Source organism: Oncorhynchus mykiss, chromosome 19, assembly GCF_057628025.1.
Source record: "Oncorhynchus mykiss isolate SJ-2025 chromosome 19, ASM5762802v1, whole genome shotgun sequence".
In the NCBI taxonomy this organism is placed as follows: Eukaryota; Metazoa; Chordata; class Actinopteri; order Salmoniformes; family Salmonidae; genus Oncorhynchus; species Oncorhynchus mykiss.
The window spans coordinates 64135544-64207632 of record NC_143040.1 but is presented as its reverse complement, the minus strand read 5'-3'; the positions used below and the strand labels follow the sequence as shown (position 1 = coordinate 64207632).

Here is a 72089-nt window from a genome sequence, read left to right as displayed (position 1 = left end):
GGTCATTCCAAGACATTTAAATGTTTCACCTTAAACCACTCGAGTGTAGCTTTAGCAGTATGCTTAGGGTCATTGTCCTGCTGGAAGGTGAACCTCCGTACCAGTCTCAAATCTCTGGAAGACTGAAACAGGTTTCCCTCAAGAATTTCCCTGTAGTTTCCCAGTCCCTGCCGATGAAAAACACAGATGTTCTCTGGGTGATGAGAGGTGATGGGCTAGCGTTTTCCTTGATGGCCAGAAAGTCTGACCAGAGTACCTTCTTCCATATGTTTGGGGAGTCTCCCACCTGCCCTTTGGCGAACACCAAATGTGTTTGCTTCTTTTTTTCTTTAAGCAATAGCTTTTTTCTGGCCACTCTTCCGTAAAGTCCACCTCTGTGGAGTGTATGGCTTAAAGTGGTTCTATGGGCAGATACTCAAATCTCAGCTGTGGAGCTTTGCAGATCCTTCAGGGTTATCTTTGGTCTCTTTGTTGCCTCTCTGATTAATGCCCTCCTTGCCTGGTCCGTGAGTTTTGGTGGGCGGCCCTCTCTTGGCAGGTTTGTTGTTGTGCCATTTTTTTATAATGGATTTAAGGGTAGTTTGTGGGATGTTCAAAGTTTCATATTTTTTATAACCCAGCCCTGATCTATACTTCTCCACAATTTTGTCCCTGACCTGTTTGGAGAGCTCCTTCGACTTCATGGTGCCACTTGCTTGGTGGTGCCCCTTGCTTAGTGGTGTTGTAGACTCTGGGGCTTTTCAGAACAGGTGTATATTTACTGAGATCATGTGACAGATCACGTGACACTTAGATTGCACACAGGTGGACTTTATTCAACTAATTATGTGACTTCTGAAGGTAATTGGTTGCACCAGATCTTATTTAGGGGCTTCATAGCAAAGGGGGTGAATACATATGCAGGCACCACTTTTCCGTTTGTAATTTTTTAGGCATTTTTGAAACAAGTATTTTTTTTCATTTTAATTTCCGACTATTTTGTGTATGTCCATTACATGAAATCCAAATAAAAATCTATTTAAATTGCAGGTTGTAATGCAACAAAATAGGAAAAATGCCAAGGGGGATGAATACTTTTGTAAGGCACTGTAGGACCTTAATTTTGAGCCAGTGTGCTACAGCATATCCTGCAGCAACAGAATTACAATTAACAGAATTATAATTAAAGTGGCAATATGTAACATTTTGGGCGACCCTACCAAATTCACATAGAAATGTTAGTCATAGATATATAATTATATTTGAAAGCAAGCCTAAGAAGCGAGATATATCTTCTATGTGCGCTATTTCTATGTTTCCTGCTCTTAAATTTTGTAGTTGCATCTTTTACTTTCGGTTTTGTAGACCATCTTCAAACAGCTGAAACAACAATATTTTTGGTCATGGAAAATACATTTAAAAGGGATTTAGATGGTACAATGATTCTCTACATTAGACCAGAATATTTTGTTGCATAAACTGAAATTAGGTGAACTGAGTTTTAGCAACCAGGAAATGGCGGAGTGATTTCTGCATGGTGCTACATTAATGGACATTTTTGTAGGGTTTGATACATTTTTCACAAGGGAAATCAAGTCTCAAATTTCTAAGTAGAAATTACAAACATGAAAAGCCTTTTTAAACTTAAAATACACTACAAGTTTTAAATGTCCTGCATTGCATCAAATTAAAATCCAAATATGTCTTGTTTTGAGGTGTTTTGACAGATTGTCACATCTATGATAATATGGATGAAATTTGCTAGCTAGCTAACCACTAACTGTAATGATGCATTTGAGAGACAACAAAGTCTATTGTGCACATTGTATTATGTTTTCAATGAACATTTGTAGACTAAATATAGTTAATGCTGTCAATAATCCTAAAGAGCTGACAGTTGTTTTGCCCCAAAGTTGCGAATGCATCGGTTTTGTTGCTAAACAACCCACCCATCTATTGGGACTCATGGAAAGAAAGTCTGTAAATCATGTTATGCAATTATGAACTCAAATGTATTGATGTGAAAGTTGATTTGTATTTATGTGAACTATTTATGATTACAAAATGTGAAAAACTTAAATAAAGATAATTTGTTTAACAGAGAAAGGCTGTGGTATTAGACGAGACTGTGTAGATCAGGGGTCTCCAACCTTTTCTAGCAATGATCACGAGCTACACATTTATTTCTAGCTTTTCAAATAGCTACATTCTTCTCTTCTCCCCTGTAACTCTTCCCCACAAATTCTGTTTTATATATTCACAAATATTTTTTTTCTCAGTTGTATTTTTCGTGATTGTAGATTTTATTTTACTCTCAAAATTACAATTGTTCATAGAGAAGCAATGGAATTGGATGTTCTGATTCCATGTCAATGCTTAAAAAAAATTTTAGGGCTGGAAGAACATTTAGATTTTTGTTGTTGATTTTTTCTTTCATTTCACATCTGGTCCTTTAATCGTATCTAGCGAGTGGGGAATGTTCCATATAATGTGCTGGTCTAGCGATGGTTCTGTACTGCTGTTGCTCATTTCATGGCAAAGCTAGCAAATAACAAATGATAGATACAAATAATAAAAATACTTACTCATGATATACTTCTGCCAGATAAGCCTACTTTGCAGTTAACATTTAATTGAGAAGGTTTTGGGGGAAAATATTTTTGTCAACCCACAAGAAGATTATGACATCAACTGGCTGCACACGGAGTGATGGACAAACGCATTTACCGCACAGTCAGACAGGCAATATTGCTGGAAATTAATTGGCAGATATTGTGTTAGGTTTGGCTTTTTAAGCCAGGGGTGGGATAATGTCAAAGTTGCATTGATTAGCTAGTACCTGGGAGCTTGCGTTGTCTAATCAAATCAAATGTTATTGGTCACATACACATATTTAACAGATTTTATTGCGCGTGTAGTAAAATGCTTGTGAGATTTGTTTATGACAGTATTGCCATGTAAATGCAAAAATTGCATGTACTTTCAGAATTGTTTGGTAGCTCGCGATTGACTTGTTGAAGACACCTCTGAACATGTTCATTAACTGAGAGCTGAGAAAGAGCTCCGAATTGAACACACCAGATCTCGCTTTCCTTTGTAATGACTATGAAAGTAGAGTTTATATTGGTAAAGTAGGTGATGAGGCAACTGAGAGACTTGAAATGACCTTACCTTAATGAGTTCATCTGTGGGCTCTTTTGGATGTGTGTTTGTGTGCGCGCGCGTGTGTGTATGCGTGTGTGTTCTCGGAAGGCAATGGGTCTGACAGCACAGCACAGCACTGATTCTGATTCCACATACAAGGACTAAATCATGAAAGGCATTGCCAAGGCATTGACGTTATCGCAAAAGACTTCGCTTCTAACATTCAAAGACTACTCATCAATCACAGCCAAACGTGTTGCTTCTCTATACTCTGTGTAGCACAAAACATCCATCTAGTTAGTAAATACTACGACCACCAGTCCTTGGAATAGCCTTGCCAGGGGAACCACACGGAATGTGTTCTCAAACATTGAACTTGTGAATGTCACCTCTATTTCAAGTGGTTATCTCATTATTCAAAACGTTCAGTCATGCAGTGCTTGAAAGGTAATTCCAAGTTAATTCATGCATTCATCATCCCTCATCCCATCTAGCAAATAGAATTCCATAAAGCGGCTGGTACTATGATTCTGGTACCAGAACAGAGTGTGAACATTCACTCACAAACAGGCCATGGAAGACTAGCACTTGAAGAGTGTTGTTCGCTAAATCAAGGACAAATCTCACAACACTGTGGTAGTAGGAGATGACAGAGGCTCGCTTCGTAGGAGACTGCTGCTGATTACTGCTAAATTGTGGTAGTCTCTCTGGCGCTTACAACTGGCGAAGCATCACCCAGGTGGGTGCTGCACATTATGTGGTGGATGTTTCAGCCTACCTACAGAGGAGGAGTAGCTGTGAACTTCAAAAATAGAGGTGCCTGATTGCGGCCTGCCTGATGTATCTCTCTCCCTGGCTGTACCATCGACGCCATCTGCACTCAAACTACACCTTTAGTGAAATGTATCATCATCTAGCATTGGAACACCATCTCTCATTAACTGCATCATCATCAGGGATACCATAAAAATGCCAAATGGTATAGAAATGTATTTTGTATTTTGAAAAGACAAATCACAGCTTTCGAAAGTATCTTGTTACAAAACACATTGAAGTGTAGTTCAGCTCAGTGTAATACAAATTTGTTTTGATAAAAAAATTGCAAGGTACAACTAGCTAGCTACCATTAGCTACTAGCTAGTTAAAGTTTGCGCACAATTATAAAGCCAACAAAATGTTGGGGGTCAGTGATAGGCCTAGATAGAGAATACATGGTTGCTTTATCTCCCTCAAACTTTGGACCTCGAAGACAGTTCTACTGCTTTTTTTCATTGTTCCTTTCTAATCATGGACTGATTTTGAACTGGGACACCAGGTGGATTTAATTAATTATCAGGTTGAACAGAAAATCAGCAGGCTCCGGACCTCGTAAGGTAAGAGTTGAATACCTCTGGACTCTATCTACTATGGGACCAACTGCAACCTTTTTACAATCAACATTGCTAAAATGTATAAAATTAAATGAACCTCCTAATATGTTACCTGTAATGCTCATCTCCTGTAGCCTACTCGTCATCTCCATATGTTTACACTGTATCTAAATTGGATTTGCACTAAACTATTATTTTGCATGTCAGCACTTAAAAGTTATGTACAGTATGTATAAAATCTGGTATATGGTTTGCCTCATATACTGTACATTGTCTACTGGTATCATTTTAAATTTAGAACATATACTGTAGCTCAATGTGTGAGTTGAGCTATTCTCTGCTTCAGATGACAGATGCCCATAAGGCCAGTAATGCCATCATACTGTAGGCCTATGGGTGCATAAAACAGATTGGAGATCTTACAACTAGACAAAAAGCAAATGTTGATTTGAGAATACAACACAGAAACAGACAGAACCCCTTCCCCTCTTTATTGCAGGATTGTGATATCCATTTTATATTTATATATATTCATTTTGAATAATAGTTTTACAATTAAAACAAGTTTGAACACTTTACTTCAAAGAATCAACACTTCATCACTACAAAATGTACAAATAAGCTAACTCATATGTAAAGATTAGACATCTTAGTCTCAACAACAATAGATCGTTGAGTAGTAAGAAGTAGGTTATTATTACTAAAGCATCATCAAATCAAATCAAATCAAATCAAATTGTATTTGTCACATACACATGGTTAGCAGATGTTAATGCGAGTGTAGCGAAATGCTTGTGCTTCTAGTTCCAACAATGCAGTAATAACAAGTAATCTAACTAACAATTCCAAAACTACTGTCTTGTACACAGTGTAAGGGGATAAAGAATATGTACATAAGGATATATGAATGAGTGATGGTACAGAGCAGCATAGGCAAGATACAGTAGATGGTATCGAGTACAGTATGTACAAATGAGATGAGTATGTAAACAAAGTGGCATAGTTTAAAGTGGCTAGTGATACATGTATTACATAAGGATACAGTCGATGATATAGAGTACAGTATATACATACGTATGCATATGAGATGAATAATGTAGGGTAAGTAACATTATATAAGGTAGCATTGTTTAAAGTGGCTAGTGATATATTTACATAATTTCCCATCAATTCCCATTATTAAAGTGGCTGGAGTTGAGTCAGTGTCAGTGTGTTGGCAGCAGCCACTCAGTGTTAGTGGTGGCTGTTTAACAGTCTGGTGGCCTTGAGATAGAAGCTGTTTTTCAGTCTCTCGGTCCCAGCTTTGATGCACCTGTACTGACCTCGCCTTCTGGATGATAGCGGGCTGAACAGGCAGTGGCTCGGGTGGTTGATGTCCTTGATGATCTTTATGGCCTTCCTGTGACATCGGTGGTGTAGGTGTCCTGGAGGGCAGGTAGTTTGCCCCCGGTGATGCGTTGTGCAGACCTCACTACCCACTGGAGAGCCTTACGATTGAGGGCGGTGCAGTTGCCATACCAGGCGGTGATACAGCCCGCCAGGATGCTCTCGATTGTGTGCATCTGTAGAAGTTTGTGAGTGCTTTTGGTGACAAGCCGAATTTCTTCAGCCTCCTGAGGTTGAAGAGGCGCTGCTGCGCCTTCTTCACGATGCTGTCTGTGTGAGTGGACCAATTCAGTTTGTCTGTGATGTGTATGCCGAGGAACTTAAAACTTGCTACCCTCTCCACTACTGTTCCATCGATGTGGATAGGGGGGTGTTCCCTCTGCTGTTTCCTGAAGTCCACAATCATCTCCTTAGTTTTGTTGACGTTGAGTGTGAGGTTATTTTCCTGACACCACACTCCGAGGGCCCTCACCTCCTCCCTGTAGGCCGTCTCGTCGTTGTTGGTAATCAAGCCTACCACTGTTGTGTCGTCCGCAAACTTGATGATTGAGTTGGAGGCGTGCGTGGCCACGCAGTCGTGGGTGAACAGGGAGTACAGGAGAGGGCTCAGAACGCACCCTTGTGGGGCCCCAGTGTTGAGGATCAGCGGGGAGGAGATGTTGTTGCATACCCTCACCACCTGGGGGCGGCCCGTCATTTCAGGTGAACAAAAATAAATCCATACCAGCGGTGGCCAACCTTCCTCCACTGATCCCTGACCTGCTGGGTGAGCAGACTTCTATACCAACCCAGCAATAGCACACTTGATTATCAACTCATTAGGTTTGATACGTTGAATTAGGTGTGTTATTGCTGGGCTGAAACCGAACCCTGCACACACAGTAGGGTTGGCCTGCTCCAGTTGTTATAGGTTTATACATTGTGTGTGATGTTTAACTGTATTTTTGTATACAACATGTGCTAATACATGTTGGCCTACACATACAGTATAAGCCATGGCATATAGGATATACTCTTTGTCTCTTGGGACCTCTCTTTTCATCTGCAAACAGGCTTTCACAGCTTTCCATATCTGAGGACAGAGAACATCACAAAGAAACAGGCTTCATTATACTCAAATTAGACAGCACTGAATATTATTTTGTTATTATCTCTCTGTCTTCAAGGTTTAACCCTCTAGGGCAGGGGTGTCAAGCTCAAATACCCAGTGGGCCAAAATGTAAAACCTGAACAAAGTCACGGGCCAACATTGAACAAATTAACCTTTTAATATGGACCCAAACAAGTTTTGCTTTAACATTGAATATGGAACAAGCATCGCTTATTACCATACAATATATAATTTAATAGTGGAGACATGCAAAATCGAATTTCAAATGAAAAAACACATCAATGGCATTCATTTATTAAATAAATAAAATTTAAATAAAAATTGTATGCCTCTTTTCTATTTGCAGCCTTCTGATTTAAATACCAAAATAAACTTTTTCCACTGGCTAATAATTTTACAAATAAAATGATAATAAATCAATCAACCATTCAAGCCCATGCCTTGTAGCAAGAAAAAGTGCATAAAGAAAACGTTAATTATTGCACACTGGTCTAATCTGATGTGCCCAAGCCAGATACCTGGCATCTCTTCTTGGATGCTAGTTCATCAATGTCTGGGCTCAAGCTCTGAGCTGAAGAAATCCTCAGTATCGAGCGAAGATGTTCATCAGTCAGACGTCTCCTGTGAGTTGTTTTGGTCATCTTCATCGAGGAGAAAAGTTGCTCGCATAGATAAGTGCTGCCGAACATGGAGAGCATCTGAGCAGCTTGGGTGCGGAGCTGAGGCATTGTGTCAGGGATGAACCGTGGAAACTGTGCGGCGCCCACAGCATCATACTTTGACTTCAGCGTGTCGTTGCACTGGAGTTCAATCAGCCCATTTGGATGTTGGTTGGTGCATTTTCCACATCAACTGCGAAGGGATTACTAAGCAGTTCAAACTTGCATTTCTGGGCATCGAAGTCGGCAAATCGCTGGCTAAACTCAGCGGCGAGAACACTGAGTTTTTCAGCAAACTGTGCGCATGGGAACACGGCGGTAGAGATCTGCGCTTTTGGATTGGATTGGCAGCAGGGAAAATGGCAAGGGTTTCCTTGCAGCATCTGATTCTCCCACAGGCACAGTTTAGTTTTGAAGGCCCTCACTGCAGCGTACATGTCTGTGATGATGCGCCCCCGCCCCTGAAGCTGCAGGTTCAGCGCATCGAGATGGCTCGAGATGTCACAGAGAAAGGCCAGCTCACACAGGAACTTTTGCTCCCGGAGCTCTGCTGTATCCTTCCCTTTGGTTTCCAGGAATTGACATATTTCCTCACGCAGCTCGAAACATCTGTTCAGTACTTTTCCTCTGCTTAGCCATCTCACCTCTGTGTGATACGGCACGTCTGCGTATTCCGAACCACACTCCTCCAGAAAAGATTTAAACTGGCGGTGATTTAGACCTTTGGCTCTTATAAAGTTAACTACCTGTGTTACTGTGGTCATAACATGTTCCATCTTTAGGGCTTTGGCACACAGTGCTTCCTGATGTATGATGCAGTGGTAAACAGTTAGCTCACCTGCACAGTTCTCTTCCCGCATCTTCTCCCGAAACATGCCCACCAGTGCACTCTTTTTACCGCACATCGCTGTTTCAGTTACACATTTGGAAACCTCAAAGATTTCCTTTCCTGTGGTTGTGCCATGCATTGATTTGAATCCTAATAGCTCCTCCGTAACACACAGATTTGAGTCCACTCCACGGATGAAGAGTGACAGCTGAGCAGTATCAGATGCGTCGCAGCTCTCATCCACAGCGAGGGAGAACGCAACAAAATCTTTTCCCTTTTCCATCAGCTGGTCATACAGATTGGTGGCAAGATCACATGTGCGATAAGCTACTGTGTTCCTGCTCAGGCTCACGTTTGAAAATGCTTGTTTTTTCTCTGGGCATACGAGGTCACAAACCTTCATCATGCACTTTTTCATGAACTCTCCCTCATTAAAGGGCCGGGCTGATTTTGCGATCTCTGCTGCCACTATATAACTAGCCTTTACAGCAGCCTCGCTTTGTGATGTGGCTTTTTTAAACATATTCTGTTGTGAAACCAAACTTATTTTCATCCCCTCTACTTTCTGGCTCCTTTGAGTCATGTCCAGGTCCTTGTATTTGTCATGGTGTTTCGTTTCATAGTGTCGTCTAATGTTGTACTCCTTACTTACAGCCACGTTGACTCCACAAACAAGACAAACAGGTTTGTCTTTTACATATGTAAACAGATATTCTGCCTCCCACTTGTCCAGAAAGCTCCTGTTTTCTGCCTTTCTTTTCGCCATTTTTGGGAAGGGTTAGCTCGCTGACAGTTGTAGCGTCTATGTTGCTATGACTACTGTCACAGAGGAGAGAGCGTTTCTGGGTCCTGTCCTGATTGGCGCGCGAAAACAGCAGAGCATTATGGGATTCGTAGTATTAGTGGTGAATGCGCTGTATAATACCGGCGGGCCAGCTCTAGTAGTAATTTGGTATTGTCTCGCGGGCCAAATATAATTACCCCGTGGGCCAAATTTGGCCCACGGGCCAGAGTTTGACACCCATGCTCTAGGGACTGGAACTGTAGAATCTTTTCATAATGTCCTCCCATAAAATGACCTATCCTGTTCAGAGTAGCCTACACTTTCACTTTACATATAACCCATGGTATAGAGCTGGGATGGGCAACTGGCGTCCCCCCTTTTGTACAGTAGACCAATTTCACATTTTTTTTTTAAATAAAACAATATATAATATTTTTAGGTTCTCTCACTGCCTCCGTTTTTTCCGTTACAAACTGAGATAATGGGCAATCTTCAAGATGTTTCCGGTGGTAGCAAAGCGCCATGTGGATGAATGGAGACAAGGCAAAATGTGTGTTTGTCACCAGAGCGGTTTAGAATGTGTTGTAACGTTTGACTTTACAAACATAATCCACTTTCAGTGTCAATAAATATAAATTGCAGACAGTCGGCCACACTTGAAAACTAGCACTTGAAACTACAATATGCAACAACTCTTTACAAAATGTGTCTTACTCTTACAGAAAACGGTACCCCTTTTATGGGTGTGTGGGTGGAGGGTTCTTGAAATGTAACATCCAATCAAAATCTTGCAGCTGGGAACCAGCGGACCATTCAAACAGTTTTTGCAATACAAAATTCTCCAGACCTCCAAGGGTGGCGTGGCGTGACAACATGATTTTGGAGGAATGGCAACGTGAGACTAGTGGAAGACCATCTCCCATGAACAGCATCGTCATCTAGCTGTGGAAGACCACCTCCCATGAACAGCATCGTCATCTAGCTGTGGAAGACCACCTCCCATGAACTGCATCGTCATCTAGCAGTGGAAGACCACCTCCCATGAACAGCATCGTCATCCAGCTGTGGAAGACCACCTCCCATGAACAGCATCGTCATCTAGCTGTGGAAGACCACCTCCCTTGAACAGCATCGTCATCTAGCTGTGGAAGACCACCTCCCATGAACAACATCGTCATCCAGCTGTGGAAGACCACCTCCCATGAACAGCATCGTCATCTAGCTGTGGAAGACCACCTCCCATGAACAGCATCGTCATCTAGCTGTGGAAGACCACCTCCCATGAACAGCATCGTCATCTAGCTGTGGAAGATCACCTCCCATGAACAGCATCGTCATCCAGCTGTGGAAGACCACCTCCCATGAACAGCATTGTCATCTAGCTGTGGAAGACCACCTCCCATGAACAGCATCGTCATCTAGCTGTGGAAGATCACCTCCCATGAACAGCATCGTCATCCAGCTATGGAAGACCACCTCCCTTGAACAGCATCGTCATCTAGCTGTGGAAGACCACCTCCCATGAACAGCATCGTCATCTAGCTGTGGAAGACCACCTCCCATGAACAGCATCGTCATCTAACTGTGGAAGACCACCTCCCATGAACTGCACAGAATAAACTTGGATTTTTCGTCTGGGACATAAACAGGATGCTACCCTCCACAGCATAACCTTCACTCCAGGTCAAAACTCCAAACCTACAACCTGATTTTGGACAAAATTACCTGGATTGATACCTACTACTAAGGATTATTTTTTCCAAGCAATACAGCGGGTGCTCTGGCAAACAAACAGCAGAGACCTCAGGACACCATCCAACCTGGTGTCCTGAGGGTGGATCCAAACTGGAACTGAGTGAGTAATGCTTGGTCTGATGCTATTTTGAAAGCCAAGAAGAAGAAAAAAGAAAAATTTACATTACAATGATACATTTTACATTATAGGGACCGAATGCTAAGATATGGCTGCCAAGCTTGCTAGGACAGAACAGATACAACTTCAATTAGCACTGAGGTGTGAAGTGAGAGGTGTCAAAGCCTTTGAGCCCAACAATGGCAGGAGTCTCTCACAGCCTACTCCACCCAAATCCAGAGGCCTTTGAGACCACCTCCCACTGTTCAGAGAACATACACCGACATTTTCTACAAGAAATCTGCCACCAGAAAAAAGCTTCTCCCATGTGGGTGTGACACCTACTCCTATTCCCTGCTCCACTGCTGCTTGGATTCCAAGCCCGGTCCTGTCTCCCCCTGTCTGGTACAGGTACTCCAGCCACACTCCCACCTCTCTCCCTGGTCTGTCTCCCCCTGTCTGGTACAGGTACTCCAGCCACACTCCCACCTCTCTCCCGAGCTTTCGCTCGCCTCCAGCATACACACACTGTTCGGGCGAGTGACTCTGAATTTACAATGGTATTTGCCTCATGACTCCTGCATGCTTTGTTGACTATGAACTTTCTTCTTATCCAACCGTGGGACAGTGTATGTTTGTTCCCACACTCGGGACTCTGACTCTCTATTGGTTACACAGACTCTTGGCCTCCCATCCTATTCTAACCACCTCTCGCCAGCCTTGTATTCATGTTACCTGATGAAATAGCTGTACAATATAATCTTGTTGTCATCTAATGCACATTCAAATGTCATAAATCAACACTGCAGAGCTCTCCTTGTCCTTTGCCGTGCCCTGATTGTATTACTGCTGATTAAATCTGGAAATGTGCATGTATACCCTCGCCCATCTACTGTTGCTAGCCCCACGTTAACACTAAAAGCTTATTACCTAAAATGGATCAATTGAAAGTATGGGTTCACACCAATCCAGATATGTTGGTCATTACTGAGACGTGCTTAAGGAAGAGCATTTTGAATACTGATGTTAACCTTTCTGTTTATAACCTTTTTCGGCAAGACAGATCTTCCAAAGGTAGTGGAGTGGCAATCTTTATCAAGGAACACCTTCAGTGCTTGTTTGTCTCTACCAAGTTTGTCCCCAAACAATTTCACTTTCTGGTTTTAAGCATTACACTTTCAAATAGCTCTTTGTTGACTGTTGCTGGGTGTTATCGTCCTCCATCAGCACTGGGCAGTACCCTACCTGCCCTAAGCTCTTTCCTGGCCCCTTACACTAAGTCTGAATTTGTCCTGCTAGGTGACCTAAACTGGGACATGCTTAAACCACCCGATCAAGTCCTAAAGCAATGGGACTCCCTACATCTTTCTCACATTACTACCAATTCCACAAGGTATGACTTCAAACACCCAGAAAAGGCTACTCTCCTTGATGTTATCCTCACAAATAATCCTGATAGGTATCAGTCTGGTGTTTTCTGTAATGACCTTAGTGATCACTGTTTTACAGCCTGTGTTCGTAATGGCTGCTCAGTGAAACGACCTGTCCTGATTTGTCATAGACCTTGCTAAAAAACTTGAATGAGTAAGCTTTCCTTCATGACCTAGCCTCTGTAAATTGGTATAGAATCAGTTTGATCCATGAAGAAAATTAGAATTAAAAACACGTTCAGCAACTGGTTCGACCGTGATCTTGCAGAGTTACTCCACCTCAATAATCTCATTTGGCGAAAGGCTCGGCAGATGCATACTCAGGCTGACTGGCTCTCGTTCGTAAATGAGAAATAAGTGCACTCAGGCTATCCGGAAGGCCAAAGTTAGTTACTTTAAGGAGCCGTACTCTCTCTGTGGGTCTAACCCTAAGAAGTTCTGGAAAACGATGAAAGACCTGGAGAATAAACCCTAATCCTCACAGCTGCCCATGTCCCTTAATGTTGATCATGTGGTTGTTACTGACAAGGAGCACATGGCTGAGCTCTTTAATCACTACTTCATTAAGTCAGGATTCCTATTTGACTCAGTCATGCCTCCTTGCCAATCAAACATTTCCTCATCTCACACCCCTGCTAATGCGACCAGCCCCGATGTTCCTCCCTCTTTTTCCCCTGCCCCGTTACAAAGTTTAGACCTTTCTCCTTTAAGGTTGCTGCCCCTGTCATCGCCAAGCCTATCTCTCCTCTCTGGGGAGAATCCCATTGCTTGGAAGGCAGCCACGGTTCATCCTTTGTTTAAATTGGGAGTCAAGCTGATCCTAACTGTTATAGGCCAATTTATATTTTGCCCTATTTATCAAAAGTATTGGAAAAACTTGTCAATAATGAGTGGCGCAGCGGTCTAAGGCACTGCATCTCAGAGCAAGAGGCGTTACTGCGGTCCTTGGATCGAATCCAGGCTGCCTCCGGCTGTGATTGGGAGTCCCATAGGGTGGCGTACAATTTGCCCAGCATCGTCCGGGTTTGGCCGGGGTAGGTGGTCATTGTAAATAAGAATTTGTTCTTAACTGACTTGCCTAGTTAAATAAAATTTAAAAAAATAACAGTATGTTAATGTTATATAACATTTTCTGAATTTGACCACATTAAATTATCATTGAAATTGCACACACATTGATATCAGACATGTACCTACTCCAATGCTCTGTTTCCGATGACTGGGATGAATGCAGGAGCAGATTTCAGGAGCAGGACAAGACACCCTCAATGTGACTGATGACAAATATAAGATCATGTACGTGATAGGCCTATCTGTCATAATGTTTCTTGACTGTCATAAAGTGTATTTCCTACAAGTTATTAAAAATACGATGAAAATAAGACATGACTGTAATGAATTACAACAACAACAAACGATTTAACTCTAAATCAAATCATTTATTAAAATGTATTTTTTCCCTGCCAAGAAGTTCCCTTCCACCCCTGGATGCAACCGATGCATTACTTTCTCTGACCAATATAGCTAAGTAGAGAGTAGAAATCAGAGAATAGAGTATGCTACAATGCAATGGCACCGCTAAAGAAAATTAAAAACTAAAACTTCATACTAAATATATTATGGCAATAGCAAACACTTTCACACATTCTCAATGTTATGAACCAACAAACTCTGATTCCAAGATATGGACATTTATCAAATCTATCACAGGAAATGTCTTGTTGTTGTAAGGGTAATAATATAAGCCAGATAGGCCTATCACTTACAGCACATGAGCATATGTCAGTCACATGTCACAAAGAGGGTGTTTTGTCTTGCTCCTGCATTCCTAGTCATCAGCGACAGAGCATTGGCTAGGCACATGTTTGATATTAATGTGTGTACAATTACAATGGTAATAGAATAGCAAATTTGAGGAAATTTTATAAAACATACAAGGGTTTTTCTTTATTTTTACTATTTTCTACATTGCAGAATAATAGCGAAGACATCAAAACTATGAAATAACACATGAAATCATGTTGTAACCAAAAAAGTGTAAAACAAATCAAAATATATTTTATATTTGCGATTCTTCAAAGTAGCCACCCTTTGCCTTGATGACAGCTTTGCACACTCTTGGGATGCATTTCAATTAACAGGTGTGCCTTGTTAAAAGTTCATTTGTGGAATTTCTTTCCTTCTTAATGCGTTTGAGCCAATCAGTTGTGTTGGTAAAAGACCAAGTCCATATTATGGCAAGAACATCTTAAATAAGCAAAGAGAAACTTTAAGACGTGAAGGTCAGTCAATCTGGAAAATCTCAAGGACGTTGAAAGTTTCTTCAAGTGCAGTCGCAAAAACCATCAAGCGCTATGATGGAAATGGCTCTCCTGAGGTCCGCCACTGGAAAAGAAGACCCAGAGTTACCTCTGCTGCAGAGGTTAAGTTCATTACAGTTACTAGCCTCAGAAATTGCAGCCCAAATAAATGCTTTACAGAGTTCAAGTAATAGACACATCTCAACATCATGCGTGAATCAGGCCTTCATTGGTCGAATTGCTGCAAAGAAACCACTACTAAGGACACCAAGAAGAAGAAGAGACTTGCTTGGACCAAGAAACACGAGCAATGGACATTAGACTGGTGGAAATCTGTCCTTTGGTCTGATGAGTCTAAATTTGAGAATTTTGGTTCCAACCGCCGTGTCTTTGTGAGACGCAGAGTAGGTGAACGGATGATCTCCACATGTGTGGTTCCCACCGTGAAGCATGGAGGAGGAGGTGTGATGGTGCGGGGGTGCTTTGCTGGTGACACTGTTGGTGATTTATTTAGAATTGAAGGTACACTTAACCAGTATGGCTACCACAGCATTCTGCAGCGATATGCCATCCCATCTGGTTTGCGCTTAATTTGTTTTCTCATTTGACTAAGAAGTATAGTGATGGAAGGCTGCATCAGATGACCTGGCCTCCGCAATCACCTGACCTCAACCAAATTGAGATGGTTTGGGATGAGTTGGACCACAGAGTGAAGGAAAAGTAGCCAACAAGTGCTCAGCATATGTGGGAACTCCTTCAGGACTGTTGGAAAAGCATTCCAGTTAAATCTGGTTGAGAGAATGCCAAGAGTGTGGAAAGCTGTCATCAAGGCAAAGGGTGGCTACTAAAATATATTTTGATTTGTTTAACACTTTTTTGGTTTCTACATGAATCCATATGTGTTATTTAATAGTTTTGATGTGTTCACTATTATTCTACAATGTAGAAAATAGTACAAATAAAGAGTAGGTGTGTCCAAACACAACAGGTCTAAATATATGTGTCATGAGAGTGTTATGACAATGTTATGACAGGTTATGTCAGCTGTTATGAAATATTATGACATGGTTATGACCGTGTCAAATAAAGTGTTACCATTAATATGAACATTTCTTTGTAGATCCTCTCCTGTAGGATGCAGTATGCATTATACTGTAGAGCGGCGTTCCCTAACTGGCAGCCCACAGGTTTTCATTGTTGGACATAAAAAAATCAGCTCCAAGTGATTTTAATTGAAGAAATCTGTTCCCAAGTATTCCCATGCATAATAGAGAGACACGTGATCATATACAATGTAAGTAAGGTTTGAAATTATTATGTTTTAGTCCAATATTTTATCTGTTTGGGCTTCTTGCGGTCAATTTGCAGTCTACAAATGATTTGTAATTATTTTCCGGCCCCCCAACAGAAAAAATTGTCCCGCAGCTGAATCTAGTTGATGATCCCTGCTGTAGAGTTACATAACACACAAATAATCTCAATGGATCTCTTCCAGAGATTGGAAAATTAATATAAACCCCTGGATTAGCTTCTCTTAGTAATATGAATAGACATCAAGGTTAGAATGAAAGAAGTCTCTCTTTAGTACTCTGCCACGTCGAATGTGGGGGACCACCACTGCATATCAGAGTCATAATGGGAAATAAATATCATTTTATTTTTCACTCTCTCGCGCGGTTAATAACCCACACACTAATTGAAAAACAGCACTGGAAATCTTCAAAATGTAATACCTCAATATCTTGCCTGAGAGAAAAATGGCAGAGAAAAACGTCTTTATTTTCTTTAAGCAGGGCCTTGATGCTGAACGGAAGCCACGACAAAGAAGAAAAAAAAGAAAAGAAAAAAAGACAGAAAGAACGGATAGAAAATAAAAGATCTGTGATAACCAGTCGGTCAGCCATGAAATTACACAAGTCAGCTCTCATTGCAGTGCCTCAGCCGAGACCCTTCATTTTATATAATTAACCCTCCATCTCTCCTAGCCCTTTGGCTCTCAGTCATGACAGCAGCTGAGCCGGAAAATGATACTGTTTCTCTTCCTTCACCTTCCAACTTCCTGTCTCAAAGTAGTAATGCATTTTCCTCTTATCTTAGGTGATGAGTTGGTTCTCAGTAACACACCCTCTTGGTTGAGTCATTTTCACTTACTTGTTTGAGCAATTTTATTATGCGTAATAATGTGTCATGAAACATGTTGATGTCACACCCTGATCTGTTTCACCTGTCCTTGTTATTGTCTCCACCCCCTCCAGGTGTCGCTTGTTTTCCCCAGTGTATTTATCCCTGTGTTTCCTGTCTCAGTTCGTCTTGTATGTTCCAAGTCAACCACCATTTTTTTCCGTTCTCCTGCTTTTGCTATTCTTCTTTTTCTAGTCCTCCTGGTTTTAACCCTTGACTGTTCCGGACTCTGTACCCACCTGCCTGACCATTCTGCCTGCCTTGACCTCAAGCCTGTCTGCCACTCTGTACATCCTGGACTGATTTTGACTTTTTGCCTGTGCACGACCATTCTCTTGCCTACTCCTTCTGGATAATTAAACATCTTAGACTCCAACCATCTGCCTCCTGTGTCGGCATCTGGGTCTCACCTTGTGTCTGTCTCTATGCTCACCTAGAGTCTTTATGCTGATGAAATGCATTTTTATTTTTAACTCGGTATGTCAGTTAAGAACAGATTCTTATTTGCAATGACAGTCTAGGAACAGTGGGCAGAACTGCCGTGTTCAGGGGCAGAACAACATATTTCTACCTTGGGGATTCGATCTAGCAACCTTTCGGTTATTAGTTCAATGCTCTAACCACTAGGCTACCTGCCGCGCCCCACCTGCCGCATTGTGACCACAATGTGTCCTTCTGCCTAGTATCATGGATTACAACAAAATAAAGTACCATGTTATTAAGGGCTTGCTGTCTTCATTCGTTTCAAGCAGCACTATCCAGGTACGGGAGATAATACAAAAAAACTTTATCACTTCACAGTAGAGTAGGCTAACATTGATTGTAGACATATGGGCCAGGTTATAACGTTAAGATTATACTTTTTTCTGACCCTTACCTTTTTGGGATGAACGTATCCTGATATAAGATCAATATCATAATATCATACACTGCTCTGTGGTTTGCATTTGAGTCACAGTGAGGCTGCAGTCTAGCTCTCTCTGCTATAATTTCACGGACATAACCTTGCAGAGGAGCATTAGGGGAGTTAATTTGTTTGTAGAAATGCCTATTGCAAGTCATTATAGTCCTGCACTACAAACCAAATGAATCTAAAACAATGAAAACACATAAGAAAAAATATGTTTTGTTTGTGGCTTCAACATATTGGAGAATTATACCAAATTTATTGTCAATAAAGACACATGCCTGTCTCATTGTGTTGACTGTCTCTAGCAGAATTCTGTCTCTGCTCTCCAGCAAAAGTAATTTAGAAGGTATGCAGAAATAGAACAAAAATTAATTATACCAAATGTCAAGAGGTTTTGTTCCAATTGCTTGAAATATTTTCCTAAAGTCTTCTAATTTAAACAAGACACGCTGGATCTGGAGAGACAGGGTAATTATGGAACTTCAAGGTGAAAGCAGGGGCGTCATGCACCTATTATAGAGTAGGCATGATATATGGGGGGGGGGGGGGGGCGTAGAATTTAGCATTTCTCAAACACCTGGAACAGCTTTTTCCTACAATCTAGAGATGTAATCACTATTCCTATATTTTTCTGCATAGTTTATCTAAGCATACCCCTTTACCTGTTCAATTGTCATTTTAATAAATTATGCACATTGATTCTGTAAGAACTTTAATACCTTAGGAGTTAAGTACAACTGCCACATTGACTGCCAAATTGACACAGTAAATACTTTGTAGAAGCACCTACAGTTATTTCTGGGTATGTCTCTAAGAGCTTTCCACACCTGGATTGTGCAACATTTTCCCATTATTTAAAAAAAAATTATTCGAGCTCTGTCAAATTGGTTGTCATCATTGCTAGACAATTTTCAGGTCTTGCCATAGTGTCACGTTCTGACCTTAGTTCCTTTATTTTGTCTTTGTGTTAGTTTGGTCAGGGCGTGAGTTGGGGTGGGTAGTCAATGTTCTTTTTTCTATGTTGTATTTCTGTGTTTGGCCTGGTATGGTTCTTAATCAGAGGCAGCTGTCGATCGTTGTCTCTGATTGAGAATCATACTTAGGTAGCCTGTTTTCCCCTTTTTAGTTGTGGGTGATTATTTAATTTTATTGTTTAGTGTTTTTCGTCACCTTTCAGGACTGTTCGTTTGTCATTTTTGTTGTTTTGTTCAGTTGTTTTATTAAAATAATGGACACTTACCACGCTGCAAATTTGACTATAGATTATTGACAAGGTGCCTATAAATGTATTAACATGTATATTATATAGCCTATGTAAATATAATAGCCTGCCAGCTGCCTGCTTCAATTTGAACCAAAATAACCAAATACATGTAGTATTCTTTCTGAAATGTATGATGACAGAAATGGAAGGCTATCTAGGCCTGCCTTGGCTTACCAAACTACGTTGACAAGAAAGACCCCTCCCTTCACAGCAATGAGGCAGGCGCTCAGCTATCCGCCTATAAACAAGCTGACAGCAGTATCCGGCTGATCACTGACAGCAAGGGCACGAACAGCTCAAGACCAGACGCAGCGCGCGCATGGACACGGATGGGATATTGGCAACATTACGCAGCAGGAGAGTGATGGAAAGTACCGAACAGAGTCGATAGTGGGTGAACTTATAAGGCAATTGGCTTGCAAGTATGTATTCTACGCACCAAATTGTTTTCTTTCTCCCGCAGTCGATTATGTAGCCTATCTTTCAGAACCGCTATAAGACCGACTTCTCATCTCAGGACAGTTGAAAACGAAGTCACGACGAAGAATGAAGAAACACTGAAAAATGTAGCCAATTGAAATATTCAAAGCTGCACACGAGTGTACAAAGTCCTCAGCGCAACCCGAAGCCGGTCTTTAAGTTTTTTTTGGTCCAAGAGGAAAGAACATGATTCCACCAGCTAACATCATGCAAGACGAGAGTTTGGGCAAGGAGAACGAGCGCGAGCAGCACGAGACCCCTCAGTCACCAGCGCCCAGCGCGAGTCAACAGGAGACAAAGGTAGTGGTACCCAAGAAGGTCGGTTTTTAGTTGATGTGCCCATTCCATGAATCAATAGATCGTGAAATGGTTTAAAATAGATAAAGAACCTGCATAACTGCCTCTCAATCTGCCTGGAACAGCCGAAGCTTAGACATGTACCTTATTTCAATTATTTAGACAAATGGTCAATTAAGTCTATTTTTATATATTTTAAATGGCTCATATATTGCACATGGTCATACTTGTGCATCTTGTTGTAAACAAAAACATTTTCATATGGTATATTCCAACCATTCATACATGTTTCATGTATTAAATATGTTCAGTATCTAAGTGTCTGGCATTCTTAAAGTAAAGTTATATGATGGACATATTTAAACTATATATACTCTGAAATACTATTTTAGGCTACTATGTTGTATTATAGCTCAAAATCCTATAATAACAACATTAATTGTTCCTGAGTTCGATTTAGTCTGAATTGAGTTTTCCCACTGATTCCAGTGAAGTGTTTCCACTGATTGTTTTCAGTCGATATTATTGGCCTATAACATCCAACCTTGCCAATGAAAGTACAGTATCATATTTAACCTTGCCAATGGAAGTACAGTATCATAAAAATATGAATATTTATGAATAGGACAGACAGATGGACCCTAAAAGTTGATGGGGGTTGCTGCACGTGGGAGCTATAAGAGGGTTCCAGCTCTGCCATTGGCATTTTGTTTCATTTTGTGGTCCACACCTATTTATCTGGGTCACCCATAGCCCTGAGTAAGTACTAGCTATAATTAGCTCTAACATACTGGACCAGTCACTATCATTATGGTTGTAGGTTTTCAGCCAGTTACACTCACTTCCTGTCCCAAAGCTCTCTGGCTTTATGCGGGACACTTTAGACATGCTTCTCAGTTCTCGTAAATGACAATCTCAAGTTGAGAGAAACCATTTCAGTTTTTCCGTTCCCTTTCCTTGGCAGCCAGTTGCTCCAGCGATGGCAAAACTAAAACCTTTTCCCCTTTCATCGTTACATTAGTCTGTAGCACTCCCCATCTCTACACATCAGTAAATGTGGTCGCTAGATTGCTATTTCAAGGGATTCTTGGCAGGTATCCTGGAGTAGCTTAGCAGCTGTGGGCAAGCAACTGTAATCATTTCTTCCAGGTGTCTCAGTTGGGATGTTATGGTTGGGTTCCTTTGAGAGAAGTGTGTGACTGTGGATATGCTGATTGCTTTCTGAATGGATAATTAGTTATTAGTCACGTGTCATGATCGTTTTTTTATTAATGAGAAATGATACCTGTTCCCAGAATGCCACTTATACTAAGTCATTCTAGAATGTTGGAATACTGCATGAAACCATACCTCACACCTGTGATTCAATGCACATTACACAGGCTGTTGATTTCATTCGGAATGCATTGTAAACCATTTGTAATGCAATTTGCAGAGAAAAAACTAGGCTACTTCTTTAAAGGCACCATATAGGGACTCTTTCACTGGTTTCGATGTGACTTTCATTGTTTTTCCTTTTAAAAGAAAGTTGGGGTTCATAAAGTAAGAAAACTGAAGTGCCCTATCAAAACTTTAATCAGCCTCTTTGCCAAACCTCCATTTTATATACTCTTGATGAGAAACACTATTTAAGCTGCCTTGGGAAATTTGTAATTCATGAGATTCCCTGAGGTGTTTTTGGTAAATTAGCTTTTAGCTTGAAATCCCCCCTTCTCATTAGCCCCCTGTGAAGTATGATAGAGTGGCTCTTTTTAAGCCTGTCCATGTGGCTATTGCTCTTGTGATGGATCCTGTATCAACAGCCAGACATTTCCCAATGGGGTACCCTCAGCCTGGTCGGTTGATTAATTTGTCTTAATATGCTGAGGAAGACCTTAATGTAGAGTTGTAGTATTGAGAAAGAGAACAGTGCAGCCTTCGTTGTTTATGGCGAAGTGCATTGAGTGGCAACTGCCTTTATAGAAATATAGCTGAAAGCTCTTCATAATTTGTTTTATTTTTTATGGAAGGGGAGCAACATACCAGTAAACATATTTTCTATAGAATATAAAACATGGCAAATAATTTTAGATGGGTGTCTAATTGAAGTACAGTTTTCTGTTTCCTTCCATTAAATCACAGAGCAGTCACATCATTCCCTTATTGAGAGAGGAAGAAAGTACAATATATTTTTGATAGATCCCACCTCTCCAATTCTCTGACTGCTTTAATGTGCACATGTAGGGGTTTTAAAGATTCCAACCACTAAGCTCATGATAGAGTGGGTAACACAGATGCTCATAAAATACTGACATCTGGTGTATTATGGCTCTCTCTCTGGTCTTAGTAGAGAAAGTGCAAAATGCAATGATAACACATCTCTATTTTGTCCATCTCCAAGCTATAACTTCAAATAATGATACTTCTCAGTCGGGATCCTATTGAAATGGGGCATAGGTGTTCCTTAGATACTGTATTCTGTAATGTCGACGCTGGGAGTCGAGAAGCAGGTGGTAAGTTTAATATAACAACGAACATGGAACGATATAACGTAGGAGTAGCTTTTAGACATGAACAAACAGAAACAAAACTGCCTGGGGAAGGAACCTATTGGAGTGCAGATAAAGGTGAGGTATTGGAGAACAGGTGTGCTTGATGATGAAGCGCAGGTGTGAGTAATGATGAAAGCCAGGTGCACTTAATGATTAAAGCCAGGTAGGTGCATGTAATGATGAAAGCCAGGTGCGAGTAATGATGAAAGCCAGGTGCGAGTAATGATGAAAGCCAGGTGCGAGTAATGATGAAAGCCAGGTGCGAGTAATGATGAAAGCCAGGTGCGAGTAATGATGAAAGCCAGGTGCGAGTAATGATGAAAGCCAGGTGTGCGTAATGATGAAAGCCAGGTGTGAGTAATGATGAAAGCCAGGTGCGAGTAATGATGAAAGCCAGGTGCGCGTAATGATGGTTGCCAGGACCGGTGGTTAATAAACCGGCTACATCGAACGCTGGAGGGGAGGAGCCGGAGTAGACAGATACGGTATCAGCTCATGTCTTACCCCACCATACCAGTTTAATTCAATTATAACATTGCAATTTGACTTTCAAGATGACACAATTTAGGATTATTTTGAATTTATCTTGACCATTGTTCATTTCAATGTCATTACTGAGAAGTAAAAAAAAAAAAAAAAAAAAAAAAAAAAAAAAAAAGCAGCCTTTCTCAGTGAGGAAGAAGACTGTCTCTATACATTATAGATAAGTATTTTATTTTCCAATCACTATCTCCTAGAGTCAAGGCTAGACTAGATCTGAACTACCAGAGTACCATGCTCTGTTGGTGGGGGGCTGATTTAATTATTTCCAGATTGACCAGATTGATCAACAGGTCATGATCACGTACACGCATACTGCCAAAACTCAGTTTCACTGCTGGATTCATTTGGATGGAAAATACAACAGGGGAACACATTGCAAATTGCATTTGAGATAATGCAATCATTGGTCACCACAGGAGATTTGTTCATCCAACAAAATATTTTATGATATGTATATGTATGTTATCCTCAACACTTTCCAGTCATGGAACCTGGAAATCACTGAGGCCAATCTAATGAAAACAGATCAACTGCAGGGACAAATGCACCTAAATAACAAGTTGAAAATAGCCACTCACCCTGGTGTAGGGTCCCCATTACAGATTCAGCCACTGACTTGTGAAATGGAAAATAATTGTTTAATGAGTCCATTCTCTGACCACCATTCACCATCATTTTAAAATAAGTGCTCTTTAATGTGACAGTGCAGTTACTGACTGGGTAGATATACGGAAGCAATGAAATTGTAGTTTGGCGGAGACTCGTTTTGTTGAGAGTTTGTCACGACCCAAGTGGGAGCGTAGTAAACAATAAGTCTTTCAACATGAGAAAAAACATTTGTAGAGGTGGTAGAAGAGCTCTTTAAGTTATACAAAAAAATAAACAGAAGCAGTAAGGAATTTGTAGAAAAAAAGGAGGAAGGGAGCCATTGCTAAGGTATACAATAGTAGGTTTTTGGTAGATAGAAGGTGCTAAGGTATACAATAGTAGGTTTTTGGTAGACAGAAGGTGCTAAGGTACACAATAGTAGCTTTTGGTAGATAGAAGGTGCTCTTTGGTAAATATGATAAATTGTTCATCAAAAAGAAAGGAGGATCGAGGCACTCTTCATATAATGAATTAAAATGCCTTTATTTGTATGGCATGTTCAATGGAAACATTTTTAAAAACTCTGACATGTTTTGGTTGCATGGCCTAAGTCCTTCAAGATGAGGAAATACATTTGTAGAGATGGTAGAGGAGACATTTCCTGTCTCCCAGGATGCTCTATAAATTATACCTAAAAAAAAGAGAAGCAGTAAGGAAATTGATTCAGGTTATGGCCCAGCATGGTAGAAATGATTCCTCCATGATGCAAAGCGTAACCCGGGAAATTACATTTCCTTTCCATGTGGGGGACCAAACCTATACAGTGGTTTTCTACAAAAGAACTGCAGGTTGACTTTGCCATTTCAGTGACCGCTTACAGTATGAGCGTCAGAAATAGACTTAGAAAAATATGAGTGAACATTCATTAATGTTTTTCTCTTTCAGTTGAAGCTTTCAGTTGAAGACTCTTTCAGTTGAAGACTCAATGTGAGTTATCTTGGAACAGCCCAATGAGAAGTCATAAGCAGTAATAATGCAGAAAAGGATTGTATGGCACCTTGTATAGACGTGCTGCTTATGGAGCAAAGATACCATGCTACAGTAATGGGACCAATTTTAATTAATTTGATACAAACTGTACAATATTGTACGGTAATAAACATGTTCTAAGGTCAATTTCTTCTCAATCTATTTCTCTATTTCTCTATTTCTCTATTTCTCTCTCTCTCTCCCTCCCTTTCTCTCTCGCTCTGCAGATGCAGAAGTTGAAGCGCTCCCTCTCCTTCAAGACCAAGAGCATGCGCAGCAAGAGCGCTGACAACTTCTACCAGCGCAACAACAATGAAGCCAAGTTATCGACGGAGCTGCTCTCTGACAACAGCAGCAGCACGTGCCAACTGAGCGTGATCGGGGTGGCGGTGGCCCATCCCGTCCACCCCATCCAACCTGTCCAACCTGTCCACCCCGTCCACCCTGTCCACCCTGTTCACCCCGTCCACTCAGTCCACCCCATCCACCATGCCCCCCCTCTCTCAACCTCCAACCTGGTGATCTCTAATGCGCCCCCGGCCATCCCGTGTGCTCCCCCTTCCTTGGTCTATTCCCCGGGACACCACCCCCTTGCCATCGACCCCACTGGACATGGCTTCATGGAGCACATCTTCAAGAAGCCCACCTTCTGCGACGTCTGCAACCACATGATCGTAGGTAATGGTCACCCTCCGAACTCAAACAAACATTCACACTGTAGTGTATTGCAGAGAAACCTCAGCGTAGATACTGCTTCCTCTGACACCGCCTGGTATAGAGGTCCTGAATGGCAGGAAGCTTGGCCCCAGTGATTTACTGGGCCGTATGCACTACCGTCTGTAGCGCCTTGCGGTCAGAGGCAGAGTAGTTGCCATACCAGGCAGGGATGCAACCAGGATGCTCTCGATGTTGCAGCTGTAGAACCTTTTGAGAATCTGAGGACACATGCCAAATCTTTTCAGTCTCCTGAGGGGTAATAGGCTTTGTCGTGCCCTCTTCACGACTTTCTTGGTGTATTTTGACCATGATTGTTTGTTGGTGATGTGAACACCAAGGAACTTGAAGCGCTCAACATGCACAACTACAGCCCCTTCGATGAGAATGAGGTCGTGCTCATTCCTCCTTTTCCTGTAGTCCACAATCATCTCCTTTGTCTTGATCACGGTCACTGCCAGGTCTCTGACCTCCTCCCTATAGTCTGTCTCATTGTTGTCATGATCAGGCCTGCCACTGGTGTGTTGTCTGCAAACTTAATGATGGTGTTAGAGTCATGCCTGGCCAGGCAGTCATGGGTGAACAGGGCGTGCAGTAGGGGACTTTTCATACACCCCTAAGGGGCCCCCGTGTTGAGCATCAGTGTGGCAGATATCTTGTTACTTACCCTTACTACCTGGGGGCGGCCCGTCAGGAAGTCCAGGATCCAGTTGTAGAGGGAGGTGTTAAGTCCTAGGGTCCTTAGCTTATTGATGAGCTTTGAGGGAACTATGGTGTTGAACGCTGAGCTGTAGTCAATGAGTGGGAAAGGGCAGTCTGGAATGCAATAGAGATTATATCATCTGTGGATCTATTTGGGTGGTATGTAAATTGGAGTGGTTCTATGGTTTCTGGGATAATAGTGTTGATGTGAGTCATGACCAGCCTTCCAAAACACTTCATGGCTTCAGACGTGAGTGCTACGGGTCAGTAGTCATTTAAGCAGGTTACCTTAGTGTTCTTGGGGCGAGGGACTATGGTGGTCTGCTTGAAACATGTTGGTATTACAGACTCATTCAGGGACAGGATGAACATGCAGTGAAGACACTTGCCTGTTGGATATCGAATGCTCGGAGTACATGTCCTGGTCATCCGTCTGGCCTGCGGCCTTGTGAATGTTGACCTTTTTAAAGGTCTTACTCACATCGGCATGGCCGGGTAGCCTAGTGGTTAGAGCGTTGGACTAGTAACCGAAAGGTTGCAAGTTCAAATCCCTGAGCTGACAAGGTACAAATCTGTTGTTCTGCGCTTGAACAGGCATTTAACCCACTGGCCGTCATTGAAAATAAGAATTTGCTCTTGACTGACTTGCCTAGTTAAATAAAGAAAAAATAAAAATTGGCTACGGAGAGCGTGATCACACAGATCAGACCTGCCAGTGATCAGACTATCACTGTCGTGTCATCAGCAAACTTGATGATGGTGTTGGAGTCGTGCATGGCCACACTGTTGTGGGTGAACTGCTCTCCATTTGTCCAGCTCACCAGATCTAATGAGAGCGTGTGTGAGAGAAAGAGAGAGAGACTGTTTAATGAGCCCTGTGGAAGGAGAGTTAGAGTCACAGAAGGGCAGCAAGACCATCACATAGAACTGAAGGCTTGAATGCTGGGATGTCAGCATACTGAATCACAGAGCAAAATGGATTTGGTCAGGTTTTATGAATTTCAATGCTGCTCTCCGATATAATATTTTGTCTTGGGAGTTGTACAAATGCCTGCGCTATGCATCAATTAAGGGGCCTGATGAACTTTTCTCAGCAAACAATGAATCTCTAATGCCTGTCTAATCTCTAGAGAACTGGAAAGGAAGTCATATTAGAAGACCTGTTGAGAATCCTCTACAACGAGTCAACATCACCTTGTTTGCACATAGGGTGCTTTTATTTAATAAAAGTTCATGCAGAATTAATGTCATCCATAATGAAAAAGCTGATTTTATTACCTTGTTCTCCAGCTCATTGGATTGATGGGGTATATTATGGAATGCAAACACATCATTTGTTGGAAATCAATTGAGCCCCCGAGCATGTTCCCCTTCTTGCGTGTGCTCCTATGTGAAAATGTAATTGTGCTGCTGGATGTATGAAATGGGTTCTTATATTGTATATAATTTCGATTTGGCAATTTGAACTCACATAATTGTCGTACGACATGGGAAAGTAATCTCTTCGCTTTGATGCATTTCTGCAAATTCAATCCCTAAGATAGACATGTAAACAGAAGGAAACATCCAAAATAGTTAATTAGCTTAAAAGTTCATTAGCTTAAAAGTTTATCAGGTGAAATACTAATCACTGAGCTCAGGGGAATATTATGATGAGGTGTTTGTTACGTCTGTATTTCCTAGCCTCTCTCTCTCTCTCTCTCGCTCTCTCTCTCGCTCTCTCTCTCTCTCTCGCTCTCTCGCTCTCTCTCTCTTTCTCTCTCTCTCTTTTTCTCTCTCTCTCTCTTTTTCTCTCTCTCATTTTCTCTCTCTCTTTTTCTCTCTCCCTCTCTCTTTTTCTCTCTCTCTCTTTTTCTCTCTCTCTCCTTTTCTCTCTCTCTCTCTCTTTCTCTCTCTCTCTCTTTCTCTCTCTCTTTTTCTCTCTCTCTTTCTCTCTCTCTGTCTCTCTTTTTCTCTCTCTCAGTCTCTTTTTCTCTCTCTCTCTCTTTTTTTCTCTCTCTTTTTCTCTCTCTTTTTCTCTCTCTTTTTCTCTCTCTTTTTCTCTCTCTCTCTTTTTCTCTCTCTCTCTCTCTCTCTCTCTCTCTCTCTCTGGCACATACACTTTTTAATATTATTTTTGTAACTGGCCCCATGCACTTGAGATGTTATGCACGTTATACCTGCAAATTGTGATGATAAGCTTAGAAAAATGTACACAGTAGGCCATCATAGAAATATACAACATAGATGTACAACATAGCAAAGACTCTGCTCTGTGATTCTTACAGCAGGCTATAACAGTGATGATCAGGAATGAGTAAGCTCCTTGACGAAAGAATTATCAATCTTATCACCTTCCTTCTGTTCCAAACAACAATATTCAGCTTCATCATCCTTAATTAATTTACTACAGTGTTTCATTTAATGAAGGGGTCAAGGGAAATCTGTGTTTTTTCAGTACCGCTGAATTAAGTCATACGCCGATACCCAGTTGAACAAAAACGGATAAAAGTTGATAAATTAATTAAAAGTAGTTGTACAGGTCCTCATTTGAAGTGGAGTAAGGGTACGGAAGAGAGAGGCGACGGGAGGCAGGCGAGTCTCAGGCACGATAAAGGTCATTTACACAGGAAATGAGGGGATCCAGGCAGGAAAGGGGACTTAACGGATCAATGTGCCAACTCACTGTATCAGAGTTTGGGCATGTGTGTGTGTGTGTGTGTGTGTGTGTGTGTGTGTGTGTGTGTGTGTGTGTGTGTGTGTGTGCACATGCTCACGTGTGGAGAGAGAGGGAAAAAAGAGTGACAAAAAAAGTGGGGGGAGAGAGTGAGGGAGAAGGAAGAGGAAGTTCAGGTCTGGCAGTTGTCCAAACTATTACTGTGGTATAAATAAATAAAAAGAGGCTGTTAAAAGTAGCCTCAGCCATGAGAGCAGATGCCACCACAGTGTGATTGGATGCCAGGGTGCCATCACAATAAATGCAGACAAAACAATAATCAATGACTTCCAAACCATACTAATATGTAACCTTGACATATTTTGACATTAGCAGTAACCTAACCTTGTCCAGAGGTGTGGTGCACGAGACTAGTAGTAAGCTGACTTTGTCTGACCCAAATCTCTACAGATGTAGGCTTAGCCATGCAGGGCTCGGGCTCCTCTCTGGTTTACAGTTGCTGTTGGTTTGTTTGTGGCCTTGTTGTTGTTGTGCTCTGTTGTTGACCTCTCCGTCCCTCTCCGTCCCAGACAAGGATCATATTCCCAGATCTGTCTGTAGCCTGGTCCCAGGTCTGTCTGTAGCCTGGTCCCAGGTCTGTTTGTGCTTTTGCCTACTCCAGTGTCATTGTCAAGCCATAAGGAGTTGTCAAGAGAGCAAAAACAGATCAGTATCACTAATGACTCCTGTTGTTGAGTATTAATGAGGCTTAGTCCAGCAACACAGGAGCAGACTGCATGACAAGGACCTAGCTTTTCCCTCTGGTTTAAGTTTCTTTGGAGGGATCCCATATGAATACTAGAGTATTCACTTTAGTGTTGTTGCAGACTTTACTGTAGTATCCACTGTAGTATTTACGGTAGTGTACTGTGGTATTTGCTGTAGTGTTTTTGGGGACATTACTGTAGTATTTACGGTAGTGTTTTTGTTTTATTATCTTTGACATAGAAGTGGGGTGCTTTCTCCTTGAGGAAGCCTACTGGAGAAATGGTAAAGGAGCTCATTTTCCATAACCTGTATAGGTAGATACTGTAGGTAGGTACAGTTGAAGTCGGAAGTTTACATCTACTTAGTTTGGAGTCATTAAAACTTGTTTTCTACCACTCCACAAATGTCTTGTTAACAAACTGTAGATTTGGCAAGTCAGATAGGACATCTACTTTGTGCATGACACAAATACTTTTTCCAACAATTGTTTACAGACAGATTATTTCACTTATAATTCACTGTATCACAATTCCAGTGAGTCAGAAGTTTACATACACTAAGTTGACTGTGCCTTTAAACAGCTTGGAAAATTCCAGAAAATTATGTCATGGCTTTAGAAGCTTCTGATTGACCTCATTTGAGTCAATTGGAGGTGTACCGGTGGATGTATTTCAAGGCCTACCTTCAAACTCAATGCCTCTTTGCTTGACATCATGGGAAAATCAAAAGAAATCAGCCAAGACCTCAACATTTTTATTGTAGACCTCCACAAGTCTGGTTCATCCTTGGTAGCAATTTCCAAACGCCTGAAGGTACCACGTTCATCTGTACAAACAATAGTATGCAAGTATAAACACCATCGGACCATGCAGCCGTCATACCGCTCAGGAAAGAGACGCGTTCTGTTTCCTATAGATGAATGTACTTTGGTGCGAAAAGTGCAAATCAATCCAAGAACAACAGCAAAGGACCTTGTGAAGATGCTGGAGGAAACAAGTACAAAAGTATCTATATCCACAGTGAAACGAGTTCTATATCGACATAACCTGAAAGGCCACTAAGCAAGGAAGAAGCCACTGCTCCATAACCGCAATAAAAAAGCCAGATTATGGTTTGCAACTGCACATGGGGACAAAGATTGTACTTTTTGGGGAAATGTCCTCTGGTCTGATGAAACAAAAATAGAACTGTTTGGCCAAAATGACCATCGTTATTTTGGAGCAAAAACACCATCCCAACCGTGAAGCATGGGGGTGGCAGCATCATGTTGTGGGGGTGCTTTGCTGCAGGAGGGACTGGTGCACTTCACAAAATAGATGGCATCATGAGGGAGGAAAATTATGTGGATATATTGAAGCAACATCTCAAGACATCAGTCAGGAAGTTAATGCATGGTCGCAGATGGGTCTTCCAAATGGACAATGACCCCAAGCATACTTCCAAAGTTGTGGCAAAATGGCTTAAGGACAGCAAAGTCAAGGTAGTCCCATATAAAATTTGTGGACAGAACTGAAAAAGCGTGTGCGAGCAAGGAGGCCTACATACCTGACTCTGTTACACCAGCGCTGTCAGGAGGAATGGGCCAAAATTTCCCCAACTTATTGTGTGAAGCTTGTGGAAGGCTACCCGAAACGTTTGACCCAAGTTAAAACCTGTTATGGATGATGCGAATTTTCGCAGCTTTTTGTTAAAAATCACGCAACATTTCAAAGTCCTGCTACTCATGCCAGGAATATAGTATATGCATATGATAAGTATGTGTGGATAGAAAACACTCTGAAGTTTCTAAAACTGGTTAAATCGGGTCTGTGGCTATAACAGAACGTGTTTAGGAGTAAAAATCCCTGGTAAAACTGTTTACCAAAAACAAACAAAAAATATTTGTCCGCCATTCAATGATTTGTTTAAGACGAGAGAAAATATATGTGAACCCCCTGTAAACGCCTACAGCTTCCACACGATGTCACCATTGCTATCAATATCAGAATCATTTATCCTTGGTTACAACACGAATAGACCCCTCCCTTCTTGTGGCGCACCACAGTATGTTGTGAAACTGAAAAAATGGACGATGTTTTCCAGACTTGATACATCATAAACGTTTATTAATACCTAAAGTTGGTTTAGAAACGTCGTTTGAAGTGATTTGTAAAAGTTTATAGGCGACTTTTGTAATTTTAAAAAGTGACGTTGCGTCTTGTAAATGGACTTTTTGCAGCATCAGACTGGCCTTCAGCAAATGACATTTTGGGTATACAATGACGGATTTAATCGGGAAAAAGACCCAATTGTGATGTTTATGGGACATATAGGAGTGCCAACAAAGAAGCTCGTCCAAGGTAATGAATGTTTTATATTTTATTTCTGCGTTTTGGGTAGCGCCGGCTACCGCAAAATCTGTTGTTTACGTGTCGTGCTGGTATTTTGGGGGGTGCATGCTATCAGATAATAGCTTCTCATGCTTTCGCCGAAAAGCATTTTACAAATCTGACTTGGTGGCTAGATTCACACCGAGTGTAGCTTTAATTCAGTACCTTGCATGTGTATTTTTATGAAAGTTTGAGATTTAACGAGTACTAAGTAAAGTACTATAGGTGGCGCTCTGAAATTTCCGCTGAGCGGTCCCTGTACAGGGACCACCTCCATAAAAGGTTTAAACAATTTAAATGCAATTCTACCAAATACTAATTGAGTGTTTGTAAACTTGTGACCCACTGGGAATGTGATGAAAGAAATTAAAGCTGAAATAAATAATTATCTCTTCTGTTATTCTGACATTTCACATTCTTAAAATAAAGGGGTGATCCTAACTGACCTAAACAAGGATTTTTTGACAAGGATTAAATGTCAGGGATTGTGAAAAACAGAGTTTAAATGTATTTGGCTAATGTGTATGTAAACTTTCTACTTCAACTGTAGGTAGGACTGGGTTCTGAATGGAGGGATCAGATCTTCTCTTTTCTATAACCATAAGGAACACAATATATGGTCTATACTTTGCATGTAGGTTTCTTTCTTACAGGTGGCACAAATGTGCATATGGGGGAGGGGAATGGACAGGGTATATGCAAATTAAATACTGTAGTGTTTTTGCGGACTGCAGTGTTTGCAGACATTTCTGTAGTATTTACTACTTTTTGTGTGGATAATAATGTAATATTCACTATAGTATTGTCGTGACGTATTAGTTAATGTGATGACTGTTGCTCATCGAATGATTATAGTTTCTAATTGCGTGATTAATTGAATCAAGCAATTATTAACTAATTAACCTGGGGCACCATGGGAAAACTAGTTTTTATTGAGTTTCTATTTCCCAAATTAACTCAAAGAATATCAGAATATCGATATCGATCGCTAATTAACCAGTTACTTCTACTATCTCGTTCTGAACGTCATATAGTCCGTGAATCTGCACGGACCCGGGTCTCACCAATGAGTTCGTACCACACCAATCTTAGTTGAATATTTATTCACTAAAAAGCTAAAATGATGTTAAAAGATACACATAGACAAAACACATTATAGGCTATTGATTAGAACTTAGTATAACGTGCCAACACACTATGGTGCGTGTTACCCAAAATGGGGATTTCAAGGAGAGAGAGAAAAAAGAAAGAACACGAGAGAAATATACATTTGGGTGAATTTGTCAGCTATGGTATTCTAACCCTAGCCTTGCCCCAAACTGCCGCTCTTATGGGTCAGAATATAATTATGTAATTATGTGGGGAAGTTATCTGTGGATCCTCCGCGTGGACCGTTCAGGCTGCTCGATGATGCACTTCTCCGGCGCGCCTTTCTGGTTGTCCTCACGTCAGTGTCCTTTTGGCTTAGGAGTCTGTTCCCTCACCCTTGCTCTGGAAGGGGTCTTCTGAGGACAGACAGCTCTGTAGCTCAGAGCTCACAGCATAGGAATGAAACCTTTTAGATATCACGATTCGCTGGGATTTAATGCTAAGGGGGTCCGGCTTGAATTCACCCGCTTAGACACAGCTACTCATCCGTAGCTTGGGTAGAAAAATATTTATTTGTCTTCAAACTTGTGTTGCGTTCTGGGTTCGTTGACTTTTTAGATCTTGGCTGCAGCTTGGGTCACGTAGTCTTCCCTGGAAATTCTTTACTCACAGGTTTTATGGGTCAGAAGTGTGCATTACCGCCTTTAGGGCAATTCTCTGAGCATACCAAGTTAAGAGGGAAAGGTCTAGATTTTAATTAAATCCAATTTTAGACAACTAACTTCCCATTTCATCTTCCCCAAAACATTCTCTTTGATTTGGATATTTTCCATACAACGTACAATGTGTAAACATCAAACATATACTAGGAAAACTCTTCACGTTACAATGTTTTTGTAATAACGTCATCTATTAACCTTTAATAACAAAACAAAAATGACATACATTTTCATATTCCATCTATCGTCATGACCACCATTGTGCCTGACGGAAACCATTGTTCCAAAGTCTCTTTATTTAATGTTTAATGTTCTGAGGCTGGTTCTCCATAGTAACAGGACAAAGGAATTTGTCCGTGGCCTGAGATTTACCAGGGGCGTGAGGGGTCATAAACTCCCCACATCTTCAGACCCCTAGATCTCTCCTCCTCTGTTGGGGTTAAGAGATAATCTGTAGGGTTGTGGTCTCCTGTAACCGTGACCTGATCAGGACAGTCATGACAGTATTCTACCGTATATAAAAAAATGCTATACTAAGTACTACACATGAACGAGGGATGTTGTGTAGTAGTACTATACATGAATGAGGGACAGTGTGTAGTATAGTATTCTACAGTATACTACAGTTTACTACATAATTCTATAGTAAGTACTGTAGTATGTGGGGATGAGGGGAAGAGTGGTGTGTTCAGCTTGTTCAGTGCCACATATCTCATGTCAGCTCTCATCCTATGGATCAGGTTTTACTGCTATAATTTGGGCATGTAACACATCTCACTGCAAATCCAGATTCCACTGTTAATATTGAATGATGGCTGTGCAGTAGGTCAACATAGTTACTGATAGAAGTCATACAAAACGGGCCTTACTCTGCCTCGATGAAGGAATCGATCGATTGTGTTTCACATATCCACACGCGTATAGGTTCTGGGCTGCATGGGCACGTGCTCATTGATTAATCAATGAAGTCCTGGAAGCAAACGTTTTGCTAGACAAATGACAAATGGCAGCGGGGCTTCACTGTGGCATATTGCTTACAGTCGAATAGGCACTCATATGTAGCATTTTAACATTATTATGTAAGAAACATTGTCTATGGAATGAAATATCAATGATGTGTTTTGGGTCCTTGTCCTGTTGAAAAACAAATGATAGTCCCACTAAGCTCAAACCAGATGGGAAGGCGTATTGCTGCAGAATGTTGTGGTAGCCATGCTGGTTAAAGTGTGCCTTGAAATGGGCCTCCCGAGTGGCACAGCGGTCTAAGGCACTGCATCGCAATGCTAGCTGCGTCACTACAGATCCTGGTTCGATACTGGACCGTGTCGCAGCTGGCCGCGACCAGGAGATTCATGGGGCAGTGCACAATTGGCCCATTGTCGTGCGGATTTTGGGAGGGTTTGGCCTGCCAAGATGTCCTTTTCCAGTCATGCTCTAGCGACTCCTGTGGCGGGCTGGGCGGCGCATGCACGTTGACATGGTCGACAGGTGGACGGTGTTTCCTCCAACACATTGGTGCGGCTGGGTTCCGGGTGAAGCAAGCAAAAAGTCAAGAAGTAGTGTGGCTTGGTGGGTCGTGTTTTGGAGGACACGAAAATTGGGGAGAAAAAAAAATACAAATAAATAAAGTGTGCCTTGAATTCTAAATAAATCACCGACAGTGTCACCAGCAAATCACCCCCACACCACCACACCTCCTCCTCCATGCTTCACGGTGACAACCGCACACACAGAGATCATCTGTTTACCTACTCTGCGTCACACAAAGACATGGCGGTTGGAACCAAAGGACAGATTTCCACCACTCCAATGTCCATTGCTTGTGTTTCTTGGCCCAAGCAAGTCCCTTCTTCCTATTGGTGTCTTTTAGTAGTGATTTCTTTGCACAATTCAATCATGAAGACCTGATTCACACAGTCTCCTCTGAACAGTTGATGTTGAGATGTGTCTGTTACTTGAACTCTGTGAAGTATTTATTTGGGCTGCAATCTGAGGTGCAGTTAATTTTATTAAACTTATCCTCTGCATCAGAGGTAGCTTTGGTTCTTCCTTTCCTGTGGCGGTCCTCATGAGAGCCAGTTTCATCATAGCGCTTGATGGTTTTTGCGACTGCACTTGAAGAAACTTTCAAAGTTCTTGAAATGTTCCATATTGACTGATCTTCTATCACGTTTTAGGAAAATTCCAGATGCAGACAGTGTCGAAGTAACAACAGTTTATTATTAGAACAGGGGGCAGGCAAAACAACACGTCAAGGGTAGGCAGAGGTCAGCAATCCAGATCAGAGTACAAAAGGTACAGAATGGCAGGCATTCTCAGGGTCAGTGCAGGCAGAGGTCAATAATTCAGTGTGGTGTGACAGGGTACAGATCGGCATGCAGGCTCAGGGTCCGGGCTGGCAGAATGGTCAAAACCGGGAAAACTAGGAAAGAGGAACTAGAAACAGACAGGAGCAAGGGGAAAAGTGCTGGTAGGCTTGACGAACAAAACAAACTGGCAACAGGCAAACAGAGAACACAGGTATAAATTCACTGGGGATAATGGGGAAGATGTTCAACACCTGGAAGGGGGTGGAGAAAAGCACAAAGGCAGGTAAAATAGATCAGGGTGTGACACCTTTATGTCTTAAAGTAATGATGAACTGTCGTTCCTCTGCTTATTTGTTCTTGCCCTAATATGGACTTGGTATTTTACTAAATATGGCTATCTTCTGTATACCACGCCTACCTTGTCACAACACAACTGATTGGCTCAAAAGCATTAAGAAGGAAAGAAATTCCACAAATTAACTTGTTAACACCTGTTAATTGAAATGCATTCCAGGTGACTACCACATGAAGCTGGTTGAGAGAATGCCAAGAGTGTGCAAAGCTGTCATCAAGGTAAAGGATGGCTACTTTGACGAATCTCAAATATAAAATATATTTGTTTAACACTTTTTGGGGTTCTACATGATTCCATATGTGTTATTTCATAGTTTTGATGTCTTCACTATTATTCTACAATGTAGAAAATAGTAAAAATAAAGAAAAATCCTTGAAGGAGTAGGGGTGTACAAACTTTTGACTCGTACTGTATATGAAGTGTAACATTGAGATGCAAACTCAACATTGAATACATTTCAACTCTATATCTGAAATGGTACAGAAGACCATAACCATGTGTGTCAGGTGTATACTTTTATTTCAAAGTAGATTTGTTTCAAGACTACCCAGGAACACTCTGTGTGGCCCTGATTTAGCCCACTGCAGTAAAAGGTTAATTTGCCTTAGTGAGGCTGAAACCAAGGGTCACAGGTTGAGAGCCAAGTGATACGATCCTCATGGCATATGTCTTCGAAAAAAAACTCACTTTATTTACAGAAAGCCAAAGTGTGCTGCTGATTCCTAGACCCCCCCCCCCCCCCCCCCAAAAAAAAAATACCATTCATAAAAATTTGGCAGTCAATCAGAAAGATAGTGCCGAGCATCTGCTATCATCACCAGGTTTCCTTGACCCAAACAATGCTCTCTCTCTCTATCTCCTTTTCTTTCTCTCTCTTCTGCTCACACTATCTCTCTTTCTCTCTCTTCCGCTATATCTCTCTTCTCTCTATAACAATGTGAAAATAGTTGAAGTATGAAATGGAAATTAAATAAACAGATAAATATAGGTTATACAATGGTGTTTGTGCTCCACTGGTTGCCCTTTTCTTGTGGCAACAGGTCACAAATCTTGCTACAGTGATAGCACACTGTAGTATTTCACCTAATAGATATGGGAGTTTATCAAGATTGGATTTGTTTTCAAATTCTTTGTGGGTCTGTGTAATCTGTGGGAAATGTCTGTCTCTGATATGGTCATACAGTTTTCAGGAGGATAGGTAGTGCAGCTTGGTTTCCACCTCATTTTGTGGGCAGTGGGAACATAGCCTGTTTACTCTTGAGAGACAGGTCTGCCGATGCAAGGCAATACCATCTGAGTCTGTACATAGTCAATGCTTTCCTTAATGTTGCGTATTCTGCTACTTTGTGCTCTCTGTTTAGGGCCAAATAACATTCTAGTTTTCTATGTTTAAAAAATATATATTTCTTTCCAGTATAGCCAATTGATCTTTTAGTTTTTCATGATTTGGTTGGGTCTAATTGTGTTGCTGTCCTGGGGCTCTGTGGGGTTTATTTTTGTTTGTGAGCAGAGTCCCCGTACCAGCTGGCAGAGGGGACTCTTCTCCAGGTTCATCTCTCTGTAGGTGAGGGCTTTGTTATGGTTTAAGAATCACTTATTTTTATGTGTTTGTAGAATTGAATGGCTATTTGATTAAACTTCTTCGGGATCGGTATCCTGTCCACGGGACGGTTGAGCTAACGTTGGCTAATGTGATTAGCATAAGGTTGTAAGTAACAAGAACATTTCCCAGGACATAGACATATCTGATATTGGCAGAAAGTTTAAATTCTTGTTAATCTAACTGTGCTGTCCAATTTACAGTAGCTTTTACAGTGAAAGAATACCATGCTATTGTTTGAGGAGAGTGCACAGTTTTGAACATGAAAAGTTATTAATAAAAAAAAATGGCACATTTGTGCAGTCTTTGTGCATGCCATGGTTCATTGGATCAGTCTAAAACTTTGCAGCTGGGCTGGAATAATACATTATGGCCTTATGTTTGCATTTCAAATATGATGGTACAAAAAAAATACAAAAGAACGGTTGTTTTTTTACCCGATCTATTGTGTTATATTCTTGCCTTGTCTCTCAGATCGTTCACAGCTTTGTGTAAGTTACCTGAGGTGCGGATGTTTAGGCTGAGGTAGGTATTGTGTTTTGTGTGCTCTAGGGCAACAATGTCTAGGTGAAATTTGTATTTATGGTTATGGCAAATGGAATTTTTTCAAAACACATTATTTTTGTCTTACTGAAATTAGCTGTCAGAGCCCAAGTCTGACAGAATCTGTGCTGATGATCTAGGTGCTGCTGTAGTCCCTCCATGGTTGGGGACAGAGGCACCAGATCGTCAGCCGTCACGACTTCTGCCGAAGCCGGGCCCTCTCCTTGTTCAGGCGGCGTTCTAGCCATCGCCGATCCACTTTTCATTTTCCATTTGTTTTGTCTTTGTCTTACACACCTGGTTTCAATCCCCCAATTATTTGTTCATTATTTAACCCTCTGTTCCCCCATGTTTGTTTGTGAGTAATTGTTTATATGTAATTTGGTCCGTTATGTGGGCTCGCTTTATTGTATTGTATTTGTCTATTTTTGAGTAAATTACGTTTATTTACTCAAATCTGCTGTCCTGCGCCTGACTCCTCTACACAAGCTACACACAGACCTCATTACAGAATTATTCACCAAGAATGGAGTCAGCAGGAGCAGACGCCCACCTGTGGCGATAGAGGAGTGCGTCCAGCAGCACGCGACCATATTGCAACGTCTGGGCACCGCCATGGATCGCGTGCTGCAGACGATGAGTCGTTGGGAGAGAGGAGGAGGTCGTCCAGCGCCGCCACCAGCCCCACTTCAGCAGGCCCCACTGTCCACCCCTCCTTCACCCGGTCCCAGCGGGATTCGGCTTGCGCTCCTGAGGGAGCATGTCCGCCCTTGTCTCCTGCCTCTCAGGCAAAGCCCTGGAGTGGGCCAACGCTGTATGGAGTGAAGGAGACGCGGCGTTGGACCATTACGCAGAGTTCACCCACCGCTTTCGGGCAGTTTTCGGCCTGAAGGTCGAGCGGCGGGTGAACATCTGTTCCACCTGAGGCAGGGGATGAGGAGCGCGCAGGAATTCGCTTTGGAATAACATTCATATATGTTGAAGAGTGTGGGGCTCAACCTGCATCCCTGTCTCACACCACGGCTCTGAGGAAAGAAATCTGTGTGTTTTTTGCCCATTTTATCCGCACACTTGTTGTTTGTTTACATGGATTTTATAATGTTATATGGTTTCCCCCCCAACACCGCTTTCCCCTACCATCAATTTATATAGCAGACCCTCATGCCAAATTAAGTCAAAAGCTTTTTTGAAATTAAAAAAACGTATGCTTTGGTTTGTTTGTTGGTCAATAAAGGTGTGCAGGGCAAGTTTGGGATCTGTAGTACGGTCATTTGGTATAAAGCCAGTTTGACATTTGCTCAGGACATTGTTTTTACAGAGGAAATGTAGGAGTCTCCTGTTAATAATGATAATGCAGAGGATTTTCCCAAGGTTACATATCCCATGGTAGTTATTGGGGTCGAATGTGTCTCCACTTTTGTGGATTGGGGTTATCAGTATTGGGGAAGATAACAGAGCTGAGGATGATGTTAAAGAGTTTAAGGATAGCCAATTGGAATTCGTGGTCTCTATATTTTATAATTTAATTTAGGATACTATCAACCTCACAGGCCTTTTTGGGTTGAAGGGTTTGCATTTTGTCCTATAGTTCATTCAAGGTAATTGGAGAATCCAGTGGGTTCTGGTAGTCTTTAATAGTTTATTCTAAGATTTGTATTTGTTAATGTATATGTTTTGTCTGTTTGTTCTTTGTTATAGGGCCTACAAGGTAGGACATGGGGTTTATCCATACATCTCTATTTTGGATAGATAGCTCTTTATGTTGTTGTTTGTTTAATGTGTTCCAATTTTCCTAGAAGTCGTTAGATTCTATGGATTCTTCAATTACATTGGGCTGATTTATGATGTGCTGTTCATCATTTTTCTCTTCGTGTATTTCTGTACTGTTTAATTGTTTTGCCATAGGCTCAGGTTTTCTGGGTCTTTGTGTTTTTGGTTGGATAGGTTCCTCAATTCCTTTTTTAAGTTTTTGCTTTCTTCATAAAACCATTTATCATTGTTGTTAATTTTCTTTGGTTGTCTAATGACATTTTTATTTATTTTGGTATTTGGTATTTTGTTAGGATCCCCATTAGCTGTTGCAAAAGCAGCAGGAAGAAAATTATTGTAGAAACAGTTTGAATTTCTTGGCTAATTGTTTTTTTGTTAGGTTTCTATGATACTTTCCTCGCATCTATAGTATCTCCACTGCTCTTTCTCTCTTTTTCTCTCTCTGTTTCCCACTCTCTCTTCTCCTATCTCTCCCTTTTCTCTTTTGCTGTCTCTCTCTCTCTCTCTCTCTCTCTCTCTTCCCCATCTCTATATTTTGCTCTCCCTCTTCTGCTCTCCCTCTCGCTTCTGATCTTTCTCACTCTTCTTCTATCTCTTCTGCTCTCTCTCTTCCCCTCCCTCTATCTCTTCTACTCTCTCTCTTCCACTCGCTCTCCCTCTCTCTTCTGCTCTCTCTCTTCCCCTCCCTCTCCCTCTATCTCTTCTGCTCTATCTCTCTCTCTCTATCTCTCTCTCTCTCTCTCTCTCTCTACTGCTGTCTCTCTCTCTTGCTTACAGACAGTCACATTGTCTGTTTCATAACTTCAGAATGCGATTAAGCCTAATTAGTCTTCAATTATTCCAATGTCTGTGACTCATACATCAATGAAACCACTAGTGGTGTAGACACATAGACAGGAGGCATCATTCCGCATGGGGATTTTTCACATCAAACTTCCATTGTATCCAGAAACAGAAAATATATTGAAGGTGAACAGAAGCGCATCTAGACACTGAGGAGAAGAGTATTGGATTAAGTTGGTTCCAATTTAATGAAACTTTAAGAGAGGAAGTTTGGGGACATGGTTTGGGGTTGAGGGAGGTCATATTTGTTCAGTTTTTAATTTAACATTGGATTTGATTACCTTAACCAGACGGTCATGTCTAGGCAAATGTATGGTCCACTGCACTCTCAAGGTGAACACTGCTGTGTCAGAGATTGACAGCACTGCAAATTGGCAATATCTGACTAGTACTTTTAACTGCAACAACCGTGATTACAACAAAACTGAGTTAACTCACCTGTCCTCTATTCATTCTCCTGTACTCTGATTAAAGCAGTTATGACATGACATGGTAGTTGTGATTGTATCCTCTTTTTTCTGTCGTGGAAAATGTTGAATGAATTGTGTTTTGGGAATCGTATTCTGTCATGGGAATTGCCGAATGAATTGTGTCATGGAAATTGTAGATAAATCAGCCAAATAATTTATGAATACATCACAAAACTTTGATGGCACTTTAAAGATGAAATGGACTTCATGTTGTGCTTTTTTGACAGGTACCACCTCCAAGCATGTGGTGATGCTGGCAGGCAACACGGCCAAACATGGCCTCCGCTGCAAAGCCTGCAAGATGAGCATCCACCACAAGTGTGAGAAAGGAGTGGGATCTCAACGCTGCCAAGGCAAGCTGGTAAGAGCCTGAACATCATCACATAATTAAATATAGAACAAAGGTATTATATATATACTGTATCTCTATGGACATCATCACCGATGTCACCATTAGTGTCGTCATCAATGTCATCATCAATGACATCGTCACCGTCATCATCCATAGAGTTACATTGATATTCTATCACTGTCATTGTCATCAGTGTCATCAGTGTTCTCCCCAGCTAACCAGAGAATGTATAGAAAATGTTGTATTAACATCATCGGTGCCATCAAGCTCCCTTCGTGCCTACAGTATTTCTCCCCGTATTAAACATTAATCCAAGGTCATTAGGTCTGGCCTCGAGGAATCTTTTTATTACATTGGAATATACTGAAGTGCTTATATGCCATTCTGTTAGAAGTACACCATGGCGATTACAGCCTGTTGCTTAGTATAATTCACGGATATTTGTCTCAACTGTCCCACCAGAATACCAGATTAAAGCTGTGATGCGGAACATATTGTGCAGCGAGGCAGGACTCCACAGAGGTTAATGTACTCATCACAAAGACATGGAAGGTAGATTAGTAATGTGGCACTGCAATTACAGAATTGAATAATCATGGTGGTGCTGAAAGTCCACTGCCACAGGAGTCAATAAGCAGCTCATAAAAAAGGTGATATAATACTAGAAAAAGAAGAACACGTTATTGTCCATTATCTGAAATATCCATATTTCTGACTGGGTCGAACTTACACTTTCTTAGCTTGTATTGTGTCCTCCCATTATCAGACAATTCCATTGTGTACAGTGTGATTCATCACTCTCCCTCATTTATCTCAGTATGTGAACTGTGAGCTTGCATTTTAATGAGGGGGGGGGGGGGGGGGGGGGGGGCTGGTTGCAGAGAATGCCAAGACCAATCTGTCATTTCGCTGTTGTCCAATGTACTCTGGGGAACTGGCAGTCACGACTGTACTGGGGCTTTTTAGTCATTCACACCGAATCACACGTCCCACGCGGAAAATATATAGCGTGTGCGGTTTCGTCATGTGTGATTCCCATTTGCTTGGCTCTCCAGTGACTTACTCCTCCAGAGTCCAGGTGCCCCTGGCCTGAATGGGAGGGAATGAACTGGGATTGACAGGGAATCATTGGGGATAACTGGACATTACCGAGCTGAAATAAAGAACTGGCCAGGAATGGGTGGGATTGAACAGGGGTGATCAGGATTGACTTTGGGTTTAGTGAACCTTGTGTACCGTGACCATGAGACTGCTCAGGATACAGGAAGACAAGTGTTCCCTTTGCCTTCCATTTTCCTTTTTCCATGAGCTGCCTAATGCATTGAGGATGAGGCTCATGGAGATAGGGATCAGCTTTCAGGAGTGGAAAATGAGGTTGAGGGGTCAAGCATAAAAAGAGAATATACTCCCAGTTGGGCTCGCCTCTAAATTAAGGTTTCTCAAAATGTGGCAGGTTGTATTTCTTCAACCCTGCTTATTTCTCTTGGCAAGAGAATTTGGTCAGAGAAAAAAGAGAGTACATGAAACCAAATATATATCATAATGTGTTGTTTGAGTTGAAGATCAAAATATTACACCATGACATCTCATAACAGAGAAACAGGGACTAGATTAGATTAGACATAGTCATATGAAATGGCCACTTACATACTACAGCTGAAATAATCATCTTTCTTAGTATTTCAGTCAATATGGCTGCGTTTACACAGGCAGCCCAATTCTGACCAATTCGTTTTGTTTTTTAGATCAGAATACGGCTGTGTAAACACAGCCTATAATATTCACACTGTAGGTATAGGCTATCCTACCAATATGTGTACTGTATGACAGTCAGTGAAAACATACATCCTTTTATATTTCCCAAACAGTTAACATGACTATCACAACGATAATTCCACACTTTTGACCAGTGACCATTCAAACTGGATTCAAACCTCCATGTTATTTCAGTAGATGAGTTTCAGTCGTCTCATGCATCAACCAGACAACCTTTTCATTAAGGAGCTTGCCTCTGTCAGGGCCTGACATTGGGTGGCACTTCAGAGGTGCTTATAAAGTTCAAGAGTTGCTTCTTTTACCTTCTCATTACCAGCCGCGGCACATTGAGAATTAATCAAGGCAGATTACACATGCAGATTGCCTGAACCCACGGTTGATTATACAAAATTTAATCAAACAGAAATGCGTCTTTTTTGTACAGTTGAGGCATAGTGTCTGTGCTTATTGCAGGAATAGTGGCTGCCAAACACCTAAACACAATAAGTTGATTTCATTGTCAGTTAATACCCGATTTTGAAATGACCTTTCACTGTATATGATACCAAGGTGAATCTGTCCTTGTTTTGATAAGCTTAGTATGTGATAAACACCTAAAGATGTAGGATCTTAATTTGAGCCAGTTCGCTACAGCAGGAAAATAATCCTGCGGCCACAGGAAATGTGAATTATTATGTGGATTATAAGTAATAGAAAATCAAGTCTAAAATGTCAAAGTGGAAATTACAAACTTCAGAAGCCTTTTTTTAAACCTCAAATACACACTTTTAAAATGTATTGCATTGCAGAACAGTTATCATGCAACAGGATGATCAAAATAAGATCCTACATCTGTAGTTTAATTATTCTACCTACTTGTCTTGTCATGTATTGCACTGACGTTACCATCCTTGCCTAAGATAATTACTATTTCTTGGGCAAGAAACTGAAATTCTGAAAATGGAGGCCATCCACTGTAATTTTTCTGGATGTATGAATGACATCTCTGATGGAAAATATTGATTGTATGGGAGAAGGTAACACAGAAACGTCATGGTTAGATACTGTGCCTTCTTAAAGTATTCATACCCCTTGACTTTTTCCACATTTTGCTATGTTACAAATGTATTAAATACATTTTTTCCCTCATCAATCTACACACAATACCCCATAATGACAAAGCAAAAACAGGTTAGATATTTTTACTAATTTATAAAAAATAAAAATGGAAATATCACATTTACATAAGTATTCAGACCCTTCACTCAGTATTTTGTTGAAGCACCTTTGGCAACGATTACAGCCTCAAGTCTTCTTGAGCTCGGCACACCTGGCAAACATATATTGGCACACCTGTATTTGGGAGTTTCTCAAATTTTTCTCTGCAGATCCTCTCAAGCTCTTTTAGGTTGGATGGGGAGCGTTGCTGCACAGCTATTTTCAGGTCTCTCCAGAGATGTTCGATCGGGTTCAAGTCCGGGCTCTGGCTGGGCCACTCAAGGACATTCAGAGACTTGTCCCGAAGCCACTCCTGAGTTGTCTTGGCTGTGTGCTTAGGGTCGTTGTCTTGTTGGAAGGTGAACCTTCGCCCCAGTCTGAGGTCTCTCTGAACTTTGCTCCGTTCATCTTTTCCTCGATCCTGACTATTCTCCCAGTCCCTGCCGCTGAAAAACATCCCCACAGCATGATGCTGCCACCACCATGCTTCACCGTAGGGATGGTGCCAGGTTTCCTCCAGACTTGACATTCAGGCCAACGAGTTCAATCTTGGTTTTATCAGATCAGAAATCTTGGTTCTCATGGTCTGACAGTCTTTAGGTGCCTTTTGGCAAACTCCAAGCAGGCTGTCATGTTCCTTTTTTACTGAGGAGTGGCTTCCATCTGGCCACTCTACCATAAAGACCTGATTGGTGGAGTGGTTGTCCTTCTGGAAGGTTCACCCATCTCCACAGAGAAACTCTAGAGCTCTGTTAGAGGGACCATCGGGCTCTTAATCACCTCACTCACCAAGGCCCTTATCCCCGATTGCTCAGTTTGGCCGGGCGGCCAGCTCTAGGAAGACTCATGGTGGTTCCAAACTTCTTCCATTTAAGAATGATGGAGGCCACTGTGTTCTTGGGGACCTTCAATGTTGCAGACATTTTTTAGTACCCTTCCCCAGATCTGTGCCTCGACACAATCCTGTCTTGGAGGTCTATGGACAATTCCTTTGACCTTATTGCTTGTTTTTTTGCTCTGACATGCAATGTCAACTGTGGGACCTTATATAGACAGGTGTGAGCCTTTCTAAATCATGTCAAATCAATTGAATTTGCCACAGGTGGACTACAAATACAGAAACATCTCAAGGATGATCAATGGAAACAGGATGCACCTGAGCTCAATTTTGAGTCTCATAGCAAAGGGTCTGAATAAGGTATTTCTGTTTATTTTTATTTTTATACATTTGCAACAATTTCTAAAAACCTGTTTTTGCTTAGTCATTATGGGTTATTGTGAATTGCTGAGGATTTGTATTTATTTCATACATTTTAGAATAAGGCTGTAACGTAACAAAATGTGTAAAAAGTCAAGGGGTCTGAATACATTCCGAAGGCACTGTAGATGATAGACGTGTCCTTGTTTGCACTTGGTACGTGAGGAATGGGACGGATCATAACAGCACAAGGACTGGTAAACATCCTGTTAATGACTCTGGAACTGTATTCAAAAAGTGTCTCAGAGTAGAGTAGTAAATCTAGGATCAGGTCCCCCATCTAATTCATCACGTTCTAAAAGGCAAAAAACTGATCCGAGACCAGCACTCCTCCTCTGAGACTATGTGGATATGGGACCAGAAATCTGCAGTGTGGCAGTCTGTCAACTGAGCTGTACTAACTGTACACAAACTAGTCAAAGTAACAGAATTGATGCTGGACTAATCTAGCCACGTAGGTATGGGCGGGACCGGGTGGACCCGGGATATCAGACTGAGCTATTTTTTTTGAATGCTCTCTACTTGTCAGTGTTCCAAATGAGACATTTTTTGTATTTTTACCTAAACACCATCAGATATAATTTATAGCAAGAAGTGCACTGGAATGACATTAACTTTCAGGGAATGGGTTGGCAAAAAATAACTAACTGAAAACCACACCTCCAAAAGGCCACGAATATGACCACATTAAGGCATATGTCACTGTGTTTCTATGGCTATATGCACCACAACACTGCTTATTTCATTATTTTCATTTAGCAGACATAGCAGCTCATAATCCAGTGCCATTATCACAGTCAACACACCTACAGTGCTTTCTGACAGTATTCAGACCCCTTGACTTTTCCCATATTTTGTTATGTTACAGCCTTAATCTAAAATGGATAGTACAAATAAAAAATCCTCAGCAATCTACACACAATACCCCATAATGACAAAGCAAAAACAGGTTTTTAGACATTTTAGCAAATGTATTAAAATAAAAAAATGAAAAACCTTATTTACATAACTATTCAGACCCTTTGCTATGAGACTCGAAATTGAGTTCAGGTGCATCCTGTTTCCATTGATCATCCTTGATGTTTCTACAACTTGATTGGAGTCCACCTGTGGTAAATTCAATTGATTGGACATGATTTGGAAAGGCACACACCTGTCTATATAAGGTCCCACATTTGACAGCCCAAGTCAGGGCAAAAACTAAGCCATGGGGTCGAGGGGAATTGGCCGTAGAGCTCTGAGACAGGATTGCATCGAGGCACAGATCTTTGGAAGGGTATCAAAACATTGAAGGTTTGGTACCACCAAGACTCTTCCTTGGGCTGGCCGCCCAGGCAAACTGAGCAATCGGTGGAGAAGGGCCTTGGTGAGGAAGGTGACCAAGAACCCGATGGTCACTCTGACAGAGCTCTATAGTTCCTCTGTGGAGATGGGAGAACCTTCCGAATGGACAACCATCTCTACAGCACTCCACCAATCAGGCCTTTATGGTAGTGGCCAGACAGAAGCCACTCCTCAGTAAAAGGCACATGACAGCCTGTTTGGAGTTTGCCAGACGGCACCTAAAGACTCACAGACCATGAGAAGCAAGATTCTCTGGTCTGATGAAATTAAGATTGAACCCTTTGGCCTGAATGCCAAGTGTCACTTCTGGAGGAAACCACGGTGAAGCATGGTGGTGGCAGCATCATGCTGTGGGGATGTTTTTCAGCGGCAGGGACTGGGAAACCACTTTTAGGAAAAGTTGAACAGAGCAAAGTACAGAGGGATCCTTGATGAAAACCTTCTCCAGAGCACTCAGGACCTCAGCCTGGGGCGACGGTTCACATTCTAACAAGACAACGAAGGATTGGCTTCGGGACAAGTCTTGGAATGTCCTTTAGTGGCCTAGCCAGAGCCTGAGCTTGAACCCGATTGAACATCTCTGGAGAGACCTGAAAATAGCTGTGCAGCAACGCTCCCCACCCAAAAGCTCCCCTTCCTTGTTCCCCATCCTGATACCTTTTTTTTTCTTCCCTTATAAAAATAAATAAATAAATAAGGTATCACAACAAAAGAAATAGAGGCAGTTGGTACATCTGTAAAAGCCACAATTGAAAAGAACCAAGACAAAAAAAGAAGATATTTGCAAAAGGAGTAGAGAAAACATGAAAACACACAATATGAAGTCCTTAAAAATAAAACAGGCTCATATCGCGATCCCTTCATCCGCACAAAACAAAAACATTACTCGTTGACTATAGTACTGATGTCATCTAGTTCTTAAGAAAAGGATTTCTTCCCATCCGCTCCCCATCCTGAAAGGATCTGCAGAGAATAATTGGAGAAACTCCCCAAATACAGGTCTGCCAAGCTTGTAGCGTCATACCCAAGAAGACTTGAGGCTGTAATCACTGCCGAAGGTCCTTCAACAAAGTTCTGTATGTGAATGAGTGTGAATACTTATATATATGTGATATCAGTTTTTTTTGTAAAAATTAGCATAATTTTAAAAATCATGTTTTTGCTTTGTCAGTATGGGTTTTATTTGTAGATTGATTATGATTTAAAGAAAATACATTTTAGAATAAGGCTTTACTTTCCGGAGGGACTGTATGTTCTAGCTTTAGTTAGGTTTAAAATTGCAGCATTTTATCTCAGCCTCATGGCAAAATGTGTAGAATAGCAGAAAATTTGCTTTAAAACATATATTATTTTGGGCCCACACACATTTCTCCAGGCCCACCCACCAATGTATTTCTGCTTACCCTACAGGACTAATCTGATCCTGTTCCAGATGCACATCTTCACTCAACCCTCATCAAGCTATTTTTTATTTACACATTGTTTAATATTGTTTAGCATGGCTGAGGCAGGGAGAGTGATCAGCAGTTGGTGATCACAGAGAGGTCTATAATGCTAAATGGCTTTTAACCAGTTGTTCTGGCTTGGGATATGTCTAAAATGTCTCCTCTGCTTTAGCCAGCTTGTTGTTGTCTCACCAAACAATGATGTTGTGTTGTTGTAAACAGAAACAAACCCCGACTAGAGTACAGTATAGTGCATGTGGAAACTAATAGAGAAATTAGGTTATGTATTTTGGTGTGCTGCACTGCCTGTTGATGTATTGATCCCTCACTCACTATGAGGTTCCTGCCCTCCATCCATCCTTCCCTCCCTTCCTACCTCCCTTCTCTTTCCCCCTCCACAGCCAAAGGGCTTTCGAAGGTACTACAGCTCCCCACTGCTGATAACGGAGCAATTTGGCTGCATCAAAGAAGTCATGCCCATTGGTAAGCACGCTTTCTGTCCCTTTGCCTTACAATACTCTAGAGATAAAGAAATGTCATTACAAACCAAGGTGCATGAACGGTGGAGAAAACTGAAGATGAGAAGACACTCAGCAATCCTTTATAAGACAATGGAAGTTTGCTTAAAAATATATAGATTTTATTGTTGAAAGCAATGTGAGACAAGCCAAAGCGATTTATATAGGCCTGCCTTTCAAAATGTCAATGCACTTACAGTAAATTGATGCACAACTAGATTGTCCTTGTCTGGCTGATTTGACTGACATGAGCTTCTCTTCTCTGGTGTCTCTCCCCAGCTTGTGGCAGTAAAGTGGACCCTGTGTATGAAGCTCTCCGGTTTGGGACCTCTCTGGCACAGAGGGACAAGAGGGCCAGTGTCTCCGAGTCCCCCCACAGGAACTCTGTAAGAACAACAACACAATCTATTACAGTTCAGTCGAGTAAAGGTTTAAGTGAATGACAAAAGAGACAGAATACAATATGGCATTTTATTGTTGGTGGTGGTGGGCAGGTAGAAGGTCATTGGAAGACTTGCTGCAACAGGTGTGACACACAAGGTTTGAGGTGACAAACAGGTGACAAACAGTACCAGTCAAAAGTTTGGACAGACCTACTCATTCAAGGATTTTTCTTTATTTTGACTATTTAGAATAATAGTGAAGACATCAAAACTATGAAATAACACATATTGAATCATGTAGTAACCAAAAAAAGAGTTAAACAGATCAAAATATATTTTATTTTTGAGATTCTTCAAAGTATCCACCTGTAATCGGCCTGTGTGTAGCTGGTGTGGAGGAGTCAGGCCTCCATACCAGGCCTCCACTCCTCCTCCTCTCTCCCAACGATCCATCGTCTGCAGCACGCGATCCATGGTGGTGCCCAGACGTTGCAACATGGTCACGTGCTGCTGGATGCTCTCCTCTACCGTCACAGGGAGGGCGTCTGCTCCTGCTGACTCCATTCGTAGGTGAGTGATTCTGTAATCGGCTTGTGTGTAGCTGGTGTGGAGGAGTCAGGCGCAGGACAGCAGATATGAGTAATGAACGTACTTTACTCAAGAATTCAAATATATACAACACAAAAACTAGCCCACAATAACAGACCATATACATACAAACAATCACTCTCAAAAAAACATGGGGGAACAAAGGGTTAAATAATGAACAAGTAGTTGGGGGATTGATACCAGGTGTGTAAAACAAAGACAAAACAAATGGAAAATGAAAAGTAAATTGGCGATGGCTAGAACGCCGGTGACGTCGACCGCAGAACGCCGCCCGAACAAGGAGTGGGACCGACTTTAGCGGAAGTTGTGACAGTACCCCCCCTTGATACGCGGCTCCAGCAGCGCGCCAACACCGACCTCGGGGACGACCAGGAGGACGAGGACGCAGGGTGTCCGCGTGGAGACGGTGGAACTCCCGCAGCAACGACGGGTACAGGACATCCTCCACCGGCACCCAGCATCTCTCCTCCGGACCGTACCCCTCCCACTCCACAAGGTACTGAAGGCTCCTTGCCCAATGCCTCGAGTCCAGGATGGCTCGAACAGCATACGCCGGGGCCCCCTCAATGTCCAGAGGGGGTGGAGGAACGTCCCGCACCTCAGACTCCTGGAGTGGACCAGCCACCACCGGCCTGAGGAGATACACATGGAATGAGGGATGAATACGGTAATCTGGGGGAAGCTGTAAACTGTAGTATACCTCGTTTAGTCTCCTCAGGACTTTGAATGGCGCCACAAACCGCAGACCCAGCTTCCGGCAGGGCAGGCGGAGGGGCAGGTTTCGGGTCGAACACCGGGGCCTCACTGCGGTGGCGGTCGGCGCTTGCCTTCTGCCGCCTCACGGCCCGTCGCAGGTGCATATGAGCAGCATCCCAGGTCTCCTCTGAGCGCTTAAACCATTCGTCCACCGCAGGAGCTTCGATCCGGCTCTGATGCAAAGGTGCCAGAACTGGATGATACCTCAGTACGCACTGGAAGGGGAAGAGATTAGTGGAGGAGTGGCGGAGTGAGTTTTGGGCCATCTCTGCCCAGGGGATGAACGCCGCCCACTCCCCCGGCCGGGCCTGGCAATATGACCGCAGAAACCTACCCACATCCTGGTTTACTCTCTCCAACTGCCCGTTACTCTCGGGGTGAAAACCAGAGGTGAGGCTGATCGAGATCCCCAGACGTTCCATGAACGCCCTCCATACTCTGAACGTGAACTGGGAACCCCGATCAGAGACTATGTCCTCAGGCACCCCGTGGTGCCGGAAGATGTGAGTGAACAGGGCCTCCGCTGTCTGTAGGGCCGTAGGGAGACCGGGCAAAGGGAGGAGACAGCAGGACTTAGAAAACCGATCCACAACGACCAGGATCGTGGTGTTGCCCTGTGAGGGAGGAAGATCCGTCAGGAAGTCCACTGGCAGGTGCGACCACGGCCATTGTGGAACGGGTAGGGCTGGTAACTTCCCTCTGGGTAGGTGCCTGGGAGCCTTGCACTGGGCGCACACCGAGCAGGAGGAAACATAAACCCTCACATCCTTAGCCAAGGTGGACCACCAGTACTTCCCACTAAGGCAACGCACCGTCCGCCCGGTGCCAGGATGACCAGAGGAGGGTGACATGTGGGCCCAATAGATCAAACGATCGCGGACAGCAGACGCCTTCACAACAGCCAACAGCTCTCGGTCCCCCACATCATAGATTCGGTCCGCCGGGCTGAGTTTCTTTGAAAAGAAAGCACAGGGGCAGAGCTTTGGTGGTGTGCCAGAGCGCTGAGAGAGCACGGCTCCTATCCCAGCCTCAGACACATCCACCTCCACTATGAATGCCAAAGAGGGATCCGGATGAGCCAGCACGGGAGCCGAGGTAAACAGAGCCTTCAGGTGACCAAAAGCCCTGTCCGTCTAAGCCGACTACTGCAGTCGTACCGATCCCCCCTTCAGCAGTGAGGTAATGGGAGCCGCTACCTGACCAAAACCCCAGATAAACCTCCTGTAGTAGTTGGCAAACCCTAGAAACCGCTGCACTTCCTTTACCGTGGTGGGAGTTGGCCAATTACACACGGCTGAAATGCGGTCACTCTCCATCTCCACCCCTGAAGTGGAAATGCGGTGCCCTAGGAAGGAGACGGACTGTTGGAAAAACAAACATTTCTCAGCCTTGACGTACAGGTCATGCTCCAACAGTCTACCAAGCACCCTGTGCACCAGGGACACATGCTCGGCGCGTGTAGCGGAGTATATCAGAATGTCGTCGATATACACCACTACACCCTGCCCGTGCAGGTCCAGGAAAATTGGCCTAGAAGACTGATGGAGCATTCATCAACCCGTATGGCATGACGAGGTACTCATAGTGCCCTGAGGTGGTACTAAATGGCGTCTTCCACTCGTCCCCCTCCCAGATACACACCAGGTTGTAAGCGGTCCTGAGATCCAATTTTGTGAAGAAGCGAGCCCCGTGCATAGACTCGATCGCACTTGTGGAATGACGATGGCTAGAAGGCCGGTGACGTCGACCGCCGAACGCCGCCCGAACAAGGAGAGGGACCGACTTTGGCGGAAGTCGTGACACCACCTTTTGCCTTGATGACAGCTTTGCACACTCTTGGCATTCTCTCAAACAGTGTTTCTCTCATTTCATTTAACAGGTGTGCCTTGTTAAAAGTTCATTTGTGGAATTTCTTTCCTTCTTAATGCGTTTGAGCCAATCAGTTGTGCTATGACAAGGTAAGGGTGGTTTTCAGAAGATAGGTAAAAGACCAAGTCCAAGACGAGACTGCATGAATTAGGTCTTCATGGTCGAATTGCTGCAAATAATCCACTACCAAAGAACACCAATAATAAGAAGAGGCTGGCTTGGGCCAAGAAACAAGAGCAATGGACATTAGACTGGTGGAAATCTGTCCTTTGGTCTGAGGAGTCCAAATTTGAGATTTTTGGTTCCAACCGCCGTGTCTTTGTAAGACACAGAGTAGGTGAACGGATGATCTCTGGATGTGGGGTTCCCACTGTGAGGCATGGAGGAGGAGGTGTGATGGTGTGGGGGTGCTTTGCTGGTGACACTGTCAGTGATTTATTTAAAATTGAAGGCACACTTAAGGTAGTCAGTCACCTTTGATCATGGCTACTACAGCATTCTGCAGCGATGCGCCATCAAATCTGGTTTGCTCTTAGTGGGACTATCATTTGTTTTTCAGCAGGACAATGACCCAATACACCTCCAGGCTGTGTAAGGGCTATTTGGTTTGGGATGAGTTGGATCGCAGAGTGAATGAAAAGCAGCCAACAAGTGCTCAGCATGTGGGAATTCCTTCGAGACTGTTGGAAAAGCATTCCAGGTGAAGTTGGTTGAAAGAATGCCAATAGTGTACAAAGCTGTCATCAATGCAAAGGGTGGCTCCTTTGAAGAATCTCAAATATACTTTATAATATATTTTGATTTGTTTGAAACTTTTTTGGTTCTACATGATTCCTTATGTGTTATTTCATAATTTTGATGTCTTCACTATTATTCTTCAATGTCAAACTTTTGACTGATACTGTATAAATACTAATTTATTTTACCTTTATTTAACTAGGCAAGTCAGTTAAGAACAAATTCTTATTTTCAATGACGGCCTAGGAACAGTAGGTTAACTGCCTGTTCAGGGGCAGATCGACAGATTTGTACCTTGTCAGCTCGGGGATTTGAACTTGCCCTGCCGCCCCAATACACTAGATGTATGCCCATTGGTTGAAAGAAAGGAAAGGGATTATTGCACAAGTGAACTGATAGGTTAATCAGCCAGCGTGGTGGAATTACCTTAGTGTGTCATGCTCATAGGCTGAAGTTTGGTGAATGACATTCCGCATGCTTAATAATAGTAAAGGATGAGTCCAGACATGACCATATGCTTATTATGACACGACCATATAAATACCTCATATGCTGATGAGTAACTACACTGAACTGAAAATATAAACGCAACATATAAAGTGTTGGTCCCATGTTTCATGAGCTCCATACTCACAAAAAGCTTATTTCGCTAAAATTTTTACATCCCTGTTCGTGAGCATTTCTCCTTTGCCAAGATAATCCATCCAACTGACAGCTGTGTCATTATACAGGAGCACCATGTGCTGGAGACAATGAAAGTGTAAAATGTGCAGTTTTGTCACACAACACAATGCAACAGATGCAATTAGCAGGAATGTCCACCAGAGCTGTTGCCAAAGAATTGAATGTTAATTTCTCTACCATAAGCTGCCTCCAATGTCATTTTAGAGAATTTGGCATTATATCCAACCAGCTTCACAAACACAGACCACGTGTAACCACACCAGCCCAGGATTTCCACATCCGGCTTCTTCACCTGAGTCAGTAAATTTATTTGAGTATTTGATCATCGCTGTTATGCTATAGATACGTTTCAACACAGATCCAAATTGTGCCTGTACGGGATTGAGAAACTGTAATGAAACTACCTCATTAGCAATTCACCACCTGACTGTCATTTAAGAAACTACCCCATCAGCAATTCCCCACCTGACTGTCATTTAAGAAACTACCCCATCAGCAACGTATAGAGATTAAGAACGAAATAAACTAATGGCTATGTGGTTCCAGTGGTTAGGCTACTAATATAATGGCCATTAAGCAGGTGATTTCAAAGTGTTTATAACATGTTGTTCTGTTTTTTGGTTTTACTTCTCTTTCGTCTTTGCTTACTGTGAATGAATGAGTGTCGGAATGTAGGGGCGCAGTAGATAAGGGACACTGGCACCCAGGAAACCTGTTGGTGTATCTGTGCTCTGACGCAGTTCTACGGCTGCTGTTTTCCCAGCTTAATTAATTAGAGTTCGATCACTCCTTTTAACCTGGGGGCCTGGATGACGGGTCAAGTGAATACATCATATTCAGCTGGATTAATGGTATAGACGGGAGATTCATGTTAACGTGTGGGCCAAGTGAGCTCTGTCTCTTACTTACAGCAAGGAATGTACAAAAAGGCAAAGTATAGATTGAAAAGCTACAGTCATGGTGTTGTTGTTGTATGCGCATGCCAGCTCTGCCTTGAGTAATGATAGTGTACTGAGATACAGCCACTGTGGTGTAAATATGACCAATAACGGTGTACTCAGATACAGCCACTGTGGTGTAAATATGACCAATAACGGTGTACTCAGACACAGCCACTGTGGTGTAAATATGACCAATAACGGTGTACTCAGATACAGCCACTGTGGTGTAAATATGACCAATAACGGTGTACTCAGATACAGCCACTGTGGTGTAAATATGACCAATAACGGTGTACTCAGACACAGCCACTGTGGTGTAAATATGACCAATAATGATGTACTCAGATACAGCCACTGTGGAATAAATATGACCAGTAACAGTGTACTCAGATACAGCCACAGTGGAGTAAATATACCAGTAAAGGTGTACTCAGATACAGCCACTGTGGTGTACATATACCAGTAAAGGTGTACTCAGATTTGTTATTTTATTAGGATCTCCATTAGCTGTTGCGAAAGCAGCAGCTACTCTTCTTGCGGGCCACACAAAACATGAAACGTGACATAATGCAGAACATTAAAACACAAGAACAGCTCAAGGACAGAACTAGATAAATGTAAAAATGGCACACGTTGTCTACATATCAATACATACACACAAACTATCCAGGTCAAATAGGGGAGAGGCGTTGTGCCGTGAGGTGCTGCTTTATCTGTTTTTTGAAACCAGATTTGCTGTTAATTTGAACAATATGAGATGGAAGGGAGTTCCATGCTATAATTGCTCTATATGATACTGTACGCTTTTTGAACTTCTTCTGGATTTTGGGGCTGTGAAAAGACCCCTGGTGGCATGTCTGGTGGGTGTAGATACATCCACTGTGGAGTAAATATGACCAATAAAGGTAGACTCGGATACAGCCACTGTGGAGTAAATATGACCAATAAAGGTGTACTTGGATACAGACATTGTTGAGTAAATATGACCAATAAAGGTGTACTTGGATACAGACATTGTTGAGTAAATATGACCAATAAAGGTGTACTTGGATACAGACATTGTTGAGTAAATATTACCAATAAAGGAAATCTACTCCAGGAAGAGATGATGATGATGATGATGAGGGGATTGAAATAATTATTCCAGGAGAGATATCTGCTGAGCTTTTAGACAGAGAGGAAGACTCAAAGTGTAAACAATGCAGTCATTGCAAAAGAAAAAGGGAGCACCTCTCTTCTCTTCTCCTCTCTGCAGCTTATCTGTGTAAATCTAATTTAAACTGTATCTGCAGCTTGAATCAGTCCTGGAAATGATGTCTTAAAACTACCAGGGAAGTCCTGCCAGCTACAGCTGCTATTTTTAAGCTGAAGTACCTGGCGCTTAAAAACTAGGACAATGGTTAGCATCAGTGATAGCAGAGGGTAAACTCAGTTCACCCACCTAGTTTGTTTACCAGTACACCCCTGGTAAGGATAAGATAGGATGAACTTTAATGTCCCCGAGGGGAAAATAGTCTTAGACACAGTAGTGCTGCATAGAAAAAAGACACGGTATATTCTACACTCAACATAATACATAAATTGCCCGATAAACTTGTCATACACATTGTACACGTTTCGCATAAGTTACAATGATAATTGGCACCGATTTAGAACATCTGCAGTACTGCTTTGGTGGGTTCATATGTTGTTATGATTCCTTCAACTGTTGCCCAGTCATAATATCAGTCAATGTTTTTGTGCTCCGTTGAGCAGCGTTTGTAAATTCAAGATAACATCAAAGCTTTTTTGGTGGTCCTAAATCTAGACCACCCTCTACGATTTCTAGGAAATGTGTCACAAACATTAAAGAGATTTAACAGGATCTTAAGCACTTACAAATGTGTCATATGGTACGAATCGCAGGAAAAAGTACAAATTGGAATTTGTAACATATCATACCAACTCCAGGGGGAAAATAAAAAATAAGGACGTAACATATCATAAGATATGGATGATCATGATATGGATGACCCATTTTGCCTCGTGAGTGCTACTTCAAAACTACTAGCTACTACAAAAACTCTGCTGCATCACTTTAAAGATCAGAAATGTGTGTGTGGTCTAGGTATCTAGCTACTGTAGGATCTGAATGACTGGCAACAATCTGTCAGTTAGATGTAATGCTCTCTATCTGCTCCCACAGACCAGTGACTTAGCCCAGGTTCCAGAGGAGGACGACGCTCACAGCAGTCAACATGAACTCACCAGGAAGCACAGTGATAATGGTGAGTACTGTACACGGTGTACCAAGAGGCAGCCATCAGTCACTAAGAGGCAGCCATCAGTCACTAAGAGGCAGCTATCAGTCACTAAGAGGCAGCCATCAGTCACTAAGAGGCAGCCATCAGTCACTAAGAGGCAGCCATCAGTCACTAAGAGGCAGCCATCAGCCACTAAGAGGCAGCCATCAGCCACTAAGAGGCAGCCATCAGCCACTAAGAGGCAGCCATCAGCCACTAAGAGGCAGCCATCAGCCACTAAGAGGCAGCCATCAGCCACTAAGAGGCAGCCATCAGCCACTAAGAGGCAGCCATCAGCCATGAAGCCATCAGTGACTAAGAGACAGCCATCAGTGACTGAGGCAGCCATCAGTGACACTGGGAAATGCACTTCTGTTATGCATAGACTTTATGAATGAAACATTACTGACTGCTCAATGGTATGTCTATAACCTTATATGCCAGATCCTTGATCTAAATTCCAGTTGATTCACTGAATGTAATGGATGCTCACGGAATGTAATGGATACTCACTGAATGTAATGGATATTCTCTGAATGTAATGGATACTCACTGAATGTCATGGATATTCACTGAATGTAATGGATACTCACTGAATGTAATGAATATTCTCTGAATGTAATGGATACTCACTGAATGTAATGGATGCTCACGGAATGTAATGGATACTCACTGAATGTAATGGATATTGACTGAATGTAATGGATGCTCACTGAATGTAATGGATTCTCACTGAATGTAATGGATACTCACTGAATGTAATGGATACTCACTGAATGTCATGGATGCCGACTGAATGTAATGGATACTCACTGAATGTAATGGATATTCTCTGAATGTAATGGATACTCACTGAATGTAATGGATACTCACGGAATGTAATGGATGCCGACTGAATGTAATGGATACTCACTGAATGTAATGGATGCCGACAATGTATTGGATGCTCACTGAATGTAATGGATGCGGGACTGAATGCATTGGATTCTCAGTTCTATGTACTGTACTTAGTGTAAGATCTCAAAGAGGAAGAGTAATACGCCTATTGCCCTGACCTTTTGCATGCAGTAGCATTCACCCAGGACAATGAAGTTGTAGAAGGGACACTGGTTGAAGTAGACCTCACGTTATTCAAAATGCCTTTAGAAGCTCCACAAAAAGAATATAATCTGACCCCTGAGGATTGAGGAAGGGTAACCTTCTACTGTGTTCCTCTCTACTTGCCACATGTAGAGACTGTAATTACTCCCCAATGCTACTTGAATATCTGGACAGTGCTCACTAAAAAGAGGAAAATATGGGACAGATTCCAGCATGGGAATCTGTCCCATTAGTAATCCCATCTGAATACTCTATTGCTTTCTGAAATGATGTATTTGTTTATGAAATAGCTTTTCTATCACAGCTTGTACTGTAAAAATAAATACTTAGGTTTATTCCAGGACATTCAGTAGATGAAATCCCACTGCTATCGAGATTCATCCAAGCTTCGCTGTCTTTTCTATGATTGTCAAAGTGTTGATAGCTTTACTGTTGTCTTTGATAATTGAAGTATTTGTCGTTGATCTGGGGTGATTTACTGAATGTTTTGACATTTTCCAGTGTTTACATCACTTGAGAATGGGACGGAGCCCATTCCCTATTGCCACGTAGCTGAGAGGAAACCTGATGATTCACCGGTAAGGAACACAAACACTTACAGTATAGTAACCAGATTCCCTGTAACTCCAAGGAGGGCAGCGGAGAGAAAAGTTCAACTTCCACACAGACTTTTTCCTACTGTGAATTACATTAGTGTTACTCATTTAATTCCCATCCAAGCATATCAGTGGAATGCTAAGGGAGTTACAGATATTTTTTACGTTAGAAATGGTGTAATTGTGTGTTGAACTCATCCAGGATGCCTCTGAACACTCAGATGCTTTGAGACAACAGGGTCAGTAGAGAGAGAAAAGGGTACAGCATGGCAGCTGAGGGTGTGAGAAACAGCCAGCCTGTCTTGTCTTACACAGGTGGAACAGAGTAGAACACACCAACATCATTTTAATACTGTTTTATGAGGTCACAAATAATGTCTCTTGCCTGCCTCATCTACAGTACAGTTCCGTTGTCTTGGGCGATGCGCTCTTTCATGACGAAACACAAATGCATTGAGAAAGACTGCTGGCACATAGAACCCAGGTAGAAGTAAACACTGCAAGAACTGTTCATGACAAATCATAATAACCTCTGTTCTGGAAATGGAAAATACAAAGTTATTGTTCTTCAGTGGAACCCAGTGACTGATTATTTTCTCAGCTCTTATTGTTTGTGTGTGCTGCAGAAATGTCCCTCTAGAATGTCTCTTAACCCACGGCTATCCTTAGTCTATTGCCCATTTGTCCTACGGACCATCACATTGACATAAAGTCTAAGGATAGCACAAACTGCTCTGGAGACAAATGAGCTCTGGGCTTAGTAAGGTTGGTGTCATCCCAATTTGAAATATGCAATTGTCTATAATGGGTAGGGCTTGAACCTACCCAAAAGAGGAGAAGTGTGAAAATCCTATCATTAACTAGCTTCTAAACTTAGATTTCAACATGTCATAATTAGTCTATGCCGAGGAAGAAAACTGACATGAGACATTAGCTTTTGTTGTCTGTTGGCCCTGAGCAAATCATAGCTCTGGACTAAAGGATGTCCTGAGATATTGTACAGTATTCTATTGAAAGCTTCTGAGAACTGTGTCTGTGCTGTGTGTGCTCGTGGGCTGTACTCTACTCTGTGCCTTCAGCCTGAGACCTGATCCTGAGCCAGTTCTTGCTGTGTGGGTGTCCATCAGCATGCTACTTACTATTGGCCAGACTCCCATCACTACTTACTTTCCCAGGAGTTAGGAGAAAAACACATCTCCCTTACAGACAAATTATACCCTTGCCTCGGCCACTGACACACACAGATATGAATAGGCTTTTACCCTGATGTTTATATCTCCAGCTCCGGTCTGTGCAATATTTATTTTCTGCGCGCAGCCTGACACGTTACAAAACTAGTGCAAACTCCATTCTGTTCCCTGTAGTGTAATATTGATTAGCAAACCTCAGACAGATTTATTTTGCCCTCTCTCTGGCTTCTACGGTGGTAGAATGAAAAAAAAATACATGTATAAGAAATGCCGTATTCATGTTCCCAGAACATGTTTCATATTTGTAAGATTTCTAGCCAGCCTCTATCATTCATTTGACATGTTTATCCTTAATGTCAACGTTGGAAACGACCAAAAACACAAAAAAAATACAGAGAAACACAAAGATATACAAGCAAACATGCATGTGAATGTGCACACACACATACGTACACACACACACACACACACACACACTATGCGATCTCTCCTGGCCAGCTCGCTGAAACATGTAAAGTGGTATTTTCCACCACTCTTATCTTGCTGAGCTGAGCACGGCTGGGAGGATGTCGTTTGTTCGTCTGAAGGCAGATCTTTAAAAGCAGCCTGGCACCCAAACACAAGGACACACAGACACAGGCTCTACAGGATAATGAGCAGAGGAATGAACCACGCTGCAGGAGCAGATTGTCCCGTGTTGCCTCTTGTCCTATCTGAAATGAGAGACACAAATTACTAGCTGGCCTATTCAATTGTACAGCCCATTTCTTGTCCTATATTCCAGACCAACCAACAACTGTTCCCTGGACATCTTACATCCCCATGTCTTGAATGATTGAGAAGTAATCAAATGGCTTGTACATTGTTTTCTTACACTGATTTGTGAACTTAGATTTTTTTTTGCTGCTCGTTTAACTCTTCACTCTGTCTCATTGGCCCTACTGCAGTTATCATTGTTTTGAAATTTTCCAATGTAATGGCCACCATACAGACAAATATAACCACCCAGGGCGGAGGAAATGTCCCCAGAGAGCTGTTAGTCTGCCATAATGATCCCCTAAAGTTTCTGTTGTGCCTTACCGCATTTTCACCCAGGGCCAGCAGAACATTTCACCCAGGGCCAGCAGAACGGTTCACCCAGGGCCAGCAGAACATTTCACCCAGGGCCAGCAGAACGGTTCACCCAGGGCCAGCAGAACATTTCACCCAGGGCCAGCAGAACATTTCACCCAGGGCCAGCAGAACATTTCACCCAGGGCCAGCAGAACGGTTCACCCAGGGCCAGCAGAACATTTCACCCAGGGCCAGCAGAACATTTCACCCAGGGCCAGCAGAACGGTTCACCCAGGGCCCGCAGAACATTTTACCCAGGGCCAGCAGAACATTTCACCCAGGGCCAGCAGAACATTTCACCCAGGGCCAGCAGAACGGTTCACCCAGGGCCAGCAGAACGGTTCACCCAAGGCCAGCAGAACATTTCACCCAGGGCCAGCAGAACGGTTCACCCAGGGCCAGCAGAACGGTTCACCCAGGGCCAGCAGAACGGTTCACCCAAGGCCAGCAGAACGGTTCATCCAAGGCCAGCAGAACGGTTCACCCAGGGCCAGCAGTACATTTCACCCAGGGCCAGCAGCGCACATACACAATCCATGTCTCAATTGTCTCAAGGCTTAAAAATCCTCTTTAACCTGTCTCCTCCCCTTCATCTACACTGATTGAAGTGGATTAATGGTGACATCAATAAAGCATCATAGCTTTCACCTGGATTCACCTGGCCAGTCTATGCCATGGAAAGAGCAGGTGTTCCTAATGTTTTGTACACTCAGTCTACATGTAAACAGGAGTAACAGTGACAAGTAACAGGCTAAAATAGATAGGTACTAATGGCAATCAATAATCAGTGAACAGCAGCGTAGTGGTAGTAATAAATCAAATCAATAATCATTTCAGCAGCAGCGTAGGTGTGAGGGTGAGCAGTAGTTATTAGCCATTTAACAGTCTTATGGCCAGGGGATAGAAGCTGTTTAGTCGTCTGTTGGTCTGAGCCTTGATGAACCGGGACCGTCTGCCAGACTGGAGCATGGAGAACAGTCCATGTCTCGGGTGGCTGGAGTCTTTGGCAATTTTATGGGCCTTTCTCAGACACCGCCTGGCATTCTGGGTCATTGTGACATTGCGACTAATTGTGACAAAAGCAGAAAGTGCCTAAAGGTGCGTACAAATACGGTTACTGAATGTGTCTGCGATAATTGTGTTAGCACGTCTCTAACAACATCCTCTCCGCCCCTGCTATTATTGTCTTTTCATTTCCTGGGAGCTTATGAAAACAGATCAACTCAACAAGAGGATGCTTCCTCCCACACATGTATATAATGTTGTGGAAACTTTACAGTAGCAGGTGGCAGAACGACTTCAGCAATTCTCTCTTTTTTTCATCGGAACAAGAGCTCATTCTATTCTAGGAATAATCAAAAGGAATGAGTAATAATCAAAAGTAATGCATTTCCTCTGTGATTTGATTAGGGAATAACAGCAAACCTGTAGTAGTTTTTTTGCACGTCTATACTCTGTTTTGTGGATCGTGCTGACAGCTGCTGTGTGTGTGTGTGTGCGTGTGCGTGTGCGTGTGCGTGTGTGTGTGTGTGTATGCGTGTGTGTTTTGCCTTGCAGGAGAGGAAATGGCTGCAGAAGGACACACTTCAGCTCAACACCTATGTTGCTTTGTTTACATTCACTCCCCAGGAGAGTGAAGACCTGGAGATGAGGTCAGTGGTATACACAAACACACACACACACATTCCTTTTTTCTCTCCAAGTTGATATTATTTTTGTGACTGGCCCCCAATTGTGGTGGCAAATTGTCATGGAAATAAGCTTCAGTCGACCCACACATCTACACACACAAATCTACACACATATCTACACGCACAAATCTACACACACTGAAGCTGTCCGTTAACCTGGTAGCAAGCACCAGTGGCAAGTCAGTCACACATTACCGTTGTTTCACTTTTGTAATACTTACAAAAACAGTGTCATAAATGGTGTGACTGATTTATGGGACTGCTTAGTTTAAACTCTCTTATCTACAAGGGCCAGAAGCTCCTACTAGCTCACTGTCAGAACAGGGTGTTTGATTGATTTCTGATGGGCCTTGGCCTTGCCTGGACATTTCCTGCATTTTCTTTGTTAAAACCACGACGTTAACAATTACCTTAGGTTTCTCTTGAATGTAGAACACACTGTGTTTACCTCGATAAGCAGGCAGACGTCACTGAATGCATGCTGTAGTCACTGCTCAATAGATATCTGGTCTTTGCCAGTGCTATTCTCTAATACAACATGAATAAACACTGTCTGTTTTGTTATGCATGACAATTAAATTGTCTGTGATTTGTGTGTGGTCTTCTGCTTGTACTTTGCTCAGTTTAATGACCATAAGACCATTAATCATGAGCCAGGCATAAACCCACATTAATTCATTTGATTATAAAGATATCGACACATGAATATGGTTATGATTTGACCCGATTCATTAGCTTATAAAGATGTTGTTACATAAATATGGTTGTGATTTGACACAATTACAATATGATGAGACAGAAAGACAATACCTGATGGTTTATTGCTTATCATAAACTGTGGTTCGTGCCCTAAATGCTGATTTGCTGACAGCCGTGATATATCAGACCGTATTCCACAGGTATGACAAAACATGTACTTTTAATTGCTCTATTTGGTAACCAGTTTATAATAGAAATAAGAATAGAAATAAGGCACCTCTGAGGTTTTTGGTATATGGCCAATATACTTTACCACAGCTAAGGGCTCTATCCAGTCACTCCGCATTGCGTTGTGCTAAAGACCAGCCCTTAGCCGTGGTATATTGGCCATAAACCACACCCACTCGGGCCTCATTGCTTAATGAGACAAATATCAACGTCTTTGTGATATTTTTTGGAACCTGTGGAAAGCTGGCAACCCACTGGGCACACACTTGTTGTTTCCATGTCATTTTAATTAAATTACGTTGAACCAACGTGGAATAGATGTTGAATTGACGTCTGTGCCCAGTGAGAATTGTCTGGACTACGTAAATATTAACATATAGGGCACCATTTTCGTTATGTCATTTTGCAATGGGCCCTTAAGAAATAAGAGTTTCTCTCTCAACAGCCCTTGACCCTAAGTATCCATTTTACTCCATCGTTCCCTTAGTAATCCAGTCCTTGGATCTGGCGTGTATAATGTCTACACTGTCTCCTCTCAGACGCTCCAATCATCTGAGATCTTCCTCCTTGCTCCCCAGAAAGACTTCAATCATCCCCCACTTCATTTGAAATTCATTCACACCCACATCACAGCATGACTCCCAACCCACAAATAGCTGCTGTACAGTTGGGTGCTGCTTCAAAGTGTTGTTTTAAATCTTCTCCTATGAAAGACAAGCTAGACAGGATCTAGGTCTCAGGTTCCCATTACAGACCCTAATCAACACTTCAGACAGACACAATAAATCACATTGTACTGTGGACTTTAAAGGCACCCTCATCAAAAGGTGGAGAAATTTCACTCTCTTTTTACATTACATGTTGTGACACCTGTCTTGTGATAACTTTCTTCTGTATAATTTGTTATTAGCCTACTGCAACATGATGATTTTAGTTTATTTTTTATTATACTAGGCAAGTCAGTTAAGAATAAATTCTTATTTTCAATGACGGCCGTGGAACATTGGGTTAACTGCCTTGTTCAGGGGCAGAACGACAGATTTTTACCTTGTCAGCTCGGGGATTTGATCGTGCAGCCTTCCGGTTACTAGTCCAACACTCTAGCCACTAGGCTACCTTCCGGTCACTAGTCCAGCACTCTAGCCACTAGGCTACCTTCTGGTTACTAGTCCAACACTCTAGCCACTAGGCTACCTTCCGGTTACTAGTCCAACACTCTAGCCACTAGGCTACCTTCTGGTTACTAGTCCAACACTCTAACCACTAGACTACCTTCCGGTTACTAGTCCAACACTCTAGCCACTAGGCTACCTTCTGGTTACTAGTCCAACACTCTAACCACTAGACTACCTTCCGGTTACTAGTCCAACACTCTAGCCACTAGGCTACCTTCCGGTTACTAGTCCAACACTCTAGCCACTAGGCTACCTTCCGGTTACTAGTCCAACACTCTAGCCACTAGGCTAACTTCTGGTTACTAGTCTAACACTCTAGCCACTAGGCTACCTTCCGGTTACTAGTCCAACACTCTAGCCACTAGGCTACCTTCCGGTTACTAGTCCAACACTCTAGCCACTAGGCTACCTTCTGGTTACTAGTCCAACACTCTAGCCACTAGGCTACCTTCTGGTTACTAGTCCAACACTCTAGTCACTAGGCTACCTGTCGCCCCCACGATGATGGTGATGAAACCATAAAAGCATGATTCCAAACATATTCCGATTGGCAATATATTTAATAAACCAAAACGTCCCTCTTTTTTTTTATAATTGAAAGATCTCAATAGATGACCATTTTTAACATGTTCAAACTAAAACCACAGTGTTTTTCCTCTCACAGACCTGTCTCAATAGACAGGATATTTTTTAAAGAGATATTATGACTCTAGCAATCAACGAGTCATAATTGAAACATTATTTCTGATTTTTCTTTCTTATTGTCAGATTAAATCTAATTTACAGCATCAGAGACGTTGATTTTTTTTAATACACAATTTATTTCTAATTTAGACCCGGAGACAGAATCATACTGGCAGACGACTCCAATGATGACTGGTGGAAGGTATGTATTTAAGTGGAAGACAGCTAGTACTGACATTTAAACCACTACACCACACCAGTCCAGGGCCGGCGTTATGGGGGGGCCTTAGGGGGCCTGGCCCATCCTACTCTACCTCCCTACCCTACCCTACCCTACCCTACCCTACCCTACCCTACCTCCTTACCCTACCCTACCCTACCCTACCTCCTTACCCTACCCTACCCTACCCTACCTTACCTTACCTTACCCTACCCTACCCTACCCTACCTCCTTACCCTACCATCCCCTACTCTACCCTACCCTACCCTACCCTACCCTACCCTACCCTACCCTACCCTACCCTACCCTACCTCCTTACCCTACCCTACCCTACCTCCTTACCCTACCCTACCCTACCCTACCTTACCCTACCCTACCCTACCTCCTTACCCTACCCTACCCTACCCTACCCTACCCTACCCTACCTCCTTACCCTACCCTACCCTACCCTACCCTACCCTACCTTACCCTACCCTACCCTACCCTACCCTACCTTACCCTAACCTACCCTACCCTACCTCCTCTTTGATAATTCATTTGACAGAGACACGCGCCAACAGACAGACTCATCAATCTCAGTTAAAGCATCCAAGCGAATGAAGCAGCGCCCCTTTGTCTCAGTATGTGTAGACCATGTAGCTGATGCTGTCTGTACCAAAATAGCATGGCATGTGTTTTTACTATAATTTAAAATGTTGTATCAAGAAGAAGGGGATGTTTGTGTGGAGAATATGGTGCATCTCTCTCCAGAATGCATTTGTAGGAAAGAGCGCATTTGGCAATGTCTGATTTCTGATTGTTTTAACTCACCACGTACAACACTAATAAGCTGAGCCTCTCAGGCAATTTTTTCTTCACCTCACACAAGTCAACAAAGTCTGTTTTTTTTACATCCATTGTGAATGATAATTCCTCAGTATGTGAAAAATCTATCCAACACTCCCGGCCTCGATAATCACCAAGCCTTGGTGTGAAAGAGCTAAATATCATGATCCCATATATCCAGTGGAAACATCATTAAAAAACAAACATATTTCTGTCCTGAGCTCACTGGCGCAGGAAACTCACATGGGCCCGGAATAGCCTAGTTGATACAATGTTGCAAGTTCACTAGCTACAGCTACAGCTTCAGGCTGGACCAAGTGATGATTTGATACAATGTTGCACTTCACTAGCAATAGCTCAAGACAGATAGAAAGGGAGGCAGAGAGATGAATGTGATTGAAAGAACCAGAATTTTCATCAGGATATTTTCTACTGTTTGTATTTGTCGACTTTACGCCTATGTATTTTACTTAGTTGACGATGGAAGTTATAGGCCTACTGCTGCATTGGCCTATAGGCTGTCTCTGAGTTCTATGCTGTCATTTCTTTAGCCGCCAATGGATCACAGTGTATCAATGTGTCCATATGAGGTTGGTGCTCTCGCCATAGTTCAATTTGAACTTTTACATGTTTATCATTATACTTCAGATTTTTATGATTAACCACATGACGATAATTGAGAAAAAAACTAAAACGTTATTATTGAAATGAAACTGTTCCAGGAAATGATGCGTATAAAAATGATCATGACTGGCAAGCAGATCGGTAGAAGTGGTAGGATAAATTGTAAGTTTCCCCAAACTTGAAACTCACCAGCTGCCTATGTGCTTTACCATTAGACCCATTAACCCATTGTGAACGCTCAAGCGGGTGCACACATAGGAGGTCCTGTGGAAAAACATGCCCCCCCCTATGGAAATCAAAGGCCAGTCCAACGGATTCTTTCTGGCGCTGGGTCTGCACCAGTCTGCTGCCATGTTAGTAATACCAGGAGCTGTGATGGTGTATAATGTTTCTTCTGGATGATGGATCTAGGGCATGATCGAGGACAGGATCGGTTTCTTCCCAGCAGCCTTTGCTCACCAGGTGAAGACCGGAGACAGAGTGTTCAGGTGTCACCGGACGTTTATCGGCTGTAAGGAGCAAGGCCAGATCACTCTGAAGGAGGGCCAGGTATGTGATCTCACTGTTACCCGCAATACAATGATAATTGTGGCCTGTCTGGTTGAGTGTTAATGCCCGGCCTCCGGCACGCATGTTTGCGGTTTCGTCATAGGTTTGAATCAGGCCTTCTGCCTTTTGAGACGACCTCTCTCTATCTTTCTGTCTCTCTATCTTGCGATCTCTAGCCCTTTTATCTTTCCATCTTGCTATCTCTATCTCTATTTCTATCTCTCTATATCTCTATCTCTCTCTATCTTTCCTGTCATCCTCTATCTGTACATCTCCAATAAAATCTGAAATTCCATAACAGCATTATTTTAAATCATACCATAATTATGTCAAACGATTTTGGGACAAAAAAGTACCCAATTATCCCCAATTGAACTAATATACAAGAAAACATGATTGTTATTATCGGTTGTTAAAGAATTGTATAGTTAGTCCCTTAAATGTTTCCATGTACAACTTGACTTGCTGCAGTTCATGTTTAAGCCCAAAATACAAGTGGACATCAGATACAGTTCATATGCTCACCAATTCCCATAGGCAATGGGAGTCCTGGGCACTCAGTCCAAAGACTCTCTCCCGGGACATTCACTTCAAAGGAGGGACCTGAGCTGGCCAATTGGTAGTCCCCCCCCCTCTCAGCAGTTTCCATGGCATTACCATTTTGGCACGGCAAATGCCGTCTCAAATCCTTTTCCCACAATGCTTTGCATGGCCATTTTAGGATTCAGAGGAGAGTTCATGCTAGTAACCCCCAATGGAGATGCATCCATTCCTAACACTTTGAAAATGACTCAGTGACCTCATAGCTCTGCCTCCATCCCCAATGAGTAGCAACATCCGCTGTTTCCAGTCACACAGCCATTCACACTACCCCTCTGCAGCTGTATCAAAGACTATTCAAACTACCCCTCTGCAGCTGTATCAAAGACTATTCAAACTACCCCTCTGCAGCTGTATCAAAGACTATTCAAACTACCCCTCTGCAGCTGTATCAAAGACTATTCAAACTACCCTCTACAGCTGTATAAAATACTATTCAAACTACCCCTCTGCAGCTGTATAAAATACTATTCAAACTACCCCTCTACAGCTGTATAAAATACTATTCAAACTACCCCTCTGCAGCTGTATCAAAGACTATTCAAACTACCCCTCTACAGCGGTATCAAAGACTATCAGGCAAATACAGACAGGTGTCATTGTTGTTTGGTGGGAGAATTAAATATTTCTTACAGTGACCCTAAAGCTACTTCGCCCTTTAGGGCCACTGTGCATTGTGAATTGAATGTGTTAAAATGTGTTTTGTTTGTACAAAAAGCAACTAAATCACAAGATCATTATTCACTGTTTCATCAGATTTGTGTAAGCGGTGAGGATGAACACAGTGGCTTCATCCGAGTGGCCAGTGGAAAGAAGAGAGGCTATGTGCCCTGTGATGTCCTGGAAAACATCTGAGAGCGAGAGAGAGAAATAGAGAGTGCTGGAGAGCGATAACGAGAGGAAGAGAAGGAGAGAGAGGAGGGAGGAGAGGCACAGTGGCACACTACCATGATGCGCAGGGATGGCTCTGACAGTAGCACTGATTAGATGCCAACCTCAGGCGTGAGGGAGAGGACCATTCTTCCCACAAAATGGCCGCCTGAAACCATGGAGGAAATCCTCTGAGCTGTGGATCCAAAATATTTCTGTTGCCATTAAGGGAATAGCTTTGTCAGAGTCAGAGCCAACCTTCCTCTTTCCCTTTTAGCCTGAAGGGGAAAATGTTGCGACGGATCAGATAACCTGACTTTGTGGTCACAGGGAGGGAGAGTGGGGTGATTGCATCTCTGGATTTGGTTAGATTTTTATTCCGATTTTGTTTGATTTTTAGGACAGCTGAGCATTGTTTGTTCTTTGTGGGATTTCCCAGTGGAGAATGCAGGTGAAGCATCATGCATGAATATACTGAATGTACTCGTGTGTCTACTACTGAGACAGAGAGAGAAAGTAACTTTCTTTATCCATACATTCTTGCTTATTTAGCATCAGCTGCAGTATGTTTGAACCACTTGTTTAACCTAAAGCCCAAATGTTCAAGCACTTGTTCTCTATAGCCGAAGATTCTGTTCTGAAATAATCAAATAATATTTTATTCACTTACGCTAACTTTGATGCAAGCAGTTGAGGTTACAAACAGCATATTAATCAAAAGCATAGAAGATAAGTCCCTTTTCTTCTATGCTCGTATGATGGCTCTACTGAGTCTTGATAGCCTCAAGCTCACAACTACAGACCCATTCTCCCAAGAATCCGTCCCTCTGTGATACAAAAAAATTCCATACATTGGATTTGTCACTGGAGAGGAACAACAAAAAGAATTAGACGAAGCAGAAATGTATCAAGATTTCTGAGGTAGTATTGTTCAAATTGAGAAAAATATTTTGCACAAATCTAGTGATGTTCCTAGTCTAGCTGCTTACCCATCCACATGTGCGTTTAAAAAATGACACCACAAAAGGACTACAAACCTGTCAAACAGATTTTGTGAATATTTCAAAACAATGAATACCTAATTTGCAACTTAGTCTGGTGATAATGTTCTCTTCGGGTAACTCATCATGACATTGTTTCTTGATGTGTTTTATAAAGGATAATGGATTTGATGAGAAATTATGTGAATTTAGGAAGCGGGCAAGCTCTAACAAGTGGTTAGATCAATTGTTTTTGAATATATGTCATAAAATCTGCATACCTGTTGTAGTGTCTTGGTGTGGTATCTAATATACATTTCGACACAATTACATTACATTTTATACACCATAACAAGTCAACCAAAACAAGTTATATACATTCTTTTCTTTTACAAATGGCTTTTTACACCTGTTATTGTCAAAATATTTGATCAGAGAAGCTTCAATGCATGAGCTACTTGAAATTCAGCTTTGATTTACATTCATGTATGCTTGCTCCAATTGCACTAAATGGTCACTCAGATATGGCTATTCATGTTAAACAATGTAAACCCATTTTTCATCGAATCAAGACATGCTTGTTGAGATGTAACTATCCCTTTAATGTCACTCTTTATGACACACTCCTGTTCAATTCCTTTCTCTTGAGGAATAGCAATATTCTTTGAGGATTTCTTGATCATCCTCATGTATATTTGTTTTCTGTTAAAATATTATTATGAACTGTCAAAGGAAAGGTATGGTAGTAAATGTGTCTCTCTATAAGTTCATCTAAGCTGCACTGAAACTCCGTGAACTTTCAATAAATTCCCTAGTTTTCCCGAAATCCCAGTTGGAGGATTTTGGGAATAAGAAGACAATTAGCAGGAAATATGGAATCTTCCAACTAGGATCTCTGGGAAACCAGGGAATATATTGAAAGTTCCTGAAATGTTGCAACCATAGTCAAAGACCACTGTATTGTATAGATTGTATGCACAGAATAAAAAATAAATTGATTAGAATTTTTTTAAATCAATTGTATCAATTTATTATCGCCGTTTGGGGAAACTATTTACAGAATATATAAAGCACTGTCCTTAACTCGAGATAGATAGCTTTGTCTTCATACTCGGAACACAGAAAACATCACAGTCATGTATGCCTGTGCTGACTATACATTGAAGTATAAAGGAAGTTAGAGGTAGTTTCGCGAGCCTATACTTTTATTTTTTTATTTTTTTTGTTTTGAATTTGTAC

General features: G+C 42.1%; 1 protein-coding gene across 3 annotated transcripts; it reads left to right on the top strand.

Annotated features, from left to right (window-relative positions):
- Positions 1-19439: 19439 nt before the first annotated feature.
- stac (SH3 and cysteine rich domain) lies at positions 19440-71864 on the top strand. 3 transcript variants are annotated; one of them, XM_021574741.3, is made up of 12 exons: positions 19919-19997; positions 24584-24625; positions 24895-25345; positions 41781-41914; positions 49327-49408; positions 49723-49829; positions 57609-57690; positions 59308-59384; positions 63263-63357; positions 66333-66384; positions 68263-68400; positions 69757-71864. In XM_021574741.3, exons 3-12 carry the CDS (start codon positions 24895-24897, stop codon positions 69853-69855), a joined length of 1317 nt encoding a protein of 438 aa, XP_021430416.2. In that variant the 5' UTR covers positions 19919-19997; positions 24584-24625; the 3' UTR covers positions 69856-71864. The 3 variants fall into 3 exon arrangements, with proteins under 3 accessions (XP_021430415.3, XP_021430413.3, XP_021430416.2); XM_021574740.3 differs by lacking the exon at positions 24584-24625 and having other exon boundaries at positions 19440-19979; XM_021574738.3 differs by lacking the exon at positions 24584-24625 and having other exon boundaries at positions 19468-19997.
- The last annotated feature ends 225 nt before the right edge of the window (positions 71865-72089 follow it).

What these genes read in the sequence shown, in the direction of transcription:
- stac (XM_021574738.3), top strand. Translation starts at nt 19,866, where the DNA reads ATGATTCCACCAGCTAACATCATGCAAGACGAGAGTTTGGGCAAGGAG. An exon ending in AACGCTGCCAAGGCAAGCTG is followed by an intron (nt 41,915 to 49,326) that starts GTAAGAGCCTGA and finishes CCCCCTCCACAG; the next exon opens with CCAAAGGGCTTTCGAAGGTA. An exon ending in AGTGAAGACCTGGAGATGAG is followed by an intron (nt 63,358 to 66,332) that starts GTCAGTGGTATA and finishes TTTCTAATTTAG; the next exon opens with ACCCGGAGACAGAATCATAC.